Source organism: Prionailurus bengalensis, chromosome C1, assembly GCF_016509475.1.
Source record: "Prionailurus bengalensis isolate Pbe53 chromosome C1, Fcat_Pben_1.1_paternal_pri, whole genome shotgun sequence".
In the NCBI taxonomy this organism is placed as follows: Eukaryota; Metazoa; Chordata; class Mammalia; order Carnivora; family Felidae; genus Prionailurus; species Prionailurus bengalensis.
In genome coordinates this window covers 136,240,577-136,312,665 of record NC_057345.1, presented here as the reverse complement: position 1 = coordinate 136,312,665, position 72,089 = coordinate 136,240,577, and the positions used below count along the sequence as shown (strand labels likewise).

Sequence of the window (72,089 nt, the reverse complement as noted above, 5' to 3'; positions counted from 1 at the left end):
CACTTGTGCTCTCTCTCTCTCTCTCTCTCTCGAAAGATAAACAAACATTAAAAAAAAAACTTTTTAATGTTCCTCAAGAGATCTACAAAACATGCAAAATAGAAACTTTTACAAAGTGTATTTAATATGGAATGAAACAAAACTAAGCAAAATTAAGAGTTTCTTTCAATTTTTAGGAAGGCATAATTTCTAGAAAAATTTTCACATAAAAGTAAGGTGTAGAATTGTAAACTTTTATCTTTAAGACAATGCTGCCACTTTAGTTGGTAAACATTTCAATACTCCCACAATTTTCAACTGTCATAAAAGGATAAGCCCAGGAATTCTCAAAATGCTCTATGCCAATCTATTTTAAGGAACTTGTTTTGAATATATGTTGTATTCCTCAGACACACTAAAAAAATAAACAAATAAAAAACAAAAAACAGGGGCGCCTGGGTAGCTCAGTCAGTTAAGCATCCACTTTGGCTCGGGTCATGATCTTGCACTCCGTGAGTTCAAGCCTCACATCAGGCTCTGTGCTGACAACTTAGAGCCTGGCGCCTGCTTCAGATTCTGTGTCTCTACCCCTTTCACCCCCCTCAAAAGTAACTAAACATTAAAAAACTCAAAAACAGGATCAAAAACAAAACAAAGCAAAAAACCTAAAAAGTCTGTTTTTTAATCTGCCATTTTGTTAACAGATAATATCCTCCAGTTAAAAAATAAAGAATGTTCCTAAAATAATGTCTCTTCCCCTGAGGTACCCTTTGGAAGGTGGAAGTCAGTAATGCAATTAGATATCTAGGGTTATTTCAGCTGCCTGCCAAAATATCGCTCATGACTAGTAAAGTATGCTGAAAAACACCATTACATCAATGACAGAAAGGGCACAATTGTTCTTGTTTCTGGAATTCTTCTGATGTGAGTCAATTCACTGGGTGGGATTTCACTGGAAAATGCCTTTAGGAATGTTTCAAATGAAGGGAGGACAGAACCAAGCTTTCAAACGCACACATAACGGACAACCATAAAGTCAGACTTCACCCAGCAGACGACAGCGATCAAACTCAAAGTAATATCTGTAGCTACAAAATCTCCAATTTTCTGTGCAGTTTTGATTTCTATTTTAACAATTTAACATTGTTTCCTCTTGACAGCCCAAATAAAAACATTTCACCCTCCATATACAGGAATACAATTATGTAACTTTGCTTTTCATTTCAGACCTGGAAATGTCAGATTAAAGGCAGAGAGGGAATATGAGATTATTTTAAATATTGTTTTTGTATTTACCCACAAATCCAAAAGCCACTTAAGAACTTGGACAATTTGGAGATGCAGAAATAATCTATAACAGAAAAGGACTTTCTGATATACTTTTAAACATTTTGAGACTCATGAACTTTTTTTTGAGAGAGAGAGAGAGAGCAAGTGGAGAAGGGCAGAGGGGGATAGAGAGAGAATGTTTAAGTGGGCTCCATACCCAGAGCAGAGACTGACTGAAGGCTGGATTTGGGGCTCAATCTCCCAAACCATGAAATCATGACCTGAGCTGAAATCAAGAGTTGGACGTTTAACCAACTGAGCCACCCAGGTGCCCCTAGACTCATAGAACTTTAAACCCAAACAGAACATTCCATCATCAAAAGGCCCCTTCTGCCTGGACTGGTGATACAGGAACTCTCCTATAACTCCCTCCAGATGGAGACGAGGTGATCCAGTGTATGATTATTTGGTGCTGGCTGCTAAAACCAGTTATTCTGTTGAGTTTTTATTATTTTATAGGTTTGGTCTGTCTTTCCAACTAAGTTAAGCTAAAGAGCTGTCTTTTATCTGTCTTAATATTCCCTCAGAGGGAATAATCTCTAGCCTCATCTACAGTGAACATTCTCTATTTATTTAATTGCAGATAGGTTCAAAATGTGTTTTTTTTTAATTAAGAAGATGAGCTTCCCATGCTTACAGAGACATGTTCCCTATTATCTGGGGTTAGGACTAGAAAGATACTTATTTAATAAATCTAATAAGTATGCTAACAGTTAACATGGTAACACAGTAACATGTTGTTTACTAAGTTTAAAACTTTCTCTTTTTTCATAAAAGGAAATCTTTCTCAGATACCAAACAAACAAGATTGAAACTCTTCCAGTTGAAGTAAATGGAGAGGACTGGATGAAAAAAAGACAATAGCAGGTAAGGAGAGGTAGGGGAAGAGAGGAATTGGACCCCAACCAGTTGGCTATCTACCCACTGTCTTCAAAGACCACTGGGAACTTCTAGGCACCTTTAAGTTGCTGCTTTAAAAGCCACTAGTTTAGTCTGCTGTGTAAAATATTTTAATAAAAAAAAAAAAAACCTCTGCTTCTCCCTCCTGCCAACTTAGTGTCAGAAATTGAATCCTGTATTTTCAAATTCTATTATAAATCTGTGTTGAATAATGAAGTGACCAAGTGAATGAATGTTTATAACCAAGCTGAACAAAATCCTTGTAATTGTTATGATATTTGCTGTAGTTGGTTTGAATGGAATACGAAAATCTACATGTAATCAGAATTAGATAAATGAATAAAGTGAGAAGTATCAACTAAGACTGAATGTCAGCATCTGACTTTTTTTTTCTAATTTATTTTACAGGGGCACCTCGGCGGCTCAGTCGGTTAAGCTTCTGACCCTGGATTTCAGCTCAGGTCATGATCTCACCACAATAAGTTTGAATCCCACATCAGGGGAAGCTTGTCCACACTATCAGCATGGAGCCTGCTTAGGATTCTGTCTCTCCTTCTCTGCTCCTCCCTCACTTGCACACTCCCTCACTCTCTCACTCTCTCTCAAAATAAATAAAGTTTAAATAAATAAATATAAAAAATTATTTTATAAAGTAAGAATGTGTACACGTGGCATTCTTTCCTATCTAAGGTATGAAATGGATTCGAGGACATATATATGTTTCTGTTGCCCTGAATCTATGCCTCCCTTTTTGGTAACAGCTGCTCACTTTTTCCTCCTTTGGGAACTACTCCTTCCTTATACATCCAGGCTTAGCAATCTATTTATCAAAATGTTCTATGTACTCCCAACCCACCCACCACATGCCCAGCCAAGGTGTGGGCATGTTATCCAAGACAGACAAATCAGATCCTCTGACCCTGAAACATGTAGGTTTCCTGGGATGGTAAGATGTACGAGCAATGCTTGGAGCTGCATTGTCTACCACAGGGCTAGGGGCAGACTCTCCATTAGGTTCTCTTACTTGAATTTCTGTAGCTATGCTGGTCTAGGGCATTCTGAGCCCTGATTACTTGGCCTCTTCTTCTGTAGGCTACATCATGTCTTTCTAATAACATCCTTACTTTATTGATGTATGTATTTATTTTTCTTTATTTCCATTTAAGGTAATCAGAGTCCACTTCTGAAACCCAAGAACACCAAGGGAGATATGTGCCCTAACCACTGATAACATAGACAGAAATTAACTTAAAGAAGCTTAGATCAAACAAGTCATGGTTACATGCCCCAGTGAAATAGATCCCTATGTCTCAGTTTGGTGTACTAGGATTCATCACAATGTTTTTACATCTTTTGAAAATGATGCATATAGTATCCTAAGACTTGGTCATATGCAAATGGAAGCCCATAGATCTGAGATCAGGAGACCAATTCTCTCTCTATAGTTTGGGGCAAGTTATAAAAACTTTTTGAATCTCCATTTCCTCATCTGTAAAAGGATGAAGTTAAAGTAGAAGATCTAAAAAGGCTCTTCTAATCATGACAAACTATGAATTTTTAAGTTTACAAATACATAATAATACACACCAACTGTGGATTTTGTTTTTCAGCCCTAAGTCAGTACTCTAAAGGAGTCCCTGCTATCTGACTTCAAGGCAGCATTTAAATTTAACACCAGACCCACCCAGGATCAGCCTATGCTGTGGTGCGGACTTGCCTCAAGAGCTTTGTAGAATCTCTTTATGTGATTGAAATCAGTGCCACTTTCTGTACTCACATTTTCCCTTTTCCGTTCTTTTTCTATGGTTGGGAAAAAGATGAGTTATAATTAAAATCAAGAAAATACTGTAAGGACAAATACAATGTATCCTGTTTTTATAAAAGGTCATTCTTGCAAGCTATCAAAGCTCTTTACAACAAATACCTAATTGATGGTCACAGCCTCCTCTGTAGGAATAAAACACAGTGCCCAGTTTACAGATGAAGAAACCAAAGAGGGAGTCAACAGAATTTCAGTTGGAACAACAAATTCAGAGCACGTCCATTTTAGGACATTGTATGTCAGAGTGCCCAATTAGCTCAGTTAGTTGTAGATTATTTTAATGTTGACCTAGAAATATGTGTAATACATTTATAATGAAAACAAAGTGAAAGACATATTCAAATAGCTAAGAGTCAATCCTAAAACAAATAGCTATTACAGTGGTTTTCAAATAAGTTCTTTGGTGACTAGTTGATGACCTCTGTGAAACTCACATGTGAGTGGGGCAAGTCTAATTTACTCTGCAATTATAAAAAACTGGAATAGAGTCTTCACTTAAGACCAAGTTATACATACTAATAAACCAAAGCTGGTAAGTGATGATCAAAACAACAACTTCATGTCACTCATTTAAACTAGAAACATACTTCCCACCATCACCACTACCATGTTTCCCAAAACAGTGTCTTTAGCTAGGCTAGTCCAGAATAAGAGAGGAAGCTTACGTGCCTCACTCAATAGATAATGCCTATTTAACAGGCAATCATCCACTCTTATTTATTCAAAAAATAATTATTCCACACGCCAGGCACTGTGCTATTCACGTCATCAAATTACTCATCCATGAATCTTTAGAACTCATTCTGTCTACTTGGAGAGCCTAAGGAGCCCAGAAGAGGTAGATCAATAAAGGAACTGGAAGTTTTTTCCTAACCTGTGTAATGGTAAACCTTCCTGGATTTTTCCCTTTAATTATTTAGTGAAGAGTGAATTTCCCTTGGAGGATAATCATCAGTCACTAGTGACAGACTCCTATGGAAAGTGCCCGTGACATACAGGAGCGAAGAGGCCAGCGGACCTGGTAAAGTCCCAGCTGACTATTTCCCAAATGCCACTAGACTGCCAAAATATCACTTAGGAGACACAACACACACGGGCACCCACCAACAGGGAAACACTCTTCCCAGCCCTGAATACAAGGGACAAATACAGGCCACCCCTTCAGGTGTGTAGAGGGAAGGGGAAAGATTATTTCTCAGCACCTGCCATTCATCAGGCCCTAAATGAGTCCCTTTTGACCTCATCGTCTTAATCTTCTGCTGTCCCTTGTTCAGTCAGTTTTTCTGACCACCTATCAAAAAACTGAAACCACCCAATGACGTACCATATATTTTGTTTAAGTTTGTTTGTTTGTTTAAAGAGAGAGAAAGAAAGAACATGATTGGGGGAGGGGCAGAGAGAGAGGGAGAGAGAATCCCAAGCAGGCCTTGCGCTTTCAGCGAAGAGCCCAACAAGGGGCTCGAACTCACAAACCGTGAGATCAGGACCTAAGCCAAAATCAAGAGTCAGATGCTTAACCAACTGAGCCACCCAGGAGCCCAATATATCATACATTTTATTTGTTTACTATTTGTGTCTCTCTGGAATGCAAACTCCCAAAGGCACGAAAACAGATTCTTGGAAAATGTCCTGCTGACCTGATCACGATCCCCATCTCTCCCAGCTGTGAACCAATTAAAAAAATGGAGAATCCCGCTTCTATCCAAGGCAAAATGGTGACTCTACATCTTCTCTATCAATTGACCCCTGAATTAAATTCACTCACTGATGACAGGCAGAAAACCTGGAAAATCGTAGACCCTTCCCACATGAAGGAAAAGGTGAGAACATGGTATATCCACAGGGGCGGCTCTAGTCAAGGGAGACAAGACATTTTTGGATGTCACTATTCGGAGTTCAATCCTTGGACCAGCAGCATCACCCCTGGAAGCTTCTTAGAAATGCAAAGTTAACCCCCACACTAGACCTACTGAATTGAAATCATTATTTTCATAAGATGCCTAGGTGATCCACACACATTTAAAAATTTCAGTAGCACCTAGGAAATAATCCTTAGAACATTTAACCCCACCACAGATATGTGGACCAATGGTTATCAGACTTGTCATATTGGCAATCAGACAAATAAATCCTTCTTCCTTCCTATTAGGTGCCAGTAGTATGAAGAAACAGGGCAGCTTCCTCATTCTGAATTCTTCCAAGAGAGGACAGAAGTGATGGTTTTGATATATGAGTATGGTTGTTGGTTGCTTATTAAAGGCAGCAGGAACTGGGAGAGAGAGAAAATGAATCTCTACCTCCATTCTTAATTTATCTATCTTCTTTCCTCATCTGTGTAAAAGGAATAATAACACCTGCTGTATCGGCCACTGTTAAACTTGAATAATATATATCAAAATCTTTAGGAAATATGAAATGTTATTTTTTAAACTTTGTTCTTGTTACACAGAGAAAACTGACAAATCAGCAGTCCCTCAGGCTTTAGAAATTCAGCATACCGTGCCATTATTGGATCACAGACAATTTTACAAATATTTTTATATTTTCGTGCTGGTCAAAAATGTGCAGCAGGGCTGTTTGTCTGCAAAGCAAATGAAAAAAAAATTAAATGTTAAGACTTAACTGGTCAGTTTCTATGAGATTAAAATGAGTAGCTGTAAAAGAAAAGTTTAAATATTGGTTACTGTGTTTTGAAAAACAAACACAATATATTTAGATGAATTTAGACTATATTTGTTTTCAAACCCAACGTCCATCTCACTCTGCCTGCAACTTACCAAGTGATGTAAGTAGAAATGGTTGTCTTGACATATGCCCTCAATAAAACAGCCAGTTACCTTTCTTTAATTAGCAAGTAATGAGCTATTTTTTCTACTTATACAGATGTGTAAGTTTTAACTTGTCATTTTTTTCAAACTGATTAAACAACATATTCATATTTCAAAGATTATGAAGCTTTTCCTTGGGATGTCTTTTTATCTTTAAAAACAACAATGCTAATAGTTTCCTTTTTCCTATATTCAAACAACTATTTACTACCCCTTCTTGATGTGGGCTTTCAAAATACAAAGAAGGTCTGGCAAGTTTTCAATGTCCTTTTAAAAATCTGTTCTTAAGCGCTTGTAAAAAAGCATAAAGGGTACTTCTTTGGAGAATTGATAATGTCCTACGTTCAGTATTTGTATATTAAGGACTGTCAGTTACATTTAGTGTATTCATTCATTGGAATCTGTTCTGTTAATCTGCATGCAACTGATTTCAAGAAAGCCAAAGTGATCAGAAGAAGTCAAAGTTAACATAACAATTCCTTTTCTACAAAAAACAGCCTAAGACATTATGGGTCCAAATTTCAAAGCAAGTTACTGTATTTGCAAGTTTTAAGTCACACTTGGCAGTTTTTCCAAACACAGTGGTCAGGAACTGAAAAAAATAAACATGTGTTTCCAGGATTTTCTTTTCACATGCCACACAAAAAGCGATGTTACAACTATGTTTTCACTCCCTTTAAAAAGTTCTTCTTAAGGAAGAAGGCTTTGCTGATTTGTGTTATTTTAAGGTAGATTTTACAAAATAACATGAAGAGGAAAGACAAATATTACTTTCACTGTATAAATGGGAGTTTAACTTCCCCAAAGGGATTTCTTGAAAAATCTGATCTATCATTATGCAGTGATATTTTGTACTTTAAATCTAATAAATTCAGAACACTTAGCCCATTCCATCTTCCAGTTGCCTTAAACAAAGGGAAAATAAAAGAATCAATCTACATACGATTCTTAGCCAGCAAGTCTAAAGCCATTCCCATTTTGCTGAAAGAGTAACTGAGGTAAAGTAAATTTATCGCTTTCCTGAGGCTTAACAAAGTCTTAGTAGCTGCAGAAGGATGAAAATTCACAGGTGTGGTTCTTACTCAAGACAAAGGAAACAATCAATCACAAACTGAGCTTTCTCAGCAGTCCATAAAACTTCCAAACCCAAAAATATCTCCATTACTGGTAGACCAGGTGGCCCACATCTCCACTCCAACCTTTCCACCTCATTGAAAGTGTTGCCCTGAAAATTCTGACCTATTGAAATGTAAGTATCGTATTTTGTAGGAATAACAATACCAACCATCAATTCCTTAGGAAGAATTTATTTCTCAGTTCCCTAAGATCCGGAACTACAGAAAACAGGATCCAGGACAGAAAGTGAGTTGGGTAGAGAGTAAAGGATAGAAAGTGTTCAGTGTAGAATCCTCCTCTGGGAGACTGGATACTAATGGAGACTTTGGGCAGCGGTGAACAGTGAGTATGGCCCTGGCACCTGGACGAGGAAAGAGAAAATGAAAGAACACGAGGATAGACTTCTCTGAGCAGGATGGGCTGTATCAGGAATGTCTGCAGAGGAAAGGATGATTAGAAAGGGTTGTAAAACACAAGAGGAAAATGGTCCAGCAATTGCACTCCTTGCTCTTCACCCAAATGAGCTGAAAACCTATGTCCACACACACACAAAAATGGCACAAGGATATTTGCAGCATCTTTAGTCATGAATGCCAAACTTGGAAGCAACCAAGATGTCCTTCAGTAGATAAATAGGTAAACTGTGATACATCCAAATAATAGAATGTTATTTGGTGCCAAAAAGAAATGAGCTACTACACCATGAAAGACGTGGAGAAAACTAAAATGCGTATTACTAAGTGAAAGAAGCCAGTCTAAAAGTCTACATACTGTATGATTCCAAGCGTGTGACATTCTGGAAAAAGAAAAACTATGGAAACAGTAAAAAGATCAGTGGTTGCCAGGGGCCAGAGGGGAGGGAAGAATGAACTGGCAGAGCACAGGGGACGTTAAGGGGAGTGAAACTATACTCCGTGTACTAACACGTTGGATACATGTCATTATACATATGTCCAAACCATGGAATGTACAACACCAAGAGTGAACCCTAGCGTAAACTATGGATTTAGGGTGATAATGATGTGTCATTGGAGGTTAATTGGTTGTAACAAATGTACCACTCTGGTATAGGATGTTGATAGTAGAGAAGGCTGTGATGGTGTAGGGGCAATGAATATATAGGAACTCTACTTTCTACTCAATTTTGCTGTAAATATAAAATTGCCCTAAAAAATAAAATCTAGTTTTTAGAAAAGCAACCGTTTAACAACTTTGTGCACGATACTGTGTTATGCACTGTGTCATTTTGTCCTGGCAACAACCTTATAAGGTAGAAATTATCATCCCTGGTTTTCTTACAAGGAAATGTAATTGCAGAAAGTTTTTTTTAACAGCTGCGGAGGGGTCAAGTTGGGACTCCAAACCTGAACTGATCACAAGAGGCATGTACCTAACCATTTCCTATAAGTGAGTCTGGCTCTGGCAGATCATGGACCCCAGCTAAGCACCCCTCATCTAACAACGGATCTGTTTGCCTGTTTCCAAGCTCGTATTCTTGGGTCAATAAAATATCTATCTAGGCCAGCATATGCAGATTATACAGAGCTGGACCTACATTGGAATGAAGGTAATCATTTGCAGGGTGCCTGGGTGGCTCAGTTGGTTACACATCCGACTCTTGATTTCGGCTCAGGTCATGATCTCAAGGTTCGTGAGTTTGAGCCCCGCATCAGGCTCTGTGCTGAGAGTGCAGAGTCTGCTTGGGATTCTCTCTCTCCCTCTCTCTCTGCCCCTCCCAAGCTTGTTCTCTCTCTCGCTCTCAAAATAAATAAATAAAAACTGTTTTAAAAATTAGAAAAAAAAGAAGGTAATCATTTGCTGTTGACCCAACTTCCACAATTGGCCTCACCCCCATTTATCCTGCCACCTACCAGGCCATAGGTGATGGGCAACAGCAACATTTCTCTGTATTTACCTGAAAGCAGAGAATTTGGACCATTGCCACTGAAATAAAGACTGGTTCAGCTCAACGTGAGGCTCAGTGTTGGTGGCTGATAAAGAATATTCTATAATCAATAGAGATTCATGCTAGCTAAGATGCAAACCACATATATTAGTAGAGATTTGCAAACTCTGAATAAATAAGTCAAATGTGAATAAGTGAAATAGAGGACAAAAGAGGTTCAAATCCCTTAATATGGAGCAGAATTAGCCCTCACATCTTCTTTCAACCCAAACTTTCTGGGTCTGAGGTATAGGTTTTTGTTTTTTTGTTTTTTTTTCTTTAGGCTAAACCAACAGAGCTCTCCTCTCGATGTCTCAGAAAGACATCAAGTACAAGGTGCATAAAACAGAATACATCGGGGGCACCTGGGTGGCTCAGTCAGTTAGGTGTCCGACTTCAGCCTGGGTCATGATCTCGCAGTACGTGAGTTCGAGCCCTGCATCGGGTTCTGTGTTGACAGCTGAGAGCCTGGAGCCTGCTTCACATGCTGTGTCTCCCTCTCTCTCTGCCTCCCCCCGCCCCACTCATGCTCTGTCTCTCTCCATCTCTCAAAAGTGAATTAACATTAAAAAAAATTTTTTTTAAACAGAATACATCATTTCTCCTTATGGGTATGTTTTTAATTCTAATTTTAAAATCACTGTCCACCCAATCAAAAAGCCAGAAAAAATGAGTGTCATTCTGAGAGCTTTCCCCTTTCTCATTCCTATTATTGAAATTTGCATATGTCCTGGTGATTTAACCATCGAAATATCTGCTTAGGTCTCCTGTTATTGGTCAGGAGTGTTACAATAGCCTCCCAACTGCCTTAACCCCATTAACCCCATCTCCAAGTCTCTTCAACACCATCAAATGAGTAATTTATTCTAACATATGAATCTATTGTTTAATTACTCGAATTTTTCAGTGTTTCCTCATTTCTCTTAGATGGCATCCAAACTCCTCGATATGTCATTATGGGTCCTAATTCCCACAAATCTCCACTTTGTTCTCCACCAACTCTGTGCTCCAAACCATGGGCACCATTTCTCAATGCATTTTCACAGAGACTTGGCCTACTCATAACACACACCACCCCCAAAATCCTGCTTTCTCTCCTGCTCCCAGCCAGGGTACCTTACCAAATTCATTACAATTTACATAACTCCAACCTCTTCAAGATTCAACTCAACTATCATCTACTCTTGGAAATCTTTGAAAGTCCAACCTGGGTCAGGACATCATGTGCTCATGGCACCATCTAGAAGGGGCACCATACAATTGAGGGGGAAGAAAAGCTAATCTGAAATTATTTGATTTTTTTGAAGGCAATAAATATTTATCCCAGGCAAAATCAAAACTTTGCTGGTCTTCACTGCACTGGCTCTATATTTCAACATTATTTTTGTTTACTTACAAAGGATTACAACATAATCCTTTCAATGGCACACCCTGGGTATGCCTTCTTAATGTTCTCATATGTAAGATACGTTCTATAATTGTTGCTTTTCTCAAATATCATCCCAACTGGAATGTGAATCCTTCTTTTTTTTTTTAATTGTTTTAAATTTTTATTTGTTTTTGAGAGAGAGAGACAACGTGTGAGCAGGGGAGGAGCAGAGAGAGAGGGAGACACAGAACGTGAAGCAGGCTCCAGGCTCCGAGCCGTCAGCACAGAGCCTGATGCGGGGCTCGAACTCACGAACTGTGCGATCATGACCTGAGCCGAAGTCAGACGCTCAACCGACTGAGCCACCCAGGTGCCCCGAATGTGAATTCTTCCTGAACAGGAACCATGACTCTTCTTGTTTATACCCAGTGGCGGCTGCGATGCCTGCCAAATACTAGGAATTCAACAAATGCTTATGTACAGAAAGAAAAAGGAGGGAGTAAGAGAGGATGGATGGGAAGACGGGAGAGAAAGAACAAAGAGGGAGGAAAGAAGGGCATTTCTTCTAGCCTAACATCCCATATTTATAACTTTGAAATTGAATTCTCAATGCCCCTCATGCCCTGATAGCTTTGTTAGCAACATATAGAAAGGCAGCTTTGAACGCTGGCAACCCCGAAGACAGGTAAAAATCGGTTCTTGTCAAGCCCAGTCTTCTCTAAGGATGAGTTGGTTGTTCTCCAGCTCTCACCTAGAAAGGCCTTTAATGTGAATCCAGTATCACTTTGGAGTTCCCACAGGATCTATAACTAGTCACTCTCCACCGCCTTCCCTGAGCTGCCTGCTTCCTAATACATACCTCAAGAAACTGCCTGGACCATTAGTCTCAGGCAAAAACTGGTGGATCCCAAAGGCTGGCAAGCTCCACATACCAACTTTCAGAAGAATCTCAATCTGCGACAATCCAGTAAATGGTACTAATAGCAGTATATTCCGCTCACACCAAAGCCATGGCCAATGGCCTGCCCCTTCTACCCCATTTGCACACTGACAAAAGCCTACCAATTCAATGGGTCACAGGGCCCTTATTTTCCCATTAAAAAATAATAAAAGGCTAAACTGAGACATATGCTAAATGAGAACCAAACTATTTTGAAAAGTTATAATGAATTCTTATGACAGGAATTATATTATGCATAATATAAACATCTGTATTTAAGGAAGATAATGGTTTAGCTCCAGGAAATAATAGCTAAGCAGTGATGACTTAAGCAAATGTTTTACAATTAATGGAAATAAAAATTACATATTATTATAGTTAAGGGATGTTGGGGAAATGGGATAGGAGGTAACTCATACCAATGGATTCTGACGCAAGAGAGAATTAAAGTTTCTATAAAACAAACCCTCCCCCAAAGAGGGAAGCTGCAAAAAAGATCAAACTTCTTGGGTTCAAAGATGTTAAATTCTACTTTTTAAATCCCGTTACATATGTAGTGACAGCACAACCATGTCTACCTTCAACAGAGTCAATCCACCTCTTAAAATGAGATATTTAAAGGCAGACTGTTGGCCTTGTGTCTTGGATGGCAGATCACAGAATTCCAAAGCCCTTAAGATGCTGTAGCACTGGTTCTTACTAAGTCGTAATTAACTTCATTGGGAGTTACATGATAGCAACTTAGAACAGCATTTGGCTGAACATTTTTAGTATTCTTCCACTCGGTAATTACTACTTCAGTGGGAATCTCAAGTAAGGAATACAGGGCAGAATTTGGCCCACAAAGAGAAGCACATCAAGTAACTGGCCCAATTTGTCATGCCAATAACACAGTGTATTAAAATCTCCCACGAAGCTTCCCCATTAGTGCGCTGATTTTATCATGAATGTAAATTCCACCAAAATGACTACTCAGATCCTTTACCAAGTCTCCAGGAAGGGCAGTGTGTAGGAGAGAATATGGTCAGGGAATGGCTCCATATACCCGATAACCACCCTAGAAGGGCAATTATGCACAAACTAAGTAAAGAGTTGGATGCTATTTGGCAGTTTAACCACATAATAAATTCTTATTGATGCAAGAAAAAGGAGCCATCGCATCCCTAGTCTGGGCATTAAATATCTGAAGAATAAGATTTAGGCCACTGAGACTTGGACTTGTGTTTCAAAATGAAAACCCAATACTAGGTTCAGAATGATAGCTATAATGACAGTCATATATTAGAAAACTTCAAATTATACAATATGTAATTTTTCGCTACCATTAATTGTGGAACATAATAGGTCCTGAAAAAACCAATCATGATTCTTCTTCAAAAGTGTTTATATAGAGCATGACCTAATTTTTATTATAAAAATGGAGACTTTCTTTCCTTTTTTTTTTGCTTGCTTGCCTGCTTTAAATTACAGTATTCACTTGGAAACTAATTTTAGGCATTATCCATTTGACATTTGAGTTTAAAGGACATTCAAAAATCACAAATTGATGCTGAATATAGGAAGACTACATTTTTAAAATATATTCTTGCCTTCACTACCTACATTCCTCTAGGCGATTCACCTGAGGTCCTGAAGAAGATAACTAATTCATTTCCTGAGGGTCAAGCCACAATCCCCTTGATGTGGTGTCTTGGCCAGACTTTCAATTGAAGGCCATTAACACCACTTCCCCCCAGCAGTCTAACCTCTCTTTTGTCATGAAGTCCTCATTCTCTACCACCACCATGTTACCCACCAGCAGCTGTTACTTCTCAATGGCCCCAGCACTGAGAAACTAGAGAAAAATCGTACCAATATGTCCTACCAAGTAAGGCAGACTGCTGTCCCATTGGCCAGCCCACCCGTCAATGCGCCATGTTTGTTAACATTCGAAAAGACATTTGTGCAGAGAACAAATTGACGGAGCCCGTGTTTATATCAGAAATTTCAGAAATGGCAAGAGATTTATTCGTGGAATCTTAACACCCATTCAGACTGTCATAAAACACAAAGGACCAGATTCAATAAAAACTCTGTCCAATTTCCACAACACAAAAGTCTGTGTAAGCCTTCAAAACAAAATCAGTTTTTCCAGTTTTGCAAAGGGCTGTTCAGACTTCAGTAGCATGGGAGCCAGCTGGGGCATTTCCTTACTCATCCCCTAAATTAGTTTCAAAAGTACTTTTGAGGACCACATTTCATCAGAAGAATTTGCATGCTTTTCTCCTTTCTCTCTCTCTCTCTCTCTCTCTCTCTCTCTCTCTCTCTCTCTCGCATCCTCTCATTCTCTCTCTCACACACACATTTCATAGTACATCACATGGAGAACAAACGACAGAACTGCAGCATATGTCTCATGCAGTTAAAAGCTTTAAAACTGGCCCGTAAAACAGAATTCTTTGGTACACAGTGAAAAATATTTTTTGATTCCATAATCCATACTGCAGTAAAGTTGGGTATAATCATTTTTAAAAGTTGCTGTGTCCGTGGACAGATGTTTTTCATACATACTGGGAATGTTTCCTTTACATTCCTAAGGACATAAGAGTTTGACATCGAGCCAGTACCTCTAGAAATGGTGAAAGCTAAAGACACCCCATACTGATGCTTTTACTCTTCCAAGAAACTTTCTCCCACAACGAAAATGTTAAAACTTTTACCCCACAGCCCACATTCTGAGATTAGTCCAATAACTAATGTTCTGTCCAAGTAAAATACATTTTGTCATAGCTTGAAAATGTTACCTTTCACAGAAGTATAGTATTTCTGACCAGCAGGGAACATATGTCAACATTATCTATTATTACCCAATGTCAGGACCAAAAAGGGAAGGTGGGTGGTGGATGTTAATAACGACTTAAGCGATTTCTAAAAGAGGCATTTGAGAAGTACAAAGCCAGAAGTTTCAAATGTTTTGTCTTATTTTCGCTGTGTCAGCAACCTGCCCCCCCCACCCCTCACCAGAACAAACCTAACGCTGCCTCCGACCCAACGCCTAGTTCTCTTTTCAATTTTAGCCAACGCTTTGCTAAGCTGGAAAGTTTGAAAAATACCCTAGAAAACTTCTCCACCAGAAATGAAAAACAAAAACATATGACCAGCAATGATGAAAGCAACTCCTACTCGCTAAGAAAAAGATTTTCAATCACAGAAGCACACGGCTTTTGGATTTGAACATTTATTTTCATTTTTCAAGCTACTTGTCTGGTGTTTAGATTTGGGGGTTGGGTTTCTTGTTTGACATCGGAGGAGGTGGGGGTAATGCTGGTTGGGAGCGTAATTGTATTTAAGCAATTTTCTCAAAGGTAAGCAGAAAGTATTCTCCTCGTGCAACAAAGCTGCCCGGGAGACCATGCCCGTCCCCAGCTGAATACGGGTTTCTTCTGCAGGAGGAGCTGAAAGGCACATTCCACAACAGTCCAGAGGAGAAAAAGTGTCTCCCACCTCTCTTACAGTTGGATCAAGATGTGGCAATACTATATTGTGAACTGGCGGCTCACCATGCCTCTGTCCTGGGCATCCATAACCATGAACTCAGAATGTGCTTGGAGCCACCACGATTGGGAACAATCAAGTTCTTACTGTCCTTGGGGGCCACATGGCTCTCCAGGAAAAGAGACTTGATCTCTCACCTCACTACATGTGTATCTTGGGGAAATTTTCACTTTGGATCATAGAGAAAGATGTGCGTCCTGGTTCAAGCCTAGAACAAGAAGTACTGGGGTAATATGTCCCCTGAACCCTAGAGATTTGTACACTTTCGATTCAGGGGCATAGTGTCGAGTTTCTGCGCCTGTTGAAAAGTTGATTGTCATTCACTCACCTGTTTGGCTGCTAGAAAAACCAAATCTTTCTCTTCGAAGAAATCATTCAAGAAAGGTTAGAGAATAAAAGCATCTAAATAAATCCCTCAAGCTAGGAGGCTCTTAGAACTATAGGAAACGCAGCCCATGGCAGAGCACGTGTCACAAGACTGGAGGCAACGCCTACTGTCTTGACTTCTGGGGGAAGTCATCCTAATTCATTCTTCCTCATCTCATTCAGCTTCTGAGGACAGAAGTCGTACAGCTATAGGTTCCTTCTGGATAGTGTATCACTAAGGCAAAAGGAGACTTGAATCCTACTACTGAAGTCTTCCATTTTGCTCATCAAACAGTCCTTTAGTTGCCAAATGACAGGAGTCCATATTTGTCCCAAACCTGAATCATGGCTTAGAACAATCAAACTATAAAGAATTTTCTGCTCTTGTGGTGTGATGTTGCCCAGCACACCAAGCGGAGGAGAATGCTTTGCAGCAAGCCTCCCAGTGCTGCAGGAGACCATTCCCTCCAGGCATCAGTTCTCTGTCCCCCACTCCTCCTGGAACCACATTCACAATATGGTCCATGCGGTTCAGGGTCTGTTTGTGCTCGTGGTAGAGGATAAAGTTAATTGACCACCTCTCGTTTAGAACATGGCTTCTGAGAAGTTCCACCTGAGCTAACAAACCACAGAAGGTGTTGAAGTTAGATAAATAGTGTCCTTTAGAAGACTCTTTAAATGTCAACATTTAATCTCAAGATGGAAAAAAAAAAAAACCTTGAAAGTTCAACCTCCTTATTTTTAAAGATGCAAATTGAAGCCGAGAGACCATGAGCAGCTTGCTATGTCACATGGCTCAGTGGGCACTCTGATCCCACTCCGTTTTGACATGACATCATGGGAAAGTAAGTTAAATAGGGGTGGATCCTGGTATCCAGGATCCTGGTTTCCTTCAGGCAGGGAGAATTAGGTAGCAGGTTGGAAAAGGTGTGAGGGGCCCCGGGTGCTGTCCCAAGGTTATGATGCTGTTTCCGTGGGCTTCTTCATCTGTGATTTGGGCACTTTTCTGCAAGTATGTTACCTTTCAGCTAAAAAAGAAGGAAGAGAAAAATGATACAGTTGTGTTTATACACGTAATTTTTAGTGAAAAAGCTCTACTTACAAAAGTTAAGATAAAAGACCACATACAAAGAGAGTTGACTTAAGTTATCATTTCCATCCCCAGCACTGGGAAATGAGAATTAAGGATTCCAATGAGGAAAACAGCAACACACGTCTTCAAAATAACAATAACTTTCATTTGAAATGTACTAATCAGGTTATACAATATTCTATTTCATCTCCCTTGATGTTCAAAACAGCCTGTTCTCAAAGAAGAACATTTGTGTCATCATTTTATAAGGATGAAAACTTAAGTTCAGAGAGATTGATTAACTCGTCAAAGGTGACACAGCCGGTCGGCTGGCAGGGCAGGAAGGAAAAGTTGGGTATTTTGACCCCTGCACATCTAGGCATTTTCTCCACTACGCATGCTGCCAGTCAGAGTCATATCTTGCCTTTGTGGGGACGTAAGACATTCTCATTCATTCCCCACAATACATACCAAAGATTAGGTGCTTCAGGGATTACAAACATGGAATGGAAATCTATCTTCAAGAAATTTGTTTTTTCATAAGGAAGTGAAACAGCTTAGTTTTTAAGATGTAAGTTCAATCACCAAAAATTAATCTTACGGGACAATTTTGTCTTCAGTTGCATTTTGAGATGGCCAGAGTCTAAGAAAAGCTGAAGAAGCATTTTAGGTTCAAATTGCCGAGAACCTAGTTCCTTTTTGAGCCAAGGAACATTTTTAGGGGTGGAAGCGGGGGAAGATGTGATATTTTAATTGTTTCTCTGCTGGTGCATGACTCCTGAATAGACCTTATGCCTTATAGAGAGGTTAAGAGACACCAATGAAAACACCAGTATGAATGTGTGTTTTTTCATAATTTGGAATCTGAAAAATGTAAATGATGCCTAATCTCTACCATATCCCATCTAAGAAGGAAAAAAGGCTTGGAAGAGACAAGAGACAAAATTAAAAGATGAAATTATGCCCGGGCCTTCTTCCTACTGATGTCATCTGAGCAGCTAACCTAGCTGAGCCTTAGAAGCTCTGCCAGTTTTAATGGTGAGCACGTTAATTTGTATAATAGCCTCTTGGGTGAATAGGTTACATGTTCTGCCTCAGAGTTATCCTGGAACCTTTTCCTGGGTAATATCATCACAATACTTGCTTCTTATATTGGCCTATGATGAACAGATGACATTTGCCTGGATTTGGATTGAGTGTTAATATACCATATTAGATTGCAGCTGACAGGCCCCCTTTTTCAATTTATTTGAGGCTTCTTGCAGAAGAATAGTAAAACATATGATGGGTCCAGATACAACTAGCCAAAAGCAGACCAGAAAAAGAATTATGCCAAATTAATGGAACTGAAGTAATCAGGGCATTGTAGAATTTAGTCCATTGTTTCTCAACCTTCTCATATGAGCAGTTCAGAGCACCACACAGTCAATATGTTTGGTTGCCATAAAAGGAATAGCTGTATTAAAATACCGAAATAATAAGCTATAACCAAATTAGCATGTGAATTAGAGTAATATTTCCAAGGAAAAAGGTACTGATACGAACTAAAAGCCTAGAATCCATACATACTGACTCAACAATCCACTTCTAGAAATATGTTCTAAGACAGCCGCCAAGAATATGAACAAATATTTGGCTACATGCAACATTTATGCCAATCGTATTTATAATCTGGAAAAGATTGGAAACAACCGAATACTCAACAATAGGGGATTGATTAAATAAATAATGGTGCAGCAAGATAAAGGACATTGTGGAAGAATATTTAGTGACACTGAAATATATTCAATATAGATTCTTACACAAAAAGAGATTTAAAAAAAAATACAGTAGGAGATACATTTTTCTTTAATGTGCATAGAACAGAACATGCGTAGATCAAGTGCTTAGAGGCATGTGAGCCAAAATGCTAACAATGGTTACTTTCTAATTGTGGGATTGTGGGTTGTTTCTTACTTTCTTACTTTTATATATCTAAACTTCCTAAGTTTTCTATAATGGATCTGAGTTACTTTTGTTAAGAGAAAAATAGCTTTTTTTTTTTAAATAAAGAAGAAATGGCCACCACACACCATAGAAGCATTTGTCAATGCAGCAGAAACAAACAAACAAACAAACAAATGTTACAGGCACATTTATTATCTTCTGTTCTTTTCCATTCAAAGTGAAAACGCCGTTCTAGCAAAAACGAAAATAAAATACGATTGTTTTTAATTACTCTATTTTTCTGTGGCAAACGTAGAATGTAAAATATTAAAATTATCTGAGGAGAATATTGTAAGTATCAGTTTCAACATGGCAATGCAGTTCAGTGGGCTACAGACTTGATATTTAATCTGCTATTATGAGTTTACATAATGCCTCAGTGTCTCAGTTTAATTACTAATAAAAGGGGGACAGGCTGTGAGTCATAGTCAGCTCGTTGAAGAATATTAGACCAATCAAACCAAAAGAATGCTTTAATTTCATTTGGTCTTAGTTCCTGCTTTAGAGCAGGATTAAAAATAAATATAGATAAAGAGATGGAGAAAGTGAGTCACCTAATTTACATCTAACATAACGCAAACAAGCATTTCTTTAATAGGTGTTCAGTACCTGAAGTGCTAAATTACAGCAACTTAGAGAGGCAACTTCTTAATGGAAAATCCTAGCATTTTTAATCTCAGTGCAGATTTTTTACCTTGTCAACTCAGAATTCATCTGATTTTGAAAAAGAAAAATCTTTTACTTGGAGACAAAGGTAAGCCACAGTACACCTCAAACTAATTAAAGATGAATCTCTTCTGGAACAATGGTACAAAGAAAAAAGCAAATTATATTTTATAACTCAGACAAAACAGTCATCCACCAAAAGAATATTGCCTTCTTTTAATTATTAGAATAAATCATTCCATGGAAAACTGTTTGGCACATAGTGAAGATAAGAAGATGATAAATATAATACAAAACAATAAAAGGAGATAGATTCTCTATTCAAGCAAACTTATCCTAGTTGCAAGTGAAACCCTGAGGGCCCACATACCAAGTTACCTCAGAGGCCTCAAAATGTCAATGGTACCTCATATAAGACCTTCATATAACCTAAACTGATTAAGATTGATCCAATTTAATTTTCAGTAACTAGCCCTTGGTAGCATTTGACTAAAATAAAACACTGAAACTTTTTCCTCAAAAATATTTTTAGCTACTAGGAGAAAAGCCATAGTAGGTATTTTATTCACTAAGTATGAGTTGAGTAAACATGGAGTGAGTGGTTTATGCTTGACCAGGTAGAGTAATGAGCATTTGGCGGTAGGGCAATAGGTTGGAGCACAGCCTAGGATTTGCTTGAGTTCCATTTCTGAGTAGCCTCCCTTTTCTAGAGACACTTGGGGTGTTGAAAACCCAAGTACATTTCTAGAAGCTTTTCTTATCTTTGGCTTTGAGCCCCACAGCAGGTACTTAGAAACTACACTTACAAGAACTCTGGTTACTTGGTTCTTTTAATTAAGAAAGAAAGAAAGAAAGAAAGAAAGAAAGAAAGAAAGAAAGAAAGAAAGAAAATAAACCCAATGTTATTACTCATTGTTCCCCTGAATCAGCTAACCAGAGTTCCTCCTGGTCCTGGGATGAGGTCTCTTCCCATAGACAGATCTACCCAGTGTATGACAAGTTTTCCTGGCAGTGCTCAGCAGTTTGCTTACTTCCCACTTTCCCCTAGGTCAAGAGACCTATGCTCTAGTTGTAAACTTACAAAGTCATATAGTGAGCCTAAGAAATTTCATGTAACTTCTTTGTGGTCCATATTTCCAGTCTATTTAGGATGAGATTAATTTATTCAAAAAATATTCATTGAGAGCCAATGATGTCCCAGGCACAATTACATGTGTTAAAGAGTATTCTATACCCACTGTTTCCAGTCTCCTGGAGCTTAACATCTTAGTAAGGGGAGCAAAGCCAGAAAATTGCAAAAGGGAAAAAAAAATCAACAACATCAAAAAGTAATATGTAGAAAATAGCACAGGGAAATGTGAGAGAATATGCAGCAAGGAGATGAGTTTTAGGCTCTTACCATATCAAGGCAAGAGATGAGTTTTAGGCTCTTACCATATCAAGGCAAGAAGAGTATTGGATATATTCAAGACAGCAAAAAGATAAGATTTACTGATGGATTAGATATAGGGTGGTAAAGGTAGTAAGAAATCAAGGTTGAGTCCTAGTTTTTCTTTTCAACATCTGCACAGATGAGGTTGGCATCTACTGAGCTGGAGAAAAGTGGTGAAGATCAGGTTTGAGGGTTGGTAAATCAAGAGTTCTGTGAGTTGGTTGTTAAATACTGCCCTACATGATCTCTAAGGTTAATTCCACTTATAACATTCTGTGACTCTAGGTTGTGATGAGATAGACCATTCTGAGAGAAGAAAGATGGTGAGAAATAAATTATATCATGTCAATGAGTAACTGGGGTAGGGAAGAAATGGTGGCCAAGAGAATCTAGGACATATAGAAAATGTGTGTGAACCCAGTTGGTAAAATCATGAACTTGGGTGTCTAATTCACTGAGTATTAAGATTTTTTAAAAAGGCAAGAAGATTGTTGATCTAGAGCCAAAGTCACTGGAGACCTAGTACATTCCCCTGAAGATCCATACAGGATATACAGAAGATAGCTCATTCATCTGGAAGGCAGGAGGGCAGAGCAAAGATGGTGGAGACCTCTCTCAGTCACTGATTTGTGCAAGAGAGCTTGTTGGCTCTTTGTTCTTTTTTAGGTTTTTATTTCTTTTTTTAGGTAATCGCTACACCCAACCACCCAACACGGTGGGTGACTCGAACTCACAACCCCCAAATCAAGAGTCGCACACTCTTCTGCCTGAGACTGCCAGGCAGCCCCGCCTCTTTATGCTTAAAGAGTAAGTGGGTTAGGAGACTATAGGAATATGCCTGGGTGGGTTTAGTGTGAAACCTGCCATTTTATTTTGTAAGGGCTGGACTTATCACCTCAGAAGTGTGAAAACAGGTGTGAAAAACATCCCCCCTTCCCACCACCATTTCTTCTAATAAACGCGTTATTATTTTTTAAACGTCTACTGGGATGGAATGATTCTAAACGTCCCACAGTGCTTATTCCCCATACCTATGCTTAACCTTCTCCAACAGAATTGTCTAAAACTCCTGGGATCAGAAATGTGGTGTCATGAGAAGGTCAGGGAGATACAGGGTTCATTGCTATGGAACACACTTTTATTTCACTTTGCTACAAGTTACTATACTTTAAAAGAAGGATTTGCAGCATCTGTTTCATAAGACGATGCTCCTGAAATGTAGTTAGGAAGCATGAGGAATATTTCTGTCCCCTTAAAAGAAACCAGTTTGCTGAAGTCACCACCACTGGCACAGGACAGATGACAAACTATTACTGTTCCCATTTACAACCAGAACCGGATACAACCAAGGATCACGGGAGACGTTGCCAGCAAAAGCATTTTGTAAACGGCAGCGTAAGGTGCAAACATAAGATGTGATTTTTTTTGCTCTTATTCAATCATGAAGAAATGGATGTTGGCTGTCAGTGGCTGGGGTTCTTTAAGGCTGGATCATAAATGTGCTATCACAACCAAAGCTGGTTTTAAACAATCTAAGCAATTGCTATTGCTGCGAAGAATGGTGGCTTCACATGGACAGCATCAATCTGACCATAATAGTTTCACTTCAGCACTAGATACTTGGCATTTAATAGCACTCCAAAAGATACAGCGTGGTTTTTTTCACGCCTTTTTATATTTGGTAAGTGATAGGTTCCACCCAGCTAGAGTTCCAATTTATTTTAAATAAGAGATTTTACCAAAAACCTCACCTAAACGCCTACCCTCATATATTTCTGTTTAATTCTAACCTCTTTTTTAAAGTACAGAGGCCCATGTGCCCACGAAAATTGTCCCCTAGCATCCTTACCTTTGCAAATACATTTTGCCTCAAAAAATTGTTTTATACCCTTCTTTCTTACCCACAGAAAATGCTGGCTTCACTATTTTTTCCCTCTCTTCCTAATACCATCCATTCTCTGATTCTATTCCAAGTCTCTACAAAATATTCAGTGCTTTAATCCTTCCACCCTTAATCACATTTTTAAATGCTTTCTTCTTGTTGTATGAGTAAAAGAGACATATATGGCCACATATTTGGAAAGTAAAAACAATAGCATATTTGGCTTTGTTTTAACTAATGTGAACATTTCTAAATGCATGGCCTACTTTATGATCTGCCAATGACACATTAATTTTTTTTTTTTAATATGAGCTTTTACAAGGTAAGGAGCCAATCTCCATAAAGCCTTCAGCACTATAATTCTCTCATCCAGGAAGGCACCGTGTTGATGTCCCAATCACGGACTTCCAGCGTGTTGGGGAAACTTCTTTACAAACAACAATTCATGTGCATTTTCAAGTAAGTCTCAGTTTACAAATATGACCAGACACATTGTCCTAAGGCCAATGCACACCATCCTGCCTCCCTAACTGCATTACAAATTTGACAGCCTAAAAGTGTTGATGCTAACTTTACTTTAAATTTGCTTATTAAATATTTCCTTTATCCTGGAGAAAAAGACTTAATGTAGATGATTGTGTATTCTTCTCCTACTGTTAGAAATCGTTTTGAGAGACCATAGCTATTGGAAGGAAATAAGCAATTCAATCCCACTTCAGGCACATGCAAGCTGTTGCCATCTTTTCCAACTCATGACTTCTGGACATCAAGTCTATACTGAGCTTAAAAAACAAACAAACACGAAAGCCAGAATGCAGTGGTCAAGACATTCAGATCCACAAGGCTTCCTAAATTCACCATCCTTCAAATCAGAGTTAAGATAGAAATTCCACTCAAAGGACACTCTAGCCATTAAATCTAAAACCTGTTCAAAATAAAAGGGCAAAACGAAATCAAAACACAAAAATTCCACAGCTTTATTTAAGAAGTGCTGTTTAAGCTGTAAAGGATTTCCTGTTGCTCTTGTTTTAAATCATTTTATAGTATTCTTTTGTTCTTGGGTTACTCTATATCCAAATAATCACATATGTAAATGACTCAATGCAACAGTGGATACCACTGACAATGTAAACAGTATTGTTTATCCAGAAGCATTCTATGCTCATGCAAAAATGGCATTAAAAGCTTGTGGTCAGATCAAAAAACCACAACTGTAATTGTTTATTTATATAGCTCACCATTATTCTGTAGCATCAGTTTACATTTTTAAAAATCTCTCAACATTGCTGAGTTAGTCTTAGAAGAGTGAAAAATGCAACGCTTGCCTAAATGATTAAAGACAAACAACTTAGGTCTATGCATGCAGCAAGATGCTTTAATATGGAAATTATTTACTTTGCCCTGGCTTATAGTTTTCATTTTGATGCTGCCCTTGAAACTCCTTGATAACAGGGCCATTCAGCGGAATTTCTGCATTTTTTCTCTGTAGTTCAGGGCAGCTGGTTTCTTTCCTCTCTAAGCACAGAGCTAAAGTATATTTATCACGCTAACAGTGACTCAAAACAAACAGGAAGTCTTCATCAGCCGGCTCCTGGGCATAGCTGATATTAGGTACTGGCAGAAAGGAAACAGAGACCTCATTCTGTGGAAGTCCGACAGAATGTACATGCAGATGCGGGCGATAACAAAGTTAGGGATGCTCCAAATGACCACCACGTTCTCCCAAGATGAAGTGCTCTTGCAGTTCTCGCCGGTTTTCAGAGTCTGCGAAAATTCCTCAGGAGTTTTCCTTTCCATTTCAGTTTGAAAGAGTAGTTTGAACTGGATACCACGAGCCTTAGAATCCTTGTGAACCTATGCGCCAAAGAAAACCTGGGAGGGAGCTATTCTGGGAGATTTGGCTTTGATCTGGTTGCTAGGAAAAAGCCCTGCTTTTGTCTGCAAGTATTCTGAATGGCTCCTTCAGTCAGAATGAGGCCTGCAGGTCACTGTCTGAATTAAGTGAAGAGAATTTTTTTTTTTAATGCTAAAAATGAAGTTGTCGCTGTGTGCCATAATAAAGCTGGAGAGAGCAAACTGTGCTGCTGAGCGATGGCCGTGGCTCCTTGCTACAACTTAAACTCCAAGGTATACTGTGAAAATCACCCAAGCGTGCCTGCAGATCAAATATATGCAAATATCCCTCAGTGGCGCATATGTTCCTAGAGACCTTAGCCTTCACCTTCTTTTGCAAATAAAACCTGTTTCAGATTCAAAGCCCACTTTGTTTTTATTAATATAAATGTTCACTATCAAACAATTTTTTAACCTTATAAATAAATAGAAAGGTCAAACATTCACACCTGACTTTTTGCTGCGAAACCAAACTCAAAAGGGGTTAGACTGCAAACGACTGATACCGAATCAAAAATGATTAGGCAATACACTTTGGGAGGTCCTTTAAATTTTTTTCTTTATTTGTTGACTAATCTCCTTGTTTATGATAATGCTCATACCTTTGTATAAGGACTTTACAGCCATTATCTAATCTTCACAGATCCTGGTGAGGTAGAAAGGGAGCAAATCTTATCTCCATTCTCCAGATGAGGACACAGAGACGCAAGGAGGTTGAGTAACAAGCTCACATTTTAAGTGGCACGTTCCATCCAGATGCAAAAATGACAGTAGGGCACGGGCTTTGCTTTTCCAGTAATGGGGCTGGATTTTCACCCAGTCACTCATATGTTCACCAGAACCCCTTGAAGACCAGCATTTCTGTAGGGACTGTACTGAATCTCCATACCTGTTGGAAAAATACGCAGCCAACTGGCCCACCTGAGGATCAAACCCTTGACCTTAGTTCCTTTGGCATTGAGTGCCAATGAACTGAACCACGGACTGAAAGCCTAAGTAGCCCAGTGCAGAATGGGACCAATGCAAAAAGTTCCATTGCTCCCTTTTAAATAACTCTGGCATAGGAGAGAAGGCACTATATTTCATGAACTTACCTAGTTCTGATCTCTCTCAAGTTTGAAACATATTTTACACTCCAAGCAAACCTGAATATGTGACATGTAAATGCAAAACTAAGAGAGCAAGGGGCACCTGGCTGGCTTAGTCTGTAGAGCATATGACGCTTGACCTTGGGGTCATGAGTTTGAGCCCCACATTGGGTGTGGAGATGACTTAAAATTTTTTTTAAATCTTAAAAAAAAAAAAGATAAGAGAGCTAAGAGGTAAACTGCACGAGTGAAAATTTAACCGCAGTAAGAAAAAAATGAACGACAGAAAAATGTACCAAGGCTGGGACTGTTAGGACCATAGCATCTTTATGGGTCTCCATAGAGCATCTCCTCACTTATATTAGTGCTATAGGTCTAGACAGTAGAGAGAAGGAAAAGTTAAAAATGAGAACGATCATTTTCCAAATAATTTAGATACCCCTTCTCTCATTCTCACTCTTGTTAACTTTACTAAGACATAATGGAGATCCTCCTTTCAAGGAAGTGGGGACCCTTATGCCTCAGAAAAGGTTCTAGAGAAAAATCTATGCAAAACCACTGGCATGTCAACCAGATACAACCTGCATTGCCAGCTGAGGAGAGATGATCTCCCAAAAACAGGCTGGGACGCCTCTCTTCTATCAGAGCACCTCCTGGAGCTTTCAGACACAGGAAGGGAGCCTGGCCTATCTTTTGGAATGCAAAATTCTCTACAGAACACCAGGCAAGAAGCACAGGAAGCTCAAAACAGACATCCCTCCCCAAAACCAAAACAAAAGTATTTTCAGGGCAGCATATTCTCTCTCAGTCTACCTGTGTACTAATTCTAATTTCTTCTCAAACTGCATATACAGTCGTAGGTCTGTGAGTTGTGGATCTGTGAACACTACAAAAATGCCTGCAATCTATCTCTGAAAGCCGCAAAGCCAATCTCGGTTTGGGTATCATATGCATGGATCCTGAACTCTCCCAACCCAGGACTACCAAGTGCTTTTGTGCTCAACTCTGAATGTGGAGAAGGACTGAAATGTCTTCCTGGACCCACAAAATGGCAACAGGCTAGCCATACCAATTAACCAGACCACAGGAAGGGTTCTTCAGGCTTTGCGGAAGACCAGCCTCCAAGACCCCCCACTGAGTGGGACCCAAACCCTGGGGCTCCCACTACCCTTACTTATCCCCGCCCCCTCCCCCCCTTGTGCAAACATTCCAGCTACCCAGGAGAACTTGACATTCATTTCTCACAGTGTCGCCATGGCTAGAGCTAAGCAAAAGCCAAAAATGAATTAGGTAAATATAGTAGGTTCAGGCACAAATTCAGCAGGTGAATTTATTTGCAAATTACTCTTTTGAAGCATCTCATTTAAGATTCTCTTTAGAGACACAGTAGAGAATTTTATCATTCTTAAAGTAAAGCAAAGCAGTATTTGATTTCAATATTTGGTGCATAGCCAATCATATAAAAATACTTAATAAAAGAATCCTTTTTGAAGTTATTATGCATTTATTACAGGATTATCGATTTCAGTAATGAGAATTTTATTGTTAGTATTGGGTTGACATGAGACATTTTTTTTTTTCCTGGAGATTTCTCTAACATTTAATTGAGTCACCTTATTCCTTCTGCCCCAATACACAACTGTTCCTGTTATTCTTTGAATTAATTTGGATAAAAGCCTTCTGCAAAAGCCATCTTTCTGGATCCACATCCTCCTCTCTGAGCATTTGTTAACACATCACATTATACTAAAGTGAATCCACACACAAGAAATTAGACAATCTATCCTGGTTTTAATATTTTTTGAAGGCTTACAAAGTGCTAATCACGAAAGCAGTGATTCCCAGCCCTGGTTTTGCGATAGCCTGGGATATCTCCAATTACCTCATAGTTCTTAAAAAAACAAAATTCCAAAAATTTTTCAGACGAAAATTAATTCTAATTTTATTTAATTTGAAATATAAATATCTGCCATCGCAGATAGGAAGTGTGTGTCACAGTAGGACTTGGTCGCTGGAGACTTGTTTAAAAAAAAAAAAAGGCAACAATAACCCATTGAAACTCCGCAAAGCTCAAAATCATTATGCTTCCCCCTCAGAAAAGAAATACTATTCTTATTCCTAGGAACTTAAATTCCTAACACACACCTTCTTGCAGGCACAGAAAGGAGCTAGGACAAAACCCATTCCAGGACATTTCCTCAAAAAGAATACAAATAAGGTGTGTCACGCATTTTCCTGAATAAAATAAACATGATAATATCTAATAATACCGCCGCACTATTATATGTGGCCAAATTACAGTTGTGCTAAGGAATGAGAAAATCTCTGGAATAGAACCAGGATTGCTTTTTAATTGTCCATTAGAAAAAGCAAAGAATAAAACCGCCTGCAATGATTTCCTTTTGAGATCATGCACCTTATTTTTAAAATACGAAATCAAAAACATATTGGGACGCATGGTGAGGCTGAGCAAAGCGAACTGTCTCCTCTCCTCAGCTCAGACTCAGCAGCTACAGCAAGCCCACAGTGCCAGCTGGAGCCTGCCAAGGCAACTAGCATTGCACGAAACAAAATCTTCATTCTTCGGTTCTGAGCTGACTCCGCCGAGAACATCTTTCTCTCCTCACCTTTTCTTCCTTGTTTTCTGAACTGAGATCTTTCTATTCAAGGATGTTCTTCCATTATGTGAGACGCCCCCAGAGCCAATGAAAAACGAGGACACTTTTATTTCGCGTGAAGATTCCTCTCCCAGGGCCATATTCCATGAATGAATGGCTTGTAGGACAGACCGCTAATAATAAACTCCACCAACTGTGCCAACACAAGTGTGAGAAATGCACGGGGAGGCTAAGGCTGGCCAAAGGAATTCTCCCATACCTGCAGCGGCTGACTCCTTCCAAGAAAGCTGTTGAGTCTGCTCATGTACTCACTTATTTGCCAGGAAGGTATTCCTTTTAAAAAGTAAAAATAAATAGCTCCTACCACCTCCTCCTTGCCTTGAAATCACTATTTCTACTAGAAAATAAACTCGTAAACTCCATCTGTTAAGATACTGGAGAACTCTGCCGGACAAAACACACCGATATTTGTTGAAGGAGCAATCCTATACTGGCTAGAAAAGGAACTGGGAACAAGGAGGTCATTTCCCATTCAAATTTAAATGTCACCATGAAATACTGTTGAAAAATCAAACACATCAAGAGTGATTGCACATGTCACAGACTCATCTCCTCTGACCTCCCTAACACTTGTATGAGGGTGTTACTGTCACTGAATTGTCTGGATTCCAAAGAGCATTCTGGCTGAGCTCTCACCCACCCTGTGGATTAACTAAGACCATTTTTTTTTCCCTCCTTTTAAATCTCAGGCTTGTTTTCCCCTTGCAACACAAAAGGCTTTGAGTCCCACCTACCCACTGTTGATCAGCTGGTGTGCAAAGAAGAAAGCAACTTGGTTAATTGTGGAAATGGAACACATTAGAAAATACAGCCACATAAGTTATTTCACAATGTACTTCATTTACTGGATAAAACATAACCTTCCACCCATTACTCAAGCCATCTTCACACCCATTCTTTTCATGTATTCATCATCCACTTAACCAATATTTATTGAGCATCTACTATATCCCAAGCACTTTGCTGGACACTGAGTTTGTAGCACTAGAGAAGACACAGCCAGTCCCATCCTCTGAAGTGAAAATGCTCCTAGAGACTCAGAAAAAGACAGAGATTGTTTTAGTTCACTTTGGGAAGTGATAAAATCAAGAGGAAAATTATAACTAGGTAGAGCAATAAAGACTAATTTGAATAAAGTTTTCTAAATATGAAGACAGTGACCTTAACAAGTGTGGGAAAAAAAAGAGTCATGGATATAACATTTCAGGTTGGTTGTTCAGAGAAGGGCTCTCAAAGGCCAAGATATCTGAGTTGATTTTCTGTGAGAAGAGAGGCCAGGCAAAAAACAAAAGCAGGGGAACCTGGGTGATTCCGTCAGTTAAGCGACCGACTCTTGATTTCTGCTCAGGTCATGATCTCAGTGCCATGAGATATGAGCACCTCGATGGGCTTTGCGCTGGGTGCAGAGCCTGCCTGAGATTCTCTCTCTCTCCTTCTCCTCCCGCCCTTCCCCTGCACATGCACACACGCTCTCTCTTTCTCTCTCTCAAAAAAAAAAAAAAAAAAAAAAAAAAGGAAAAACAAAACTTTTAAAAAAGAGTAAAATGCCCTAGACTGAGAAAGAGCTCGGTGAGTGAGTCCAAGGAATAGAAAGGAAGCAAGTAGGCTGAAACATAATGGAAAGCAAAATAAGGTAAGTCTGGAAATTTGAGGGACTTGGAGGTTGGAATTTGTTCTAAATGCAACAGGAAGCCTTTGGAGGATATCAGGCAAGGAAGTGACTTGATCTGATTGAGGCTTTCAAACAGTAGAGTGTCTGCACTCCACAGAGTCTAAGGAAGGATCCAAGCAGGGTGGATTCAGGATGTATTTTAGAGTAAGAACAAGAAAAGGGCTAAAAAAAAACCTGCCTTTTTTTTTTTTTTTTTTACTTGAACAGTTGAGTAGATGATAAACTGAGACAGAGATGATGGTGGGGGGGATTACTTCTACTCTCTTTCTTCTAGGTGGGAGAGGTGGACATTCACTTATTCAACTTTGTCCCTCAGCAATCCTTGAATGCAAGAAAAATAGACTTTTATCCGCTTTCCTTATGTTCTAGTGTCCTATTTAAATCACAATATTCTAGATTGCTGGCATGCTTTTCTACTCCATTTACATCAGTTTCAAACCCTAGTTTAATATCCAGCTCCTCTAAGAAGATTTTGCTGATTAAAACTCTCCTCCTAATGATTATGCCTTATTAATATCCATTCTTTCCATTTTTATTACAAATCTTTTACTCTATTTTATACTTAGCTCCTACAGGATTGAGACCAGATTCTTCAGCCTTCCTCTCTTTTTCAGCCCCCATGTGCCCACCTCCCAATACAACGTATTCCCAAAGCCCCACTTGGCCCCGTGTTACCCAAGCCTGAGTTCTACCCACCCCCACGCACCTCCATCACTCTTCTCTAACAGACTTTCCCTCTCCGTAGCTCTACCTGCCACACTGTCCAGCCAATCCTTTAAGACCTAGATCAAGGGACCTCTTTTCAAGAACCCATTGTTGACCCCTCCCCAAACAGAGGTCATCTCTCCCTCCCATCCCCTAGGAGGCAGTGGAGTATAATGGTTGAGGGCTCGGGCTCTGGGGTCAGGCTCTCAGTTCACAGGCCCACCTCTGCCTGGCCTAGCTCTGCGCCCCAGGGTAAGCCATTAATATGTATAGATCTCTCCTGCTTTATCTGCCAAGTGTACATGGGGGGAGGTTCAGGAAGTAAGAGTACCTGTAACTCAAAATTGTTATGAGGATTGAGACAACGCACCTAAAATGTATCATGTAGCTGCCAACACATAGTAAGGACTGACTCTTCAGTGCTAGATGTTTTTGTTATTCCCTTTCAGCATTCTTTGGCTCTCTAATCAAAATAACAGTCTACTTTGTCTTGTGGTTGCCCTTAACCCATCAGATTAAAAGCTCTCTGAGAATGTAATGGTGCTTTCTTGATCTTTACATTTAGTAGATATTATATGAATAGTTATTGATGAATGAATGTGGAACATAAAATAAACAATTTTAAGGCTTTTCATTTTTCCCCAAATACATTGGCTCTTGTTAAAGTAGAAATAACATCTTTTCATTTCCTATTTTAAAATTCCATATTTCCCAGTGTGTACATATATTGTGTACATATATTCATATTCATACTGTGTATATATTATATACAGTCTGCATTCTAAATATTTGAATTTTCTGAATTAACAGACTCTTGTGTTCAATACAAGTGGCACATATAGGGGCACCTGGGTGGCTCTGTCGATTGAGTGCCCGACTTCTGCTCAGGTCATGATCTCACGGTTTGTGAGTTGGAGCCCCAAGTCGGGCTCTGTGCTGACATCTCAGAGCCTGGAGCCTGCTTCGGATTCCGTCACCCCCTCTCTCTGCCCCTCCCCCACTTGTGCTTGGTCTCTGTCTCTCAAAAATAAATAAATAAATGTAAAACAAACAAACAAACAAGTAGTGCATGTATCAGGCTACATTCACCAGGAATGCTGCCTTTAAAATAGAAAACTATCTTTTCACTTATCCTAAACACAAGGAATTACAACGGGCCATCATTCCTGCTCACAAAAATCTTCTGGCCTCTGAGGACCCAGAGTCAGGCAGGAGGTTCTGGTTAGCGACATGTGCTCTCTCATCTACATCAGTTAATGTTTATTGGACAGAGCACGGATGCAACGCACTGTGCTGTGTGTTTTGGGTACATTTTCTAAATGTGAAAACACTATGATGTCTTATATGTCAGGAAAGACATCATTCCTGTCTGTAGTGAATAATAAAAAAAAACATATCTCTATAGGTTTCTGAATTACTATTCATTGCATCTCATCTCACATAGGCAGGAAAACCTTGACAAGCTTTGCAATATGACAAAGACAAGGTCTAGTGGAGAAATAAAGGGAGAAAGTGTGGATCTGAAACTAAATTAAGGGTCAGTTGTGGCTTACTTTTCAAAAAAAAAAACTAAATACAACATGCTAAAATAGATTAAAATATAAACATGGGGTCTCTACATCTTTCTTCACAAAGTATCAGTTAATCTAGCAAGGATTTCTTATAGTTTCTAGTAAACATAATTTTACTGTGCTTTGTCCCTAGATTGGCCCATGTCTAAATAATTATAGATGTAAATCACACAACCCCACCTGAAAAATATCATTTTTCCCTAGTGATGAGCTGGAATCAAAACTCCAGAACAGGGGCACCTGGGTGGCTCAGTTGGTTGAGTGTCCAACTTCAGATCAGGCCATGATCTCACATCAGGCTCACTGCTGTCAGCCTGTCAGCACAGAGCCCACTTTGGATCTTCTGTCCCCCCTCTCTCTGCCCCTCCCCCACTTACATTCTCTCAAAACTAAATTTATAAAAATGAAAAAAAAGAACCCTCCAGAATAACTGTGCCTCAATACAACCCACTGCAGTTTTCTCTGTTCATCTGCTTGTTTCCTTTGTTCACCCCTCTGTCCTTCATTTCTTCCCTCCTTCTTTCCACCATTTGTGAACGATTTGGCCAACCCTTCTAGCCGACAGTCTGTGTCTTCAATCCCTAGTCAGCAGCTATATTCTATTCCACAGATTGAGCTATTTAACTGTGCAAGTTCTTGTCTCCAAAACACACTCCTCTTTTCTCGGTTGAGTTATAACACATACTTTTTTCATCAACTGCTAAAAAAAGTAACAAAGACTCCATTCTTACACACAACCTCAAGAATCCAGGATAATTTCTCATGTAGCATCCACTTAAACTCTTGCTATTTCCATGTCACAATCTAACTGCCTATGGCATATCCTGAATTCTGATAAAAACCCATCCAATTCTATCAGTGAAATTCCCGTCTCTTGATGTCTGGTTGACAAACTACCTAAAACACACCCACACTGAAACAAGTGGGTAAGAAAACCACCAAGATAACTATTGGATGCTCTGTTCTTAGTTTCTACATACTTAAAAAAATTTTTTTTAATGTTTATTCTTTCTTGGAAGACAGAAAGACAGAGTGCAAGCGGGGGAGGGACAGAGAGAGAGAGGGAGACACAAAATCTGAAGCAGGCTCCAGGCTCTGAGTTGTCAGCACAGAGCCCGACACGGGGCTCGAACCCACGAAGCATGAGATCATGACCTGGACCAAAGTCAGACGCCCAACCAACTGAGCCACCCAGGTGCCCCTCTACATACTTTTTTACACCTTCAGTGACTCACACCCAGTACAGTCTCCATGGATTACACCTTCGAATTAAATAAAATGCTGGCCTATGTCTTTCTGCCTCACGCATTCTTTCTCTGCTTAGCTACTTACTAATAGTTATTTTTTCATTACTGTTCCAAGTTAACTGCATGGCAAAACCCACAATCTCAAATACATAACTGTTCAACTTTATCTGAAAGTGGAGGACCTCTCCTAATTTTGCACCCCCTATTGACTCCTCAAAATAGTTTTAAGATCATATCCACTCTTACCCCTCCTGTTTGGTTGTTTTCTTTAAATCTCCCTCCTCAACAAAACAACATGTATTTAAATCAAGCGCATTTGTTTTAAGTCATCAAAATGTGTCTTTGCCGCTGCATTTGCTTGCCTTTTTGTCTACTGAAAAAAACTGAAACTTGGAGAGTAATGAGTAAAAGATTTCTGGAAGGAAAGACATTATTCGATATAGTAATATTGTAATAATAGAGCTCTTTCCCCACCTGCTTCAAAACCGACTCAGAACTTAGAAAGTGAAATGCAATTGCCTTTTTAAGTGGAAATTTAAATAGAAAGTAAAAAAGTTCAACTACTTTATTTCTAAGTAGTAAGGTGGATTCTGTCTGTTTTATTTATTGCTGAATCCTCATGCCTGGAACAGTGCCTGCCACATAATAGAGGTTATTTCAATAAATAAATGTTAAATGAATGAGCTTCTTTACCCAGAAAAATGTTGAAACTTGTTTACTAGCTGTCAAAAGTAGGTTCCTTCATGCATAAAAAAGCATCAGCTGTGTAATTTGCCCCCACTTCCTCCTTTTGCAGAAAGCCAACAAAAGAACTGTAACTTTTTACCTAAGGATCAAAGGTGTCAACCTATTGGCTCACACTACTTTAAAGTCTTGGATAACAGTCTTGGGTTATTTTTAGATAATTTCTTTTGTTTCAAGCTTGAAAAGAAGTATTAACAAAGATCAAAAAATAAATCACTGATTCAGAGCAGGAAAATGCATATTAAGAAGTTCAAAATATAGTATGTAGAGGCTGTGAGCTAACCTTCCCAGAATACAAGTCAGATCTAGCTTTAGATACTAAAGTACTATATCGGTCCCACTTGGGACCCATCAACATAAAAGGAATGAGGAGAACTTAGAGAGTTGAAAGTCTGAAAAGGGAAGAGAAAAACAACTTAAAAATTATAGAGTGACCCAGGCATTCTCAATGTCTAATCCAATAAACCGAGAGGTAGAAAGATACAACCAAATTGTAATAACAGAGAACCCTAGATAGTGAAATTTGGGGTGAGTTTATTCTCACCCACAATCTTCTGTATTTCCAAACATTCTCCAAGACGTATGTAAGACTAGTGCGGTCAGAAAAAAAAAATACACATACTTTTTAAGCCGGGAGGGGGGGGGGGGTGAAGAAGGGTAAAAATCACGTGATAGGTGAAGAAAACTTAAAGAATCAAGATTATACAGGTAAAGAAGAGAACACATATTGGTGACTTAACAGTCTTTGTAGTTTAAAACAACCATTAACCTAAATCAATTGCAAGACACACAGGATGGCTTATTTCTTGCTAAAACAAGAAGTACACACACACACACACACACACACACACACAAAACATATACACATGCGCATATATTATGCAGAGTTACAGGGAGTACGGCTCCTGGAAAAAGGGCAAAGGCACAAAAACCATGTGAAAAAGAAAAAGTTCCTATCATTAGGACTCATTTAAGGCAGCAACTCTCATATACTGATTAGATGTGAAGATGACAGAACATGGACAAAGGAAAAGGGGCAGGTCTTCCCAAGAGGACACAGAAGAATGTCAGGAAAAGGAGACCTGTTTAAAAGAAAGGTTGAAATATAATGCCTATTGTAACACAAGCGAGGCATAGTGTCCGAGGTGTGAACATACATTCTAGACTCGAAAAAATGTTTGAGAATCCCTAACCTACCGTCTTCAAGGCAAAGGATTCCGGAAAGCCCAAGATAATAGGGGATTGAGCAGTTTCTCTGGCAAGGTGATCAGAAGTGAAAGGTCTTGTCAAAAAGAAAGGACCAGAAATGAAGCTCTAATTGTTCCACAGGCTGACCAGAAGTGCTCCCAGTATCTACATATCTCACTCCAAAATCATCTGGAAGAATACGAACCCCAACCTAGTGTAACATCCTTGACCCATCCTGGGGCCAAGGAATTGTATTTCCTTAACAAAACTGTCATTTGTACCCAGTTTTCTCTCTTTCCGGTCGTCACAGAGATAGTAAATAAGAAATCAACATTATCCACATAATAAAAAGTGGCCTCTCTCAAGTATCATAATTGCAACACAAAGAGGTTAACCAAGAAAACATGCTTTTATTCACAGGAATTACTCTACCAGCGGAAATATCAGGATGTTAACTGGCGCCATGATTAATTGGGGAGATACTTGGAGGGCATATGGGGTTTCCCAGACTCTTTAAATAACATTATATAGGTATTTGTCTCCCTTTGACCTCATGACAATTGACCACATACATCTAAGATTAGAATGTTTCAGGTCAACTCAAACTTTCACACTAGATCTGGACCAAGCAAGATAGAAAGCACAAGCAAAACTAAACCTTCTATTTAGGACAGGAGCCCTTTCCAAGCTCTACAATTTCCTCGGGCAGTGCTACAGCTGAAAACACAGCCAAAGAGAGCGTTTAACAACAAATTCAATTGGCTTCATTCTTCATAGAGGAATAGTGTGGATTTACCCCAGCACCTACTATGTGTCAACGATTACACTGAACACGTCACACCCACTATTTCTTTAGGGTCCTTGGCGAGGCTGTTCAGTTCTGGCTACTCTCTCTCAAGTTAAAGCTGGGGAAATTCAAAGTTCCTTAGGAAGTCCCCCACCAGCAGTAGCCAGGGATTGAAGTCCTGGAGTAACCTAGTCCCAATCACTTAAAGAAAAATGAAGGCTACATGGTAAAATTGGATGAGGAAGACTGGGAAATTGTCTTATTATAAAAGGCCTGGTACTACTACTGGGCATCAGAGCAAATTCTGGTGGAGATGCAAGCCTGAATCATTCTCCCCAGGGTTATGGGCTCATCATACTTGGCTCTTCTACAGATCGCTCGTTCCTATTCTATCACTACCTTGCTCTCTCCATCTCCCTCTCTCTCCACCTCTCTCAGCTGTGGCCTCTGCCTTCCTGAGACAGAATGGGTACACGGAACCGGAACCGGTAAGAGGTAACAGATCAAAGAGCAGCATCGCCCTGCATGTCCCAAGCTGTTAGCCCTTGGGCTGACCTGCTACTCTCACTTCCACCCACAACCCTTTTGTTTTCTCTTGTACTGATCCTTGACCAGAAACCTTTCCCTATCCCCATGCCCTTCTCTCCCCACGGTCTTCCTTGCCCTAGCCCATCCCCTCTACCTGCATGGGCACTCACACACACATGCACACATTCTTGCTTGCATCCCTTGTGCTTCACAGGGCATTGAGTACTCAACACAGAGAAAAGGAAGCGCTCAGGCCTCACTGAAGCCACCTACATATGCCCCAAGTCAGAATCTCACTTGGTTTGGGGGCGGTTTCAAATATCAGTTTCACAGTCACTACTCAATACCACCCGAAGATCAATTTCATCTATCTTTTCTTTAAATGGGGCCTTGGCAGCCCAAATTTAGAGCAGGTACTAAAACCAGACAGAATTTTTTTCTGTACTGCTTCTGTGAAGAGGCTGGCCAAAGAGTATTAAAGTCACCCTTGCTGTCGGTTTCTCTGTTTTCCGCATCTTGGAACGCTGCACAAGTCAGCTGCACGTAAAACCACGCAAAGGGTTTTGCTGTCCGCACCCAATACCGGACAGGCCCCTCTTTAAAAGTCAGCATTGCCTCCCAAACATGTCCTTCTTAGTACTATCTAATGCTACGTGACGCTACGTTGCGCTCTCCTCCATCTGTCTAGGTAGGAGGCTCTTCACTCCGCGCCCCTTCTGGCCGGTCCTGAAGATGTGAAGGGAAAAGCCTCAAAGGTGGGGAGTTTCAAGTTTCTGTGCAACAACCAGGCAGCCATATCCTTCTGCTTTCCCCTGAAAATCAGGCATCACCTTATCGTTTCCTCACCAAGATTAACTCCTGCTTCCTGAAGAGTATTTCTGAGGTAGAAAGCAGAGGTGGTGAAAAAAGGGGGAGCTGAAAAGTCCAATCTGTCAAGCTCCATTTTAGAAGAAAGGAAAACTGAAAAGTGAACGTATTTAACATGAGCCATTTCCTGCACTCAGGAGGGAAGAAAGCGCGCTGGTAACTGTGTGCAGGAGGAGATCCGCACTGGTGTTATCTCTGACCTGCAGCTTAGCCCCAGTGTCTCAGCTGCCAAAAAGCTCCCATTCAACGTTGTGCTGAGTTCATCAATGCTCCACGTGTCAGGATCCTAACAGGAAAAAGCAGGACAGACAGTCTCTCCATTCAACCGCCTGGGGACCCCATGACAACTAAAATCCCCTCGCAGACCGTCCATATCAACCTTCGGCAGGTCAGAGCACGCAACCCCTTCAGAACCACAGGCTCAGGCCCACACCCTTTCCCCTTGTCAACATCGTCACTTTAAACAGAACATCGAGCCTTATCACGAAACCTGAAGTAAGTATGACAATTAAGATGGATTGCAAAGCCTGCTTGTGCTTCACAATTAACAATCACTTGGCAGCGGGTTCCACGCAACTGTTGGGGGGTATGGCAAGAACTTTATCCCTGCTTAGTGTTGCATTAGCATATTTAGTAGGCTGCAAGACATAATTCCTAAGATATGAACATATTTTTGTCTTTTTTAAAAATCTGCAATTAAGCTATAATATGTAGAAACTCTGCACCAGGCAATCAACGTGCAAACACCAAGATGGAACTGGGCAGGAGGAGGGGGGCAAGGGAAAGCAACATCTCCCCCAGCACTGATACCAACTTGAACCGGTGGCTACTTCCAGTGTCATGGACCGGCTGGAAAACTGTGGCTTCTTGCCGCCTACGGCAAAATTTACGGGGGGTGCTGGTGTTGCCCCACTGCTGCTGCCATCGGGGGGTTGCTCTGTAAGAGCAGAGCTACCTGCTTTAATCGGACACACGAAAAAAAATCAGACCCTGAGATGACCCCAGTAGTTACACAGCAAACTATGCACTTTTCAGAAAAAGCACCCGATTCTCAATCTCTGAGTAATAAACGATGCTGATAAAAACCACAAAGACACTTTATTCAACAAACATAAGCCCTCTTCATCAAACTTGCCATTATTTTCCCTTACTTTCTGACCCACCTGCCACGCCGATGAAAAGGTTCAGGGAGCACCCAAACTGGACCAGCGTTACCGGAAACAACTGGGAGCTACCATCCCAAGTTTCTCTGGTGTGTCTATTGTATATGCTCAAGCTTCAAGTCCAAGCATGCCCTGAGCAGGGGCCGGGGAGGGAAAGAAACGGAGCCAGATCTTTCTGAGATAGCCAGGACTTTGTCTTTCTTGACATCTGGGTTGCAAGGAGGCAGGATATCCTGCCAAATATATTACAGCTGGGAGACCCACCTTGTGATTTAAGACACTGCAGAATCTGAAGAGCACAGAAGACATAGGTGTGTTTTCTGAGAAAGAAGCCTCACCCTTTGCTTCTTTTGCAAAAGAAAACACGCTCGCGTGTGCGCCACCAGTTTAGGTGAGCGGCTCTCCAGTTGCATAAAAGAGAGCATATGAAAGCAACAAATGCAATTTAGCACACAAAGTCTTTCTTTACAAAACCAGTAGAGGAGCAGATTAAAGCACCTGGCAGTCTTGGCAAGCCAAAAGAAAAATCGAAGCTGTGACAAAACAAAACAGGTGTACAGGTATAAAACTTTTGCTTTCCAATAATGCCCCTCTCTTCACTGGAATGCTTTGACAGGTGCAGAAGTTCAAGTTACAGTAGGGAAATGGCAAATAAATACACAGCATTAGTGTCTGACGTGCTTGCTGAGCACCGGGGATGTTAATAACTGGCAAGGTACACTAATCTCTGATTGCAACATTTGGTTTACCTTAATCTGGAGGGACAGCTGTATTAAAGAGGGAATTATACTAATCAGTTCAAGGCCCTTGCATATAAAACTTCCCATTAGGCTTAAAGTACACCAGCTTATGCTCATTCTCTAGGAGCCTTACATCTGGTTCTGAATAAGGCAGCCTCTCATTTGCAAGGTACAAACTGAAAACAAGGGGGAGGGGGGCTGACAGTTGCTGGAGGATGGGTGATAGAAGAGTAAGCTACTAATTCTTTGAAATTTTTAACAGCACAAAACTAGCTTCTAGGCATCTTAATACTAAAAGGGGAAAAAAAAAAAAAAGCATGTGTTATCAACCCTAGGCCATTTTTTCCTGTTACCGGAGGTGACCAACATAAAATAAAATTGATGATGTCAGTCAAAAACAGCTAAGCACAAAGCTTGGCTTTGTTATCTTAAGTCAGAAGGTATGATAGGCCATGCCATATGGCTCTAATCCGCCTCTATCTCCCATCACCTAACAGGAAACCTTCATGTAGCATGACCTTATTTGGCTGGTTCCAGGTTAGGGCTGCCCAAAGGGGATTTTTCTGTTTCTGCTATATCCAAAGGTTTATGTTGATTTTTTTCTGAGCCCTGCAAACTATAAATCCGACTGATTACTCTGCACTCTTTTGCTTGACTGAGCCTTTACAATCAGACATCCCCGTTAACAATAAGCTCCTAATGAATCAAACATCTATGGCATTAGTTTCACCTAGCTGCCTCTTTCCCATGCACTGTGCTGCTTTGTCAGACCTGGTTTGATGAGAAAAGCTAGTGACACTTGCTGCACCTATTGATAAACAATTCAGTAATGAGGGGCATAACAAAAATTACCTAAAACAACCTGATTAAAAATGACAGGCAAGGCTTACTCCCTTGCTCTACGGCGAAGGTAACTCCGGTTCTGCGTAGGGAAAATAATGAGGTAAAATAAAATTTCCTTCTTAGCAAGGAGTTCACTTCTGAATGTGTGTTGATGAGGAGATTCAGTTTTTCCAGTGATGTTTTCCACTCTTTCAGGTTATATGATTACCAGTAACGTTAGGGACTCATCGAATTCGGGATGGTTGCCTTTCAACTTTCCGAGACGAATTCCCTGCTTTTTCTACTTAAACTTTCAGAATAATCAAACTTTCTTTCTTAAATGTGAGTTTAGTCATTGAGAAATTCAATAGTATAATGCTAATAATTAGGGAAGTATAGTGTGGGCACAAAAGAGAAATTCTAAGATACCAAAAAAAAAAAAGTTTTGGAACAAAGTAGGAGAAACTTCATGGACAAAATCATCTCCCTAAAAGGAATAATTTAACCTTACCATGGACATGGAAGCGCCTTTTATTGGGGTCACCCGGAGGACCTTTGCAACTTCGAAACAAGCTTATACCCAGAGGAGGCCAGGCTCTTGTGAAAGCTTGATTCAAAGACAGAAATGTGTGGGTTTTGCAATTGTGTGGCATCATGCTGGGAGGGTTTCCATCAGTGCACAGATGCACTTGAAAATCAAATATGGACATGGGGAATGTTTTTTGGAGATGGAAAATGAGTGCTGATGACATGTTTATACTTCGCAGATGGATCCAGTACAGAACCATTTTTTGTAAAGAAACAATACCCACCATTTGCTAAAAAAAAAAAATTTTTTTGAGCAGCTACAAAATGGTGGCACAAAAAGTGAATATTCCCGTCATATATGCTCCACCTGTTTCTCGGTCTTACAACTGTCTTCCATCCTGACCGTAATCAATGACTGCTGTAGTCTTATTTTCTTTTCAAATGTTATCCAAAAGAATATGAAAAAAGAAACACAATACACAAAGGCATTTGGAAGAGCAAAATGATTTGAAATTAATTTGCCACATATGAAAAATTGGAAAATGACAAATGCTATTAAGTAACAAATGCTGAATTGAATCCTAAAAAATTCATTTTAATTGGCATATTTTCTCCCTAAATTTGATATCAAACCAATTTTTGAATGTTTTCTATCTAGAGTCTAGAATGTCTCCTCTATTCCTTCTTTTGGCCCCACCTTAGATCACTTAGGTATTTGTAACTCTGGAAATTACAATGCTTAGCATGGTGTTAATACTGTTTACTGCCTGGGTGGCTCAGTCAGTTGAGCATCTTACTGTTGGTTTCAGCTCAGGTCATGATCTCACTCACAGTTGGTGGGTGTGAGCCCCACATCTGGCTCTGCCCTGGCAGCACAGAGTCTGCTTGGGATTCTCTCTCTCTCTCAATCTCTCTCTCTGCCCCTCCCCTGCTTGCACTGTCTCTTTCCCAAAATAAATAAATAAAACTTAAATTTTTTTTCTTTAAAGAAATACTATTTATTGCCTTATTATTGGCACATTATAATGATGAGTAGTTCCTAGTGACAAATATCAACCATAATGACATGGAAAGGCACAATATGTATGGGATATGGGTTTGTAAGAAGATAACCTAAAGCATTTAAGTGTTGAAAAACATTATTAGTAACATTGCAAACTTTGCTCGATAAAAGCTATCAGAATAGTCAAATCTTAACTTACTGAGACCATCAATAATATTGAAACTTGCCATCCCAAGTGTGAAATAGTGACAAAGTGACCCACCTCAAAGATACAGCAATTATACAACAATAAGGAAGCTATGGATCTGAAATATAAAAGTTAATAATTTTTTAAAACAGCAAATTCTGAACACATTTTCAGACTTGATGAATGAGTATGTGTTTCAAGTGTTTCAAATAATACGCGACACTAAATTTGTTTCTTACTTTTGGTCAGACAAATTAACTTTTCTTGATGTTTTACCTTTCTTGCCATCTGTCTTCCTAACCTACTGAATTTCACAGCTAGCCTTTAATCAATCATATTTTTTATTCTAAGTATCAGTCCAAGATTAAGAATTAGAAATAGACTCTGAGTCACAGCAAACGGTCATACAGCCTGAGACTAGATAACAAAATCTTGAGAATCTACATAAGTCGACATGTTCTTTCAACCCTGTAGTTTCTGGCAGTGTACCAAACATAAATCGACAGTTCTACGTTCTATGATTCTGCCCCTTGTTATCATCCTGAAACTAACAAAAGCCTGTGTACCCTTCTCTAAATGAAGCAAGCCTTTATCTTTATTGTTGGATTTTTGACACATGTGAACAAGGCCAAAACATTTATAAATTCTTAATTATTTCTTGCCTGTCCGTAAAAAAAACAAAAGTTTTAATCATAAACTTAAGGTAGTCTTAGAGTTCCACAGAAAATGTTAGTACTCATCCTAAATAAAACTTGTTAAACTTTGAAATGGTCAAGAAAAATGAAAGTATATCTTTCCAGTTAGAGTATATATGAGGTCATTGCGTTCCTAATCAACTTTCGGCAAATGCATAGAACAGAGAGCTCAGAAAAAATAAGAGATCATTTGTTTCTATTTCTTTATTTAAGATATTAGGGAAAGGAGATGTGAGAAGTAATAAAACTAATCTAGTTCACTTAACTAGATTGCTGGGAAATCAGATTTCCTGAGGTCTGCTTTATTCTACTAAACCATTCTGTTTGCAAATCTTGTAATATTTAGTTAGAATGGACTAATGTTATTGGTCACCTATTCTCTAAGTACTATATTAAGTATATTATAAAATAATATGGTGTTCAGATATCATCACACTTAGAGAATAATTGTATAACAATATAAAAATTAATAAGCTACATTCTACCAGTGCCTAAATTGTTGCCTAGATGTAAAGTCAGCACCTCACTAAGATAACTATACTACTGGTCTATAAGTTAATTATGGGATAATACAATCCCTTGTCCCTGGTGACAAGCAGAAGTTATGTAAGGGTGCTGTTAACCAAAGAACAGCTAAATACAGGGCCCCTGTATGTTGGTCTGGCCTCTAGACCAGAGGGATCCAGGGACAAAACACTCTGTAATCCTAACCAAGCTGCTCATCATTCGTCTAAGGAAGAACTAGTGAGCTTTTCTACATCAAAGTCAAACCTGACTTGCATGGTAGTCAAAAGGTCAGCTTTTTAAAACTTGAAGTTCATTACAGTCCACTGTTTTCTTCTTGATATCTGCTACACAGAAAGAACAGCCAATATTCCAAAGTAAAGTCATCTCTACTTAAGAAAGTGGAAGCAATCTTCCTGAGTCCTAGCGTTTACAGGTAGGACAGCCTGGCTATGCTACAAGCATCTTGGCCTACTTCCCAAAGTGCTCATTGGTGTCTGGGTGTCTGAATAGTAGCTGGTGGATTTCCATGGCTTGTCACCACTATCCCTAACTTCCGGTAGTAGTCCCAACTCTGCCAGCAGTTATACGTAACGTATGTGTGAGAAGAAAATATGCTTCTTTTTGCTGGGAAAGGGTTTGGGTTCATCAGACCTTTAAACCCCAAGGATGAAAAAGAGTTCTGAATCAAATAACGTGGAGGCATGGGTACAGAGAAAACTTTTCCATCAGTAAAAGTTAAAATTCACAGATGTCTTCCTAATAACGATACTGAATAGCTTACTTCACATATGTATCATCCATGGTATTTATCCCACACCTTTAAGTGGGTTGGGTGCTATTAACCAAAGATCAACTTAAACACAGGGAGACTGAATGTCAGATACGGTTTTAGGCATTTTGAGACAAGATGCCCTGGACTGTCCTAAATTTGGTCTAGAAATATTCTGGATGGAGTCTGTTCCCACGGTTAGCATTAGTTATGTAAGGGTGTATATGAGTCTAATTTTTCGAACTGGGTCGGTTGTGTAGTTCATGTTTATTCACATATTATCTGCACTGATTCATATATCCTAATCTTAATTAGCATTTAGACATAGTAACTGGTATATAACTAAACATATAATAATCATATTCTTTTATGTTACTTACATTTTAAGTTATCCATTAAAATTCAGCCAGTCAAAATAATCTGTAGGCAAGAAGAAGTTTGGTTCTCATGTACGAAGAACTTAAAAAATATATCCTTTGGGGCTCCTGGCTGGCTCTGAAAGTAGAGCATGCGACACGTGATCTCAGGGTCATGAGTTCAAGCCCCACCTTGCACCTAGAGCTTACTTTAAAAAAAAAATCCTTCGAGTAGAATTTTAGACATTTATACCCATACTGAGAGGTTCCTTTAGTTTCTATGGAATCTGTGTGAAAGTAGTTTCATCCAGTATGTTGAATGCCAGAACACTAGACTCCTCTTTTATCGTCTGCCATCCAATAGACAAAACCGACTTTTTCTTGTTACATAGCTTCCATTAGTAACCATGGAACGATCCAGTACATCTGATATTATTTTCTTGGTGTAGGTAATGCTGCCAGTGATGATGGCCCTGAGATTGTGGTACTTTCTGCTTTCACACTTGAGGGCCTACCAGTTACTATAGTTGCCACAAGAAACTAACTAACCAACATCTCTTGTATTGTTCTAAACAACCTCATGAAGTCTTTAGAAACTGTCACATAGTTGCATCCCGTCACAGAATGTGATGTTCTACCACTAAAAAGTTGGGAAGATTTGTATGGGTAAACCCCCACCTCTACATCAATGGATGCAATGGGATAAAGATGATAGGTTTATAGAATTGATCCCAACATGTAGTCAGTTCATAAGGAGGTCAAAATTATAATAGTTATGAAATATGTTAACTTTGAGAAGATTGAGACAGTCAGACAGAGGAACCATTTCCCCCAAGCTAAGTTGTAAAGAAGGGCTACTAACCCTTTCATTCTTTTCTAAGTGGAGAACAGATCTTCTCCAGGCTGTTCTGAGTAGCCTCTCCCTGTCTCCACAGAGGCTTCACTTGACCTTTGCAATCTAGCACACCCAGACCTTTCTAATCATGTGCATATTGTAACATCAGATGAAATCTTTCCCCTTCCCTTTGCCTCCAATAGTCTTAAATTACCTGAAGTCACCATATTTCATTGAGAACCATGTTATTACATTATTCTAGACACTGTCTTAAATTATATGACACTGTTGGAACTTTTACTTTTTTCAGGTAACAAATCTTTTTTTTTTTTTTAATTTTTTTTTTTTCAACGTTTATTTATTTTTGGGACAGAGAGAGACAGAGCATGAACGGGGGAGGGGCAGAGAGAGAGGGAGACACAGAATGGGAAACAGGCTCCAGGCTCTGAGCCATCAGCCCAGAGCCTGACGCGGGGCTCAAACTCACGGACCGCGAGATCGTGACCTGGCTGAAGTCGGACGCTTAACCGACTGCGCCACCCAGGCGCCCCTTCAGGTAACAAATCTTAAAAGATGCTAAAGTCCATTGTTTAGTAAAGCAGATGACTAAATATTGGAGCTGTCTGAAGTCACTTTAAACTATATCCTATAATACTACAATTAATTCATTCAGTGTATACTCATCAAGTCCTGCCATGTGTAAGGCACTGTGAGCCGGAAAAGATAGAAAGTAGTGGAGCTCCAGGTCTCATGAAGAAACCAATACTCCAAATTATTGTTCAGTCATAAGTTGATAAAGGAGGCTTTTTTGCTTTCTGTTGGCATATGAATATTTATTACTGCCATATTTCATGAACCAAATTTAAGATCTTGGTCTTTCCTTCTTGTTTCATATACAGCCAAAAGAGAGAGATTGACTATTTGAACAACCTTACAGGTGCCTTGGTGGCTCAGATGGTTGAGTGTCTGACTCTTCATTTCGGGACAGGTCATGATCCCAGGGTCATGGGATTGAGCCTCACATAAGGTTCCACGCTGACCATGAAGTCTGCTGAAGATTCACTCCCTCTCTTCCTCTGTTCCTCTCCCTCTCTTGTGCTCTATTTCTCAAATGAATGAATGAATGAATGAATGAATGAATGAAACAACCTTCAGGCAGACTCCAGGAATGTCACCAACACCATGACCTTTGTGACCAAATCTAGCAACCAGAACTTCACTATTTTCCTCAATAAAACTCCAGCGACCATCATTCAAGAAAAGGACTGTGATTTTTTTTTTTTTCCTGTTCTTGATCAGCTGGACCCTGACACACTTTCTAATGGCAGAATTTGACTGTGTGGCTTCAACACCTAGTTTTTCCAGTACAATTTTCTACTACAATTCTCTTTGCACGGGAAGTACCCCCAAAAGATTTCGCCTTCAGGGCTGTGCCCAAATGAGCTTTCTTGTACCATTCACCATGCCACTTCCAATCTCACCGGTGGTGACACAGCTTCCCAGAAGTATGAAGACCACTACCCTTTCCCACCTTGCTGGCACCACAGGCCTGAGCAAAAGAGCAGAAGCTTTTTAAAAAATAATTTGCCTTATTTGGTACAAGCCAATTTTTGTCCCTCCCTCCTATCCAGTCATCTCTTTAGCTGCTCTTATTAGTATTTGGCAAGGAAATTTTAATTTCTAAGAGTGTTATATGGTGAGCTCTATAGGACAATGATTTAAAAAATGGGCTTTGGAGTAAGATAGGTCAGAACTTAATGCTTATTCTACCACCCATTAGCTTTGTGGTCTTGAAAGAAATCTCTCGGGGCAGCCGGGTGGCTCAGTCGGTTGTGTGTCCAACTTCGGCTCAGGTCACAGTCTCATGGATTGTGAGTTCGAGCCCCACGTTCATGAGTTCGAGCCTGCTTTGGATTCTGTGTCTCCTTCTCTCTCTGCCCCTCCCCTGCCTGTGCTCTCTCTCTCTCTCAAAAATAAACATTAAAAAAAAAGAAAGAAAGAAACCTCTTAGTCTTTCTGAGCCTTAGTTTCTTCATCTGTGAAACAGAAATACTGATTCTTTCTTGGTGATGTGCTAAGGACTAAATGAAACAATATTCATGGGTCCCTTAGCGTATGCCCTCACATGGGGTGTGTGTTCAATTAAAAGTGACTTTAATTGTACTGGACCTTGGGTGAGGTGAATATGCATGATGTGATTGCAATATGACTCCATTTTAATAGAAGGGACAGTGGCAGAACTGTCGTCCTCTAATAATAAGAAAAGGAAACCTTAATGGAACTAAGGAAGCAAAGTATCTAGACCCAGAGCAAGGAGAGGGCCATGGTGCTGGGAAGGAGGTAGCATCAGGGGTGTCTGAGCTGGGGTTGCCCTGAAACAGAGCCTGTGACAAGGAATTCGAGAGCATGGAGAGAATAAAGTAGGGTTGGTGGAAAATCCAAACAATGTACCATAAGGGAACCTAAGATTCCTGCTGTTGAAGAAAGCACCTCTGAGGACCATGCCGAGTGCTTCTCAGAACTGCCTTGTCTGAAAGGTAGGTGGCTGAAACATTGATCCCCAGACTCCTGTCTCCCCCCCAGTTTGGGCTGCCCTTGAGGGTGTTAACTCTCCCACACATTTCCATGCTAAACTTGAAGAAGCATTGAGCAGGCTTCTGCAGTTCTGGAAGAGGCTCTGAGGCAGAAATTAGGAAGACTCCAACAATGTTCTGGAGGACTGCACTTAGGAGGAAATATCCACCGAAGCTACAACTGAAATCAAAGAGGGCTTAGAGGATGAGAGACAGGACTGCAAACTTTTCTGCACAAATAGTCTTTCTTTAAAAAAAGAAAAAACAACACTTTATTTATTTATTTTGAGAAAGAGAGAGAGTGTGAGCTACAGAGGGGCAGAGAGAGAGAGAAAGAGAGAGAGAGAGAGAGAGAGAGAGACCCAAGCAGGCTCCACGCTGTCAGTGCAGAGCCCATGATGGGGCTCGATGTCACAAACCATGAGACCATGACCTGAGCCAAAATCAAGAGTCAGACGCTTAACTGACCAAGCCACCCAGGCGCCCCACAAATAGTCTTACTGACAGACCACGAAAAGCATCAAGACAGTGAAAAATTGTTACAGACTGAATGTCTGCATCCCCCCAAAATCCATTTGTTGAAATCCTGACCTTTAATGTGATGGTATGGGGAGGTGGGACCTCTGGAACATGACAGTAAGGTCATGAGGGTGGAGTGCTCTGCAGTGAGATTAGTGCCCTTATCAGGGACTAAAGAGATCAGAGTTCCTGCCCTTCACTGTCTGAGGCCACACAGAGATGGACACCTGCAAATGTGGAAGAGGGCTCTCCTTATGGCCTGGCGTGTCCACACTCTGACCTGAAACTTCCAGCCTCCAGAACTGTGAGAAATAAATGTCTATTGTTTATAAACCACACAGTCTATGATACTTTGTTATAACAGCTCAAACTGTGACAGAATTGAATGCTGGGTTCAAAGAGAAAGCAGATATATGATTTTCTCTCAGTTCTAGCTTAGCTTCTTTCCTATTTTGTTTTAAAAGTTTACATATTTAGGGGCACCTGGGTGGCTCAGTCGGTTAAGCATCTGACTTCGGCTCAGGTCACGATCTCGTGGTTTGTGGGTTAAAGCCCAGCGACGGGCTCTGTGCTGACAGCTCATAGCCTGAAGCCTGCCTCCGATTCTGTGTCTCCCTCTCTCTCTGCCCCTCCCCTGCTCACTCTCTGTCTCTCTCCCTCTCAAGAATAAATAAACATTAAAATTTAAGTTTATATTATTTATTTTGACAGAGAGAGAGGGAGGGAGGGACAACCCAAGCAGGCTCCAGCACAGAGCCCGATGCTGGGCTCCATCTCATGAACCGTGAGATCATGACCTGAGCCAAAACCAAGAGTTGGATGCTTAACTGACTGAGCCACCCAGGCACCCCTAGCTTAGCTTCTTCCATGGCAACCAGATTATAGCAAATCAAGTTAAATACAATAAAGTAACAGTTCAAGGATACAGAATCCTTCCTTTCCCAGAAGATGCTACTAGGATCAGAGTCACAGGAATTCCAAACTTGGTTACCTATGTAGTCATACTATTGCCACAAAAGGAAAGATGTGGCTGGTCAAAGATAAGATATTCTCACTGCATCATCCATTCTCTAGCCCCGTAACCAGGAAACACTCCAGTCAAAGCCTGACCAATGTGGCTAAGCCAGACTCCTCAGCCACGTCCTCTGAAGTCTCCATTGTATTAGTCAGGCAGAAATTACTATATACTTGAAATGACGAGTCACAGCTTGTGCAGGGAACGCGATGGAGAAAATTAAACTCAGCATTAATGAGTTAAAAAGCCTTTTGGTTTCTGTTTGAAAGGGGCAAGCTCGTTGGCCTATCTAATCTGCCAGTGAAAGGTAAAATGATTTATAAGTGACAATTTATAATTTATAAATAATTAGATTGTCCATTCAATGCATGGTTGCAATTTCTATCCAATCAGAGTGCCACCTAGGGCTTCCTGATAAAATGGGAACATTGCATGGGACACAACTCATCTGAAAAAAAATATTCATTATTTATCAGAAATTCAAATTTAACTAGGAATTCTTTATTTTTATTTGCTCTATCTGGCAACTCTGTTGCTTCGTCCAAACAAGTACAAAGAAAGAGCTACTCGTTAAAACAAGATTGTAAATGTTCTGGAATGTTGTGCTAAAGGTTCTTGGACTCCTCAGTAGCAGCAACATTTCAATAAATTGACATGTGAATTAACTCTAACGATTTGCATATTGTTTCCTTGGGCACATTTCTAAAAACTTTTCAAAGCTTTCAATAATTTATTTTGTCACAACCTGGCAATCTGTATATTGAAAAAACACTGTGATAGTAACAGGAAAAGTCTTTTCAAATAATTCCAAATGAGCTTTCCAAAGACTCCCGCCTACTTGTTAAGACTCAAAGATGCGTACTTTAAAATGTTTTCACAGGATTCACCTTATAAATAAAATCTAAGTCAACTTCCAAGTCCCAGAACAGCTCTGCAGAGAAGGGAAACATCCCAAAACCACATGCAGAGTAACGTCATTTTAGTTGCAAGATTCTTGTTCCAGCTCACCTTCCAAAACAATTTCAGTCAAGTAGAAATATTCTGACAATCCCCGCTCTTAGAATGGCAAATGATCCCTGCCTTTTCATTCATTCACTCATTACCTCTCCAAAAAGAGAATGTGCAGCTACCAGAATTTCATACAATTAGTGCTCCAAGAGCGTTTTAAATGCAAACCTATAAGAGGAAAGTAAAAACAAATCAAAGTTAATTGTGACTGGCTGGAACAAAATGCTTAAATCGATACAAGGACGGCTCATCTGCTCATCATTTACCCATTACCTGGGAGACGAACACCTCCTGCTGTGCCTGATTTTTGATACAGATTTACCATTGCCTGCATTCCGCAGACACATGCAAAGGAAGCCCAAACCTTCCCTGACTCCCTCTCTCATTATCCTCTTTGCACTTACTAACCTATTCATTCTTAGTTTTTCCTTGCTTGTGTGTTCTTCTTTGCAAGGGGGGCATGCACACAAGGAAAAGTAGAGTTAAAACAACTGGATAAGAAGTTCAGGGACTTCCAGTAAAGCAGTCAGAGGAGGCGCCAGTGTCTGTGTATGAATTACTGACTTCTCTCAATCAGTTCCACACTGACTTTTGTGATTTTCAGAAACCTCCGCAAGTAGAACTCCAGTCCTTTTGGAAGGCATCCCTTAGGGGGGAAAAAATGTTGTTAAGGTCTCAAACCTAAATGAAGAGAAATGAAGCCCTCTTATTTGGAGACGTGAGTGTCTTTAATGGCAGGATAGCCTTAAAACCGGACATGAGTGTCCAGATGAAGGACGTGAAGGCAACATCAGTAGGCTGTTGGAAAGTTTGGCGTTTGAAGGCCATGTGTGCCATTAGCTCTCAGCAATAAAGCCTGATGTTTCAGGAGAAAGACAAACTCATTTCTAACCGGCTGCCTTTCTTCAAACGCCCTTCACCGTAGCTAAGTATCCAAAAAATGGAATATAAAATGTATCTGCCATTGAAAGTTAATGTGTATCTCTGAATTAAATATACACATCAAATTTGAGTAAGTCTGCACAGGATGGTTGGGTTGATATATTAACTTCTTTTTTATTTTTTTTTTTTAGAAATTCTTTTTTTTTTTTAATTTTTAGAGAGAGAGAGAGAGCAGAAGCAGGGCAGGGGACAGAGGGAGAGAGAGAGAGAGAGAAAGAGAATCTCAAGTAGGTTTCACTCTCAGTGCAGACCCTAATGTGGGACTTGATCCCATGACCCTGGGATCATGACCTGATCATGACCCTGGATCAAGAGACGCTCAAGCGAGCCACCCAGACGCCCGAGCACATTAACTTCTTTTTTAGATAACTTTCCAAATGAAACTTTTGCAATTACATGTGACCATTAATTATTATTACTATTATTCTTATTAATGATTTCCAGGGAAGGCGGAAGACTCAAAAGTTTTTGAAATAACTAATTTTTTTTATTTGACAATTAAATGGGTGATGTATAATTGCTATCATCATATTTACTGGCAATTATCCTCTTTTCACTTTCTAGCTATTTTTCTTTTTACTTGTGCATATGGATTACCTAACAGAAGAGTGTAGAGATGACCACATAAATAGCAAATCACGAGTGAAAGTACATTGTATCTTCAGCCAAGTACACCCAAATAGGCTAACTATGTGATGGTTAGAAATGCAGTTCCCACATTAAAATTGGAGTATAAATAAAACTGGGAAAATCTAGGAGCACACTGATACGGCAGGGGGAAAATAGAGTGTAAAGGATTGACTGGAGGAAAAATCGTGGTGCTGTACAAAGGGGTGAGAGTCAGATACAACCGATAGCCAGCATCAGCCTTTCAATTCACTGTTGGCCTGTGTTCCACCTACCACTTCCTCAATGTATCCTTTATGTTATTTTTTTAGGAAAGGACATTCATGACCAATAACAATGTTATAATGATCATAAGTATAGGATTTAAGATACGTTTTTTAAAAACACCTTTAACCAACAATAAAAGCCCCCAAAAGCCATGGGGGTAGTTACCTAGCTCAAGGTTTTATTTAGTGATGGTTCCACTTTTTCACTCACTGCCTGCAAATCAGCATTTTTAGTGGACAAAGGGCTCAGCAGCGGCCTTATGATTGCTTCTTTTCAAATGGTAATGGCTATCCTAACTCCTCTGCCAGGTTTTTCTTACCAGAGCACAAATTGCAGTTTACAAGGCTCTGAGGGGAAAAAAAAAAAATCTTAGCTGAATATCTTTTTTTTTTTATTCGACAAACTGACATGTAAATTACCCTTTAAGTGCTCCACTCTAGGGCTCTGATCATCTCCTAATTGTCACAGTCAATTGTAGCCAACAGTCTCTTCAATCCCAAGCGCTTTGACAACAAGCACAAGGATCAAAGCAGAATCAGCTCCCTTCAATATCCTTCTGTTTAGGATGCTACAAAACGCCTGAAAAAGAAAGGTGTAAGGGCATTGCTGTAGAGGAAACTGAGAGTAGCAAGTATTACAATAGTCGTTTTCTCCATCTCTAAAATTATGCTGTATAAGCTGCCGTGATCTTTAATCACATGTGCAGAACAAATACATAAACCTCCCGGGCAATTAATATGCTCTTAAGATTATACTAATATGCGAGCTTTACAAACAACACCGTCTCGATGGCTTAGGAAAACTCTGATACAGTGAGGGGATAGCAATCATTTCCTAGCAGCTTGAGCATCAGAAACTGTAATCAAACATATTCTGTATTTGAACATAAATTCCAAAGCATAGTTTTTCTAAGTTTGGTGTCAGGACTCCCTGCTCCCCATTGAAAATTCTTCAGGGTTGTTTTTTTTTTTTTTTTTTTAACTAACCTAGAAATGTCCAACTGCAAATGTGCCCCCAAATACATTTTTTTAAATGTGGCACAAAAACTCATTTCAGAAGATGCTGTTTTCCTTACTAGGGGTGACTCTTGTCTTATTGCTTTACTGGCAAGAAACTAATTAAAAGTCATTACATGATCTGCAAACGTGATTCCTAAATAAGATGCACTTACCAGGACTACTACTTCACAAACTATGATAATTCTTTCCAACTAAACTGGTTATTATACATCACTAACTTTTTTAAAAAGATTATGAATGCTGTTCTCACAAGAAAATTTTCACCCTCTCAAATATAATGATATAAATAATTTGGGGGAAAGAGAAACTCTGTGTAATAAATCTGTATCAAATAGCCGCTTTAAAAATAATCTGAATACTGTCAGAGAAAAAGGACAGGTGGAAAGAAATCAAAGGTGCATGTGACAGCACCTATCCAAGCACCTCCACAGCTTTTCTCCTTGTGCCCAGGTATTGCACACAAACAGTGGGTAAGGTCACAAATTGATTGACAGCCTTCCCACTCTCAAGAAAAAAACTGAAAAAAAAAAAAAAAAAAAGAGGCAGCGAACACCGCCGGGTTCCTTTCTCAGCAAGTTTGCTCAAATCCCCCTGTAGGGGTTTCCCAGTCTCCCCTCCATTTCACCTTGAATTCTCAGGTTTGATTGAAGAGCTTCACAGAAGGGTCTATTACAGATTGAGGAATGATCCATTTCACATCTGAAGCTCCAAAGAGCTACTTGTGAGGAGTCTCTGAGTGCATTTATCTCACATGTGAAGCTTTCTGCAAAATCAATATGGGTATTTTTCAGTTTGACAAGTCAACGTGAAATATCACATAATAATAGAAAAACAGAGTTGTACATTTAAACACACCCGATACAGTTATCTATGACAAAGCTTATAGTTATTACTCATGGGTATCCTCGAGTATGCCTCATCTAAATTCACCCTGAGAACTAGGCTAAAGCACGTAGAAAGAGAAACTGACTGACTACCATGTTTTTGGCTCCTTTGCCCAGATGAATCCAGGTTCTGTGGTGAGAGGAGAGAATGGACAGGAATCATGACCTCCACTACCAACTTGGAAGTGACATGGGAAGTGGGGAGAAAACGACCAGAGGTGAAAAAGAAGAAGAAAACAGAACAAGTGAGAAAACGCAAAGAACTTCACACCTAATTAATTGGCAATAACTGGGCAAAACGTTCACCCAAAGAACAGTAACCTTGTCTTCTCAAACCCCACCACCACCACCACGGTAGCAAACACCAGCAGAATAACTGACATATATGTGTTGGGGTCTGACAATCTTCGGGTGAACTCTGGGTCTATTCTCCTTTCTGCATTAGCTTGAGGAATATGATTTAACTTCTCTAAACCTCTGAGTTTCTCTGCTGGTTATTTTTATCTTAAAATGGGATTAATCAGAAGATTTACCTTACAAGGTTTTGTGAGGACTGAACAAGATGATGCATATAGCACCTGGCACATGGAAAACATTTAATTATTTGTAAATATTGATGAAATTATTATCATTTCCTTATACCTATCCACAAGGTCTCTAGGGTTCTAATCTGGTGCCATTTGTAGTGTTCCCTGGACCCTTTCCACACTGTTTAATGTCCCCAAGGGATATATGACCATTTGGGTGAAAGAGTGTCCTCACTGTATTAACTCTGGTGTGGGTCCTAATAGAGGAGTGTAGCCATGCACATGTACTTGCCTTAAAAATGGTCTTCATCCAACCAGGAAGCCTGTTTCTAGCAACTGTGAGAGAGAGAGAGAAAATCAAATGGGACTTTGAGAAAGGAAAAAGCCCAGGCCTACAGACCACATCAGCTGATCACTTAAAGCAAAAAAACGAGGTAGGAGATGTAACATATAGTTTTATTTCATATACCAAAATATTTAGTCTTTTTTTTAAGTTTATTTATTTTGAGAGAGACAGAGAGAGAGAGAGGGAGGGAGAGCACAAGTGTGGGAAAGGGATAGAGAGAGGGAGAAAGAGAACCCCAAGCAAGTTCCACACTATGTGATGCAGGGCTTAGTCTCGCAAACTGTGACCTGAGCCAAAATCAAGAGTCAAACACATAACTGACCGAACCCCCCGGGTGCCCCGCCAGTATGTTATAATTAATAGTGGGGTTATGTCTATACATTCAACCATAGGAAGAACCTTAAAAAAAATCTCAACAGCATATTGGCAACCAAGATCTGGTTAAGTGACTCACTATAAACACTTATTCCTCTCTATCACATTTTCCTGTAGCTTATTACTACCTAAGTAGTATTAACATCATTTATATTTGATGATCTATGCTTGGATCTGTAGACTGCTTGAAGCATACTTATAGTTTTAGGTTAACTCTCCCCACTACACAGAATAAGGCCAGAGTAGGCAAAACATGTGAGTTCAGAAATGTGAAAATTCATGTTAATATAGAAATAAGAAAAGTATCATTATAAAATTCCATTGAAGTTTAAAAACTCTTATCCTGCATTTCAAAGTCAAATAACTAAATACAAATGACTTTGTATTTAATTAATTCAACCAATATGTATCAAGAGCTTAATATATGTAATACTGTTCATTTTTTAGCTACCCTACTGTTCTCCTCCATTATTAAAATTAAGCTATAGCTTTCATTCCAAAACCAAATTAAAATATTTTATTAAATGCTGATATAGAATTACAAGAACAAATTGAAACAATTTCCTACTTAAAAAGGGTCGTTTCCTTAAAAATTTTAATTTATTTGTTTTGGACTCAAAATACATTTTTAGCAAGGAAACAAGTTTATAAATGATAATTAAGTTCCCAGATTGACACATAAAAACCTGTTTAATGTAAAATGTACCTGAAACACACTAGAACCAAGTTTTAAACAACTGTGAGTCATGAGATCTATAAATTTAATCCTGGAGAGGCTTAAGGAGCGTCATCAAACATTGAGTTCCCAAAATCTGGGACGTATCAGGCAAGATACCTTAGGTAAGAATAGAGCATCCATGAGTTTGGGTGACTGCTATTCTCAGGATCACACCAATGCCATCATCACCATCATTATCATCATCATCATCATCATCAATATCATTAACTTCCCATATTGTGCCCATCATTTTAGAGCATGGAGGCTATGAAGATGATGCTAGTAGGTAGCCAATAAGATGACATCTCATCACTATGGAGAATTGCACCAGGGTGTTGGGGCCTCACTCTCTCTGGCACTTAAACCTCTTCCACCATTTTCGTTTCCCAACCCGGACTTTGAGTATTTAAAAATTGCTTTCAGTCAAGCAAATTAGAGCTCTAAGATATCACTACCCACATTCCAACATTTCCTCCTTCTAGATTTTGCCTTATACTGTGGCCACATCAGACTTCTTAAGCATAGCTTTGAAAAGTCCAGGAAAGGGGGGCTAGCTCAGGACCTATTAACATATTCCTTCGCATGCTGGTAGTACCTCCACAAAACCACAATATTCAAATGAATATTTTCCTTTCTAAAAATATCAACAGAAAATAATTTTGCAACTTCTCAATTATTTTTATATTTCAAAAGTTACCCTCCTTCATTATCGAGGTTTTCTGTCTTATTCCAGTTTTGGTTTTGATTTTGATTTTCAACTTTACTACTCAAAATTATGAGTGATGGAGTGCCTGGATGAGTGATGGGACTCCACCGGTTAAGTGTCCAACTCTTGATTTCAGCTCAGGTGATGATCTCAGGGTTATGAGACCTAGCCCCACATTGGGCTCTGCAGTGAACAACGTGCCAGTGCAGAAGCTGCTTAGGATTTTCTCTCTCTTCCTCTCTTTCTCTCTCTCTGCCTCTCTCTCTCTCAAAAATAAACTTAAAAAAAATTATGTGGGATGCCTGCTTTTCAAGTACGTCATATGTGCCATTAAGTAGTATCTTATAGTTCAACTAATAAAAATGCTAACTATGAACCTTTGTTTCCTACTTTCAAGTAAGAGCACAGTGCCCTACAGTTTGCAATCCACCTGAATGACCTCTGGCCTCATCAAACTATAATCACAAAACATATACATACTTCACTTAGAATCTGAATGGAGCAGGAGCTTGGGGGAGGAGAAAATGGGGAGTTCTTGTTTAATGAGTGTAGAGTTTCAGTTTTGCAAGATGAGAAAGTTCTGGAGTTCTATTGCATAACAATGTGAATCTACACTTACCACTGCAGAACTGCAGTTAACTCAAAATGGTTAAGATGGCAAATCTCATGTTATTTTTTTACCACAGTTAAAAAAATGTTTAAATAAAATAATGTAGTAAAACTGCTTGAAAAAAAAACTAGTGCATTAGTTCAATAATGAACGATTACAGAACATCTTTTAAAAACTGAATTAAGGATATCCTTATTTTTAGGTGTTAGGCAGCCAAGATCTTGGATTTTAGTCCTAATTTCTTTTCTATGAATATACTGACTGCAAGATTATCTATAAAGTTTTCAAATCCAAATGGACTTACATGTGACATGATATAAGAGAAACTGCACATGAAAATGCATGTCAGAACTAAATAAATCAATGAAATTTGGATTATAGAATTTCACTTCTCTTCTGAAAGATTCAAAGAGTGAAACACAAGAAAACCACCACTCCCAGGTGCTGTGTTCTGTTACTACACATTGTTACCATTTGAAATCTCAAATTTTAACTGAATTCAATGAATTTCAGTGGACCAAGCAAAAGCTGAAGTCCATTCAGACAAAAATACTCGAATCTAAACCAGACTAATTTTTAGTGGTTTCTCTGTTTTTGTAACAATAATTTCACAATATCTTAACACTCACTTTCTCCTGGGTTTTTTGTTTGTTTGTTTGTTTGTTTGTTTTACATTTTACTCTGGTTAATTTTTTACCATTATTTATTTATTTACTTTATTATTTTTTCAGAGACAGAGAGCAGGGAAGAAGGGCAGAGAGAGAGAGAGAGAGAGAGAGAGAGAATCCCAAGCAGGCTCCAACACTTAGTGCAGAGCCCAATGAGATGCTCAATCCCACAACCCTGGGATCATGACCTGGGCTGAAATCAAGAGTTGGATGCTTAACTGACTTAGTGACCCAGGTACCCATTTCTTTTTAATCATCTTTTAAAAAATTATATGATAAAATAAAGACTTTTTAGGATTCAGGGTCATAATGCTTTCTCTTTGAACAGGGTGAGCAAATTTATATTCATCCCACAGAAAGGCAGGAGACAGAAACTTCACAATAAGTAGGCAAAAGGAATTACAGAGTAATGAAGGAAGTTAATAGAAACTAGTGTCTTTAATTTATAATCCCACCTCCATGTAAAAAGAATGAAATCAATCAAAAGCAAAGGTAGATGGCTACCTTTTAAAGTAAGTTCCCAGGAATAAATGGTAGGAAAAAAGTTAATGGGCATGATGCACTGACTCAAAAATTTATTAGAATTTTTTTCTTTGCTATGTACTCTTCTCCAATCATTTGATCATCTAATGGTTTGTTGTTAACATTCATTCTTATAGTCTGTACAGTTTATTAGATTAGGGCAGAACCTTAAAGCCCACTGTGAATTTGCAGTTTATAACAACACTAATAGTTTTAATAATAATAGTTTTAATAATAATATAATAACTAATATCTCAGCATTTACATTATCTCCTTGGAACAACTATATGAGGTGTCACTATCCCTCTAAGATATGAGGAAACTGAGGCTTTGAGAGATTAAATAACTTGGCTGAAACCACACACTAAAAAAGGCTGTGCCCTTAACCACAAAGCTACCCCTGCATCTTGATGAATTGCTACGAGTGTGAATTTCAGTGTAGATTCTTCATCTGCATCATCCATTATAAACCCTTATTTATCTTCTTGATAAGTGAGCTTCCTCCTGCTTTGGGGGTCTCCTATTGCCCAATAGTTCCTGAATAGAAACCATGTCTTGGACACAGACACTTGTTCTGATTGACTCCACGACTGAACCAAATGTGGTCAATGGTGAACAAGGTCATTGACCAGCAGCAGCAGCTCCCTTTGTCCCACAGCTACCACTCCAAGTATTCACCAAGCAGCCCGTTATAAACCATTCACTACAGAGAACAGCATCCATAATGGCAAGTCTTTTGAAATCCACTTGAATTCAGGACTATAATCACTAGCAATTCAGGGTATTCCAGAAGACGCTACTACCTTTGCAAATTACCATAATCAACATCAGTGAAGAACATAATGGCCAACACAATGGGCCTTTTCATTTCCCTGCTTCAGATCCGCATCCTCTTCCCCTAGACCTCTCTATGCCCAGGTGAATAGATTCATGCTATTCCTAGTGTAAACAGAGTGAGGACCCACTCTCACATCTTACTCAGGACAAGCCTAAGTATCCAAGAATAGCAAAGCTAGAATCCTAAGGACACTGTAGGTCGTGCCATGAAACTATATAGAAGAAAAATATGGTCTAAAGAAGTAAAATGATTTGCCCAAGTTCATAAGCTAATGAGCAGAAAAAGAGAGACTTTACAGCAAGTCCAGTGCATTTTCCACTTGGAAGACTTTTACTTTTATTTTTTTAATCTTTTTTTAAGTTTATATATTTATTTTGAGAGAGAGAGCACGTGCATGGATGCACGTGGGGGAGGGGCAGAGAGAGAGGCAGAGAGAGGGGTAGGAGAAAGAATCCCAAACAGGATCCGCATTGTCAGCATGGACCCGGACCAGACCTGGGCTCAAATTCACGAAACGGGAAGGTCATGACCTGAGCCGAAATCAAGAGTCACACTTAACCAACTGAGCCATCCAGGCACTCCTCCACTTGAAGACTTTAAACAAAAAGCCTACTATGTGTCAAATACAGTACAATGTATTGTACATACAGTATTTCATATAATCCTCACAACCTTCACAAAAAAAAAACAGTGTTACTCTTCTTATAAGTAAGAAAGATTAAGTAATTTAGTTAAATTCACATGGCTAGAAAGTAGCAGCTGTAGGGCTCAGCTATCAACACCTTACTTTTAATATAATGGTCAAATTCCTTTTAAAAAACAAAAGAAACAAACAAAAACTAGAAAACAAACAAAAAAAACCCCACAACTAACCCAGAAAGGATTATACCACTAGACAGTGGCGAATTTTCTTCTTCTCAATAGATTACAGAAGAAAAGGTATAAAATGAAGGCCTGGGGAATTGAAAAAAAAACTAAAGTAAAGGTGTTGAAGGATGCCTGGTGGCTCAGTTGCTTAAGCGGCTGACTTTGGCCCAGGGGTGATCTCACGGCCCCTGAGTTCAAGCCTTGCTTTGGGCTCTCTGCTGTCAGTGCAGAGCCCCCCCCCCCCACAAGCCCAGATCCTCTGTCCCCCTCTCTCTGCCCCTCCCCTCCTCTCAAAATAAACATTTTTTTAAAAAATGTAAAGTAAAAGTGTTGCATGAATATACTGGTATTTCTTTTTATTTTTTCCCAAAAGGATTTAAGATGATTTATCAAACAAACAAAAACAACGCAAAACACATCTGATAATAAGATAAACTAAATTTAAAATTGACAAATAAAATGAGTCTAAGGGAAACTACAATGAAATTAAAAGACAAAATTATTGCAAGGAAGTCTTACGTACTTGCCAGCAGTATCTATAAATTTGAACTGGAGCTTTCAGACAGGCCACATGAAGAGGGAAATATGATTCACTGCATGGATCGGAGTGTCCCTAACACAAAGAATATGCCATTTGCTCGGCAGGACGCAATTATTCCTGGTTCTGAGACCATAGAGAAATTTGTCCCTGTGGCTCTCCTCGAGAAGGCATGGCACAGAACAAGGAAGCGTCACCTCGACAGTATGCTGCCAGCCTGCAGAGCAATGCGCTGCATACGGTTATTTAATGCACCGTTTGTTAGTGCCAGGTCGCAGCATTTAGTCATGGCAGTTCTTTGGGGATAGCATGCCGAATGTGAGGGTGTGAAAGCCCTGCATAAATTCAACACTAATGCTAATTGCCATAAAATCTTTGCTAGGACACCCAACCCGTGTCCACTGGAGGTATTTAGTCCCCTTCCACTCGCTCGCTCCATTTGAACACAAGGCACATCTCCTAACCTCTTCTGACGAAGAACAGATCGAAGCTGGTAGTCTCTGCACGAGACTCAGTCTCAAGTTGGCCTGAGGAGAATGAGTGAAGTGGGCAGAGCAAAGCCAGGCCAAGAGAACCAGTTCGACAGTGGTGTGCTCACAGGTTGTGTCAGTTCATTGGTCAGATACAGACAGGCCCACCATTCCCGGGCTTTGCAGAGAGCTCCAGCTGCCGCTGGCAAACTCCTGTTAGGAGCCGTTACTCCCACTCCTTTATTCACTCAGTCATTGAGTTGACCAGTGTCTATTAGTAGTTATTATGGTGACGTGCCCGGGAAGCATAGCTGGACAAGACTCACGGTGCCCCTTCCTAACAAAGCTTGTCGGTTACCCTCTACCTGAAGATGCTCTTAATTTACACAACTCAAGAAAAAAGCATTGAGCTGGAGAACTAATAACTAAAACCCTACATCCTACCTCTTTTTCCGAAAGGCTGTGGAAGGATTCACCTGGGAATCTGGAGAGCAGCCCTTCTTTGGGATTAACTAAAGACTGTGGCCTTGCGATTCATTTCAGTAGTCCATGCCTTTGGTTGTCTCATCTATCAAGAATGAAACTAATATGCAACAAATACATCATAATATACTGTGAAAGATTAAAAAGAGTAAGTTATGAAAGCTAAAAACACTATGGAAGTATTATCTCTAAAATGTGTCCATCTTGGGGGTGCCTGGGCAGCTCAGTCAGTTAAGCGTTCGACTCTTAATTTCAGCTCAGGTTCTGATGTCACAGTTTGTGAGTTTGAGCCCTGTGGCTGCCTGCGTGGGATTTTCTTTCTTTCCCTCTCTCTTTCTGCCCCTCCCCCCCCACACTCTCTCAAAATAAATAAATCTTTAAAAAATAAAAATAATATATACATGTTGATAAAATGGACCCTTAAATTATTATTACATAAGTACGCCTAAGTGTCTGTCATAATTAGAAACTTGTGGCTAAGAATACAAGATAATGACGGGCACCTGGCTGGCTCAGTTGGTAGAGCATGTGACTCTTGATCTAGGGGTCATGAGTTCGAGTGTAGAGTTTGTATGAAGAGATTACTAAACAAAAATCAGAAGAAGAAGAAGAAGACAACAGGATAATAAAAAATAATTTAAAATAATAAAATATAATAAAAATATAATAAAAAAATTTAAAAATGAACAATTTATTCTACCTAAACACTAGACAACTGTATCAATAACATTTTATGGCTTGCACTGAAGGACTCACCAAATTACAAATACAGCCCTTCTAGAATGTTAAAAACATAGTTAGGACTGGCCTGAAATGGAAGCACCCATGTACTCTTATCTGTTGATGTGCAAACAGTATGGTTATGTAAGGAGTAAAAAATCAAAATAATAGTCATTTTACATTATCAAAGTTCAGAGCATACTAAGAAATAACTCTGCCCCAGAGAGAGTTCTACATTCATTTACAACCCCTCTAACTGAAACTAGAATTGTCATCTTCTTTCCCTAACTTGCAAGTTATACCAAAGGCATGTAGTCAACTGGAAAACAAAGAGCACATCTCCTGACTGTACAGATTAAACCAATTTTAAGCATTTTAACATAAAAGCATATATCACAAGATGCACTGCACAGTATTATTCATACAAGGTCAAATTCTTACCTTTTCCTCATTCGGGTTGGCTACCACATATTGGGTACTTAAGGATCGGATCCATTGCTTTCCAAGTTGCCTGTCTGCTTACCATAAAATATTTCACTGAAAGTAAAGGGATCCCTTTCTTGAATGGTGGCAAGTGTGGAGAGTGCACCACGAAGGCCTTGGGCACACTGTGAGAGTGCCTTGCGCTGCCTGCCCACCTCCAAATGCTGCACTCTGCCCCTCTATTGCATGTGAACCTTTCTACCTAATCCTATTATCACCAAGTTCTGCTTCTGCTTTTGTCTCTTAGCTAAAGAAGATGAGTAAGTCTTCAGAGGAAATGGTCTACTGTGGACAGGTGTTTGAGAAACCTCCCTGGAAGGTGAAGAACTGCAGCATCTAGCTGTGCTAGGACTTCTGCAGCAGCACCTACAACATGTACTGGAAGTCCTGGAACCTCCCCACTGCAGGTGTTGTCACCCAGTGCTACTGAAACATGGGCAACCAGCACAAGTGCCTGGGCACATTCAATCCAGATCATGAAGATGTAGGAGATTGCAGCCAGCAAGTGCCGCTGAGTGGCAGTCAAGCAGTTGCATGACTTCAAGATCAAATTCCCACTGCCTCACCAGGTCCTATATCAGCAGCACAAGCCATGCTTAACCACCAAGAAGCCCAAAACTTTCTTGCAGATGCAGAGCCTCCCTGTCCCCAAGTTTTCCCAAATAAACTCCTTGGAAAAATCAGGATGCTAAGAAAGAAAAAGGGAAGAAAAGAAGGAAAGAAAGAAAGGAAAGAGAAAGAAAGAAAGAAAGAAAGAAAGAAAGAAAGAAAGAAAGAAAGAAAGAAAGAAAGGAAAGGACTCACAAAGAGAGCTCAGGTTCAAGATGGCAACCTAGGAAGATCCTGAAGTCATCTTCTCCCATAGACATAACAAATCTACAGCTACATATTGAATAATTTTCTCTGAAGAAGTTCTGAAAACTCGATGAACAATGCCTCCACAACAAAAGATAGAAGAGCCACATCAAGATAGGTAGAAGAGGCAGAGATGTGCTCCTGCTAAAATCCCACCTCAGGCCCAGAAACCCACAATCAGCAGGGACCTCAACAACATGAAACTTTTCCTTGAGGACCAAGAGATTCATGTCTCCACATCAGGCATCCCAACTCTTGGGTCCTGCATCAGAAAGATGAGCCCCCCAAATCTAAAACCAATGGGGATTATGCCCAAGAGAACCAAAGAACTATAGGAAACAGAGAACCTGCCCTTAAAGGACTCACACCTGCAAACTCTCTCACCCCAGGACCTAGCACAAGAGCAGCAGTTAGAAAAGCACCTATATCACATATGAAGGAGATCTACTTACCAATCTTAAAGCAAGTGCTGGAGAGCTGGAAAACCAATGGAACTGTCTCTGGGGATGGAAGTTCTGGCAGGCACCACTCTTGGATCTCATTCTACCTTGTTAATGTCAGCACTGGCAGGTGCCACTTTGGCAATCTCCCTCTAACCTGCTGGTACGCGTGAGCACACCCTCCCCCCCCCGCACACACCACAGCCATACCACAGGCAGCCAGCCAGCCAGGCACCCCACATACCCAATGCTACAGCCCTTGCCCAGCCATAACCATCAGCAGCCATGTGCAACTTACACAGGGAATGCCGCTTGAGCCCTGGCTCTGGTGGCCAGAGGGGATTGCATTTCTGGGCCCAGTGGCTCACCTTCTGCACAAGGCCACTCCTTCAAGATTGGAAGAGGTAACTGTTTCACCTTATAGAAACAAGCACAGAGAATCAGTCAAAGTGAAGAGACAGAGGAATGCATTCTAAAAGAAAGATCAAGACAAAGCCTCAGAAAAAGACCTTAGTGAAGTGAAGATAAGTAATCTACCTGATAAAGTTCAAGTAATGGTCATAAAGATGCTCGCCAAACTTGGGAGAAGAACAGATGAACACAGAACTTCAACAAGTAGATATAAAATATTAAAAAGTACCAAACAGAAGTCACAGAGCTGAAGAACATAATAATTGAACTAAAAAATATACTACAGGTTCAAAAGTAGACTGAATAAAGCAGAACTAATCAGCAAGCTGGAAGACAAAACATAATACTAAAGAAAGCCATCAAACCACAATGGAAAAGAGAAAGAGAAGAGAAAAGGAATGGAGAGGAACTACAAAAATGGCCCGAAAACAATTAACAAAACGGCAACAAGTTATACCTATCAATAATTACTTTAAATGTAAACAGATTAAATTCTCCAATCAAAAGACATGCACTGTGGCTAAATGGATAAAAAACAAGATGCCTCTCTATGTTGCCTACAAGGGACTCACTTCAGAAGTATACACACAGACTGAAAGTGAAGGGATGGAAAAAGATAGGCAAACAAATTGAAATTTTTAAAAAGCTGATGTAGCTACATTTATATCAAATGAAAAGGTTTTAAAAACAAAAACTAAAATAAAATATAAAGAAAGACGTTGCATAATGATAAAGGAGTCAATCCAGCAAGAATGCTTAACATTTATAAATATACACATACCCAACATAGAGGCAATAAAATATATAAAGCAAAGATTAACGGACCTAAAGGGAGAAATTGACAGCAACACAATAAGAGTGGGGGAGTTTAACACCCCACTTATATCAATTGGATAGATCACCCAGACAGAAAATCAATAAGGAAACATCAGCCTTAAATGACACATTAGACTAGATCACTTTATTAATAGACATACACAGAACATTCTATCTGAAAACAGAAGAATACAAATTTCTCTGAAGAGCAGATGGAACATTCTCCAGTATAGATCACATTAGGCCACAAAACAAATCTCAAGAAGAATGAAGTCATATCAAGTATATTTTCCAACCACAATGGTATAAAACTAGAAAAACTGGAAAAGTTACAAAAATGTGAAAACGAAACAGCATGCTACTGAACAACCAACAGGTCATCAAAGAAATCAAAGAGAAATCAAAAAATATCTAGAGACAAATGAAAGCAGAAATATGGCATACCAAAACCTAAGGACGTAGCAAAGGAGGATATAAAAGGGAAGTTCATGCCGGTAACAAGCCTAAGTCAAGAAATAAGAAAAATCTCAAATAAACAATGTAACTTTACAACCGAAGGAACTATAAAAAGAACAAACAAAACTCACAGTTAGTAGAAGGAAAGAAATAATAAAAATCAGAGCAGAAATAAATGAAATAGACACTAAAAAAACAAATAGAAAAGGTCAACAAAACTAAGAGCTGTTTCTTTGAAAAGATAGACAAAATTAACAAACGTTGAGCTAGACTCACCAAGAAAATGAGAAGGCTCAATTAAATAAAATCAGAAATAAGACAAGTGAAACAACAAATGGTACCACAGACACACAAAGGATTATGAGTCTATGATAAACAATTCTATGCCCACAAACTGGACAACCTAGACGACATGAATAAATACCTGGAAATATACAATCTTCCAAGACTGACTCATGAAAAAATAGATTCTGAATAGATCAAATAAAGAGATTGAATGAGTAATCAGAAACCTCCCAACATACAAAAGTCCAGGATCAGATGGCTTTCTGGTGAATTCTACCAAACATTCAAGAAGATTTAATACTTATCTTTTTCAAACTTCTCCACAAAATTGAAGAGGAGGGAATGCCTTCCAAACACTTTCTCTGAAGCCAGCATTATACTGATACCAAAACCAGACAAAGACATCATACAAAAAAAGAAAATTATAGGCCAAGATCCTTGTACTGGGATATTAAAAATATATACAAAAATCTTCAACAAAATGTTAGCAAATGGAATCCAAGAACACATTAAAAAGATCATACACCATGGGGCACCTGGATGCTTAGTTGGTTAAGCGTCCAACTTCATCTCAGGTCATGATCTCAAGATTCATGAGTGCAAGCTCCACATCGGGCTCTGTGCTGACAGCTCGGAGCCTGGAGCTTGCTTCAGATTCTGTGTCTCCCTCTCTCTCTGCCCCTCCCCTGCTCACACTCTGTCTCTCTCAAAAATAAACATTAAAAAAAAATTTTTTTAAAGATCATACACCATGATCAAAGTGGGATTTATTCTAATGATGCAAGGATGGTTCAACATCTGCAGATCAGAAATAAAATAGCAATGCCCAGTATCTTCACTTTAAAAAAAAAAAAAGATTTTATTTGTAAGTAATCCAGATACCTAACATGGGGCTTGAACTCCCAACCCCTCAAGAGTCACACGCTCTACTGACTGAGCCAGCCAGGCATCCCATCCTCACTTTTACTCCACATAGTATTGGAAGTCCTACCACAGCAATTAGGCAGAGAAAAAGAAAGAAAGAAAGAAAGAAAGAAAGAAAGAAAGAAAGAAAGAAAGAAAGAAAGAAAGAAAGGGAGGAAGGAAGGAAGGAAGGAAGGAAGGAAGGAAGGAAGGAAGGAAGGAAGAAAGAAAGAAAGAAAGAAAGAAATTCATCCAAACTGGAAAGGAAAAGTATTTGTTACTTGTTGTGGATGACATTGTACTATATTTAGATAACCCTAAGGACTCCACTAAAAATGGTTAGAGCTAATAAATGAATTTGGTAAAGCTGCAGGATACAAAATTAATATACAAAAATCTGTTACACTTCCATACACTAATATTGAACTATAACCAACAGAAATCAAGATTACAATTCCATAGGGGCGCCTGGGTGGCTCAGTCGGTTAAGCGTCCGACTTCAGCCAGGTCACGATCTCGCGGTCCGTGAGTTCGAGCCCCGCGTCAGGCTCTGGCTGATGGCTCGGAGCCTGGAGCCTGGAGCCTGTTTCCGATTCTGTGTCTCCCTCTCTCTCTGCCCCTCCCCCGTTCATGCTCTGTCTCTCTCTGTCCCAAAAATAAATAAAAACGTTGAAAAAAAAATTAAAAAAAAAAAAGATTACAATTCCATATACAACTGCATCAAAAGGAACAAAATACCTAGGAATAAATTTAACCAAGGAGGTGAAAGACCTGTACCCTGAGGTACAACTATAAGACATTGGTGAAAGAAATTGAAGAAGACATAAATAAGTGGAAGGATATTCCATGATCATGGATTGGAAGAATTAATATTATAAAATTATCCATACTACCTGAAGCAATACAGATTCAATGCAATCTCTATCAAATTCTAATGGCATTATTCACAGAACTTAAACAAATAATTACAAAATTTATATGGAACCTCAAAAGACTCCGAAGAACCAAGACAATCTTGAGAAGAACAAATCCAGCAGTATCAAGCTCTGTGATTTCAAACTATAATATAAAGCCACAGTAATTGAAACAATATGTATTGGCATAAAAATAGACACATAGATCTCTGGAATATAATAGAGAGTCCAGAAATAAACTCATGCATGTATGGTCAATTAATTTATGACAAAGGGGTCAGGAATGTACAACGAATAAAGAATGGTCTCTTCAACAAATGGTGCTAAAAAAAAAATGGTGTGCCACTACCAGTGCAAGAATGAAACTGGACCACTGCCTTGCACCATTTATGAAAATAAACACAAAATGGATTAAAGACTTTAATGTTAGACCTGAAAACATAAAATTCCTAGAAGAAAACATAGGCAGTAACCTCCTTGATATTGGTTGTGGTGATAGTTTTTTGACTCTGACTCCAAAGGCAAGGGAAACAAAAGCAAAAATAAATGGGATCACATCAAACTAAAAAGCTTCTGCATAGCTCTTTCTCCCATCTTGCAGCCTGTGGAGGCCTGTGGGAAACGTAGCCTCCATAGATTTCAAGATTCTCCTGATACTCTTTTTGACAGGACTCCTAAAATGACAACTATGTCTGGAAGGCTGTAGTCCAAGGCCATATTTGCTGGCTATAAGTGGGTTCTCTAGAACCAGAGGGAGAACACAGCCCTTCTTAAAATTGAAGGTGTTTATGCTTGAGATGAAACTGAATTCCACCTAGGCCAAGAAATGTGCTTATGTGTAGAAAGCAAAGAACAACACAGTGACTCCCGGTGGCAAACTGAACAAAACCAGAGTAATCTGTGGAAAAGTAACTCATGCTCATGGAAACAGTGGCATGATTTGCCAAATTCCAAAGCAACCTTCCTGCTAAAACCATTGGCCACAGAATCCATGTGATGCTGTACCCCTCAAGGATTTAAACTTACTGAAAAGTAAATAAAGGTATAGATTTGTTCTCTTGTAAAAAAAAAAAAAAAAGAAAAGAAAAGAAAAAGAAAAACAAAGAAAAGTCTTCTGCATAGCTAAGGAAACCATAAACAAAGTGGAAGGCAACCTACTAAACTGGAGAAGATATTTGCCAATCTGATAAGGGGTTGATATCCAGAATATGCAAAGAACTACAACTCAACAACAACAACAAATCTGATTTAAAAATGGGCAGATGATCTAATAGTCATTTTTCTAGTGAAGATATACAGATGACTAAGAAGCACATAATTAGATGTTCAATATCACTAATCATCAGGGAAAGGCAAATCAAAAGCCACAATGAGATATCATTTTATACCTATCAGAATGGCAAGTATCAAAAAGACAGAAATAACAAGTGTTGGTGAGGATGCAGAGAAAAGGGAATCCATGTGCACTATTGGTGGGAATGTAAACTGGTATGGCCACCATGGAAAACAATATAGAGGTTCCTTAAAAAATTAAAAATAGAGTTACCATATGATTCACCAATTCCATTACTGGGTATCTATCTGAAGAAAACAAAGACACTAATTTGGAAAGATATATTCATCCTATGTTCACTGCAATATTATTTGCAATAGACAAGATATGGAAATCACCTAAAAGTCCATTGACGGATAAATGGATAAAGAAGACAGAGTAAAAATTTACAATGGAATACTAATTAGCTGTAAATAGGAATGAAATCTCACCATTTGCAACAACATAGTAGATCTTGAAGGCATTTAATAAGTGAAATAAGTCAAACAGAGAAAAACAAATACTCATTTACGTAGAATCTAACAAACAAAACAAAACCAAATCCAGACTCATAGGCCCAGAGAACAGAGTGGTGGTTGCCTGAGAGCAGATAGATGGGGGAATGGGTAATGGGGATCAAGAGGTATAAACTTCTAGTTATAAAATAAGTAAGTCATGGGGAGGTAACGTACAGAAGCGGGAATACATCCAGTAGCGTTGTGTTAACTTGTATGGTGACAGATGTGACTAGACATTGCAGTGATCAGTTCACAGTGTATGCAAAAGTTGAATCATTGTGTTATATACACAAAACTAACATGATATTGCATGTCAATTACACTTCAATAAAAAAGAAAAGACCTTATAAAGAAATAATACTTTATAAAGAAATAAAGCTAGGCATCTATGTAATGCTCTCGTAGCGCCTTTTAAAATACACCTAACCTCCTACTTTTTCCCACCTAGTCTCTCAGATTTGAGGCCCTTTAAATGCCCTGCAGACCCTATGCACCTGATCAATGATATCAAGCAGATTAAAATGTACCCATATCCCATATTAAATAGAATCATTTCGCGTGAAATTTTTGAAAGGATTTTTACAATTTTGTTTTTGAAATTTTAGGCCTTGGGTAACATGCCTAACTTATAACCAGCTATGATTTCTAAGTGATCAGCAAGCACGTAGAGGAATGTTTGCGATTTAACTTAAAAACTGTTTTCAAATGCAGTGACATTTTTATGATACTCTTTTTGAAAATGAATGAAGCTGACACAATATTGCATTTTGCTTAGTTATTAACCTGGCCTCCGTACTTCTAATATGCAACCGGTATTTTGTGATCAGGCCTTAAAAATTTCCCCAGGCCTGTAAAACTTGGCAACTCTGGAGTGCCTTCAGTTTATTATGAATTAGGCCCACCCATGACAGCCCCCGATGTCATCTCCACCAGAGATCTAGCATAGGAGTCCTCGTGGACTGAACCACCAAACACCCAGCCCAAGGGTTGGTCACCGTGTGGTACTGTCTGGTCTTCTCTGCTGATAGTCTGGCACTGGCCAGCCAGTCTTCTAGCAAGCAGTCCACACCCAGATGGGATACCTTCTTTGAGCTTTCAGAACTCCTCAAGGTCTGGTGGCTACACTTAGCTCCTTATTTGAAGCTTTTCTTTTTTCACATCTTTCAAATAAAATCTTTTGTTGAGGTTCAGCTTGACATTAGAAGCTTGATATAATATATAACTGACCACATTCCCCCTCACCCACAAAAAAAAAAAAAAAGAAAAGAAAATTACTCTGGAAAAAGCCTTCAGAAATAAATGGACAAAACATATACCCCCTAACATCTCATATTCAGTCTTGGGCTTCTTGAAGGCAACATTGCAGCTAATAGCCCAGCCTCCCCACCTCTACTGAACTGTTCTGGGGCCAGAAGTCTCCCAGCCCACCACTCCCAACCAATAACCCCACATCCTTTACACTGTGCTACTTTTTAAAATGTTTATTTATTTTTGAGAGAGAGAGAGAGAGAAAGAGGAAGAATGTAAGCGGGGGAAGGGGCAGAGGGAGACATGACTAGGGGCTCAAACTCATGAACCAAACATTGAGATCATGACTTGAGCTGAAATCGGACACTTCACTGATTGAGCCACCCAGACGCCCCCAGTATGCTGTGCTATTCTAAAGGGAAAATTGGAAACTGTGTAGGTAAACATGGCGTATTGTTCAAATTTAA

General features: G+C 39.4%; 1 long non-coding RNA gene and 2 pseudogenes across 1 annotated transcript; 2 read left to right on the top strand and 1 right to left on the bottom strand.

Moving 5' to 3' along the window:
- Nucleotides 1-14,212: 14,212 nt before the first annotated feature.
- Nucleotides 14,213-54,468, bottom strand: LOC122481307. Its single transcript, XR_006296817.1, has 5 exons — nucleotides 54,335-54,468; nucleotides 53,110-53,269; nucleotides 50,855-51,022; nucleotides 44,929-45,043; nucleotides 14,213-17,156 (listed from the first exon to the last, which is right to left on the bottom strand). It is a non-coding gene; the product is annotated as an uncharacterized LOC122481307 (long non-coding RNA).
- Nucleotides 54,469-62,677: 8,209 nt separating this feature from the next.
- On the top strand, nucleotides 62,678-64,156 carry LOC122479476 (annotated as a pseudogene).
- Nucleotides 64,157-69,232: 5,076 nt separating this feature from the next.
- On the top strand, nucleotides 69,233-69,654 carry LOC122481306 (annotated as a pseudogene).
- Nucleotides 69,655-72,089: the final 2,435 nt, after the last annotated feature.